At 45.2% G+C, this 71,538-nt stretch overlaps 2 protein-coding genes across 2 annotated transcripts in view; both read left to right on the top strand.

Moving 5' to 3' along the window:
• The window catches only part of INS (insulin), a 3,780-nt gene extending 3,470 nt beyond the window's left edge, over nt 1-310 (top strand). Inside the window, exon 3 of the mRNA XM_084631391.1 lies at nt 69-310. Within this exon, the coding sequence (XP_084487517.1) occupies nt 69-205 (137 nt within the window). The 3' untranslated portion in view covers nt 206-310. The remainder of the gene's footprint in view (nt 1-68) is intronic.
• Nucleotides 311-41,905: 41,595 nt separating this feature from the next.
• Nucleotides 41,906-70,551, top strand: IGF2 (insulin like growth factor 2). The gene is made up of 4 exons (XM_084631086.1): nt 41,906-42,220; nt 55,608-55,770; nt 67,928-68,094; nt 70,047-70,551. Exons 1-4 carry the CDS (start codon nt 42,122-42,124, stop codon nt 70,284-70,286), a joined length of 669 nt encoding a protein of 222 aa, XP_084487212.1. The 5' UTR covers nt 41,906-42,121; the 3' UTR covers nt 70,287-70,551.
• The last annotated feature ends 987 nt before the right edge of the window (nt 70,552-71,538 follow it).

Genomic DNA, 71,538 nt, shown 5'->3' with positions numbered 1-71,538 from the left:
GCAGAGATAAAACAGCCAAAGGTAATTCTGTATGTAATTCCACAAGGTTTTCTTCTTTTTCCTGGCAGCTAATGGCCATCTGCAGAATGCGGTGGAAGAACTGCCATTCCAACAACAGGAATACCAGCAAGAGAAGAGGGGAATTGTTGAGCAATGTTGCCATAGCACCTGCTCCCTGTACCAGCTGGAAAACTACTGCAATTAGAAGAGACAAAGATGGAGGGGAGTGTGTGTGTGTGTGTGTGAGTGAGAGAGAGGCACTTTTGGTATTGCACCTTTAAAGCAATTGAATAAAAACGCTGTGAATCTACTCCAGGAGCTGTGGAATTCATTATGTGTTTGCCTCTGGAGCTGTCAAGGTTCCTTCTCCACCCTGACCTCTAGGGTACAGATGTGGGGACCTGCATGAAAACCTCCTAAGCTTACTTTTACCAGCTTAGGTTAAAACTTTCCCAAGGTACAAACTATTTTACCCTTTGCTCTTGGACTTCCACTGCCATCACCAAACATTTATCTGGGTTTATTTTTATTAGGAAAGCGTCGTTTGGAAACGTCTTTCCCCCCAGAAATCCTCCCAACCCTTTCACCCTACTTCCTGGGGAAGGTTTGGTAAAAATCCTCACCAATTTGCATAGGTGACCACAGACCCAAACCCTTGGATCTTAGATGAAAAAAGCATTCTTGAAAAGAAACATTTTAATAGAAGAAACAGTAAAAAGAATCACCTCTGTAAAATCAGGATGGTAAATACCCTACAGGGTAATTAGATTCAAAACATAAAGAATCCCTCTAGGCAAAACCTTAAGTTACAAAAAAGACACACAGACAGGAATATTCATTCTATTCAGCATAGCTATTTTCTCAGCCATTTAAAGAAATCATAATTTAACACATTCCTAGCTAGATTACTTACTAAGTTCTAAGACTCCATTCCTGTTCTGTCCCTGGCAAAAGCATCACGCAGACAGACACAGACCCTTTGTTTTTCTCCCTCCTCCCAGCTTTTGAAAGTATCTTGTCTCCTCATTGGTCATTTTGGTCAGGTGCCAGCGAGGTTACCTTTAGCTTCTTAACCCTTTACAGGTGAAAGGATTTGTCCTCTGGCCAGGAGGGATTTTAAAGGTGGTTACCCTTCCCTTTATATTTATGACAGGAGCCTACTCTGCGTTTGTTTCAGGAATCCAGAGTCTGAAAAGTCCTTTGCAGTCTGATAGTCCTGTATCAAAGGGATCAGAAAGGAGTGGAGTCACCCATCATGTACTAATGCCTTTACCCAACTCGGAAGACTTCTTGGGAATCTAAAAAGCCCTACAAGCAGAGAATGCAATGCTGAACTGGGCACGTCAGGGTTAGTAGTAGAAACTACCACTGATGACTTTAATGATGGGTGGTAAAAGGGGGTTTAAGATGAAGCATGTCTTGCCAGCAACTTATTCTCATACCATCTCCATCAAAACTTGATACTGACCAACTTTCTGTAGGTCCGTGGTCCAAATATAGAAGGATTGCTGGGAAAATGGAACTCCTTCAGATAGCAGAAGACAGCAGGGCTCAGGCTGATATAAGCAAAGAGTGGAGTCATCTTTTAACTATAACTGGTTAAATTAATCATTATGAACAACCGATTAAGTGAATCCAGCCCTCTTTCTATTTGCCCACAAATAGTTCATGGTTATTAAAAATGTTTGTTTCTCAACAGTCTTTAACAAATAGTTGATAGAAAGCTAATTTCAGTGAAAGGAGTTTCTCCCAAGCCATTTGTCGTGACTACTCAGTGTTCAAAATTTGCAGTTTGAGCTGTGCTCCATATGGAACATGGCATTGTTTCTGTTCCTTGCTGGGATTTCCCTGACCCTTCTAACATACTGCCCCTTCCACTCAAAACAAGTTGTTGCTTCACAACATGAATTTCATTTTTTGATTAATCTGATCTCAGCTGCAGCCCTGAAAGGCACCTACACCAAACTGCCTCGGTTCAATAAAACAAACAAGCCTACAGAGATTCAAATGTTGTATGCTTGGGAGACCATTCTCATCTTATTTTTGCACCCAGGGTGTTTAACTTTATCTTCCCTTTTCATGGGGCAACACTGCATTCCCCCCTGTACTCCGTGCTAAACACCCTGCTCCATCACTGAAACTAGTTATGGGACTACCCTCTTATCAAGAGAAACAAGTGGGCGAGGTAATTTCTTTTATTAGACCAACTTCTGTTGGTGAGAGACACACGCTTTATAAAGGACTTTTAAGTCCACTGAATGAAAAACAAGCACCTCAAGGTGGCTGCATCCATTTTATTCCTTCCTGTATCTCCACTGAACTTTTGTTTGTTTGCAGGAAAAGAAACCCAATTCTTTCCTTTTGGAGGCAAATTTTGATAATTTCACTTGGAGCTCAGTAGATGAGGGAAGCTACTGAGACGTATTAGTATGAACATATACGTCCCCTCTTCCCTGAAACAAAACTGTCAATGGTCACTTTTAAATTGTTGATAAGCAGATGTTTTAGAGAGCATCCTCATTGGTCTGTAGGCTCACAGGCATAACTTGCACTACTTGGGTTTTACCTGAACATGCATCACAGAGATTCAGATGCCCTATCCCCACCCTGCCCCCAAGTCCTCTTCATAGAACCTGGCCCAAAAGATGCCAGAACTACTGTCTCCCACCAAGGGATCACAGTAGCCCAGGTGCCATCTTTTAATGTGTTCCTAGAGTACAGCTCCTTGTTCCACCAAGGACACAATCTGGCAAAACTGGTGACAAGTTCAAGGACTGGAATACTGTGGGCTTTTGTGGGTCACCTTGGCAGAAGTGCAGGCAGGAAGCACACCTGCACAAAATGAAAAATCAAACAGCATGAGACTTGCTGTCCAGTTGACCTCTTCCTAGCTAGGTACTTATATGGTCCTTATCGCTGTTATATCTGACAGCCTCAGACATTGATTCATTTATCCTCACCATGCCCTGGGAGGTAAAGCAATGTTGTTATCTCCATTCTACAGATGGGGAACTGAGCCACAAAGGATTCAAGCCCAGTTCTAATGAAAATCCCCACTGACTTCACAAGGACAGGATTTCACCCAAAGACATTCGATGATTTGCCGAAGGCCATGTAGGAAGGGGGGTTAGTCCAGTGCCTTAACCCCAGAACCATTCTCATCTCAGCATCTCACTCCTACAACTGCCACCATCCTGGACTAGAAGCACATCTCGTTGGCCTCTATTCTATAGAGCTCTGGTGCTTGTGGGTGTGCTTGGGAGACTCAGGCCACAAGCCCCAGGCTGGGAAGACAGGATGAGACGTTTGCATGGCTGTTGCTGCTGCTTTCAGTGTAACTAGCTCCAAGCCAGGGTGAGTATCACTTCATTCGTTTCTAGGGAAGACTCCGGAGAAGCACTTATCATCGCTACGCTAATGCCGAGTGAGATCACCAGGATTCAGATTATTGCAATAAAAATACCAAGAGCAATTACTAATGATAAGGCTGTTATTTAATTAAATTCAGGCATTAAGCTTAAGTTCCAGCAATCGCACACTCTCCATCATGCCAGAGGAGCAGAGTTACATGGAACCACAGAGGGATTCACAGAGACAGAAGAGGGATTCTGATGCTGACTCCACTCGCAAAGGAGGAAAGCCTCATGAATCCCTCTGTGGTTCCGCTCCTCAGTGACTGGATTTAGAGGTGCCAGAGTAGTTCTTTCCTTGGAGAGAAACACAAATTGGGGTCCCCTTAGAAATAGCAGAGGAAGAGGCCTGCTTAAGTGAGTCTTCTCCGAGGTCAGTCTGTTGTGACCTGGAGCACAACACAGTGTCACTTTTCACCGTGAACCTCTAGGATCTGCGGTGCTTTAGAGGGAAGCGCTCATGCAACGCCCACTTGCTCCAGAAAGTGGCATTGGTAATTCAGCAGGTGGCACTCTTCCCTTGGAATCAGAACTGAGCCAGTGCCCTCGTGTGTCACTCTGCTGCTGAATGTACCGTCTCTTGTACGAGGCCTAAAGCTGTGCAGTTGGTCATTCACTCTCCTTAGCACAGGCAGAGTCAGACAATGTTGCCAGACTTGCAGCAATGGATTCCCTGGGATCGTGAGGCCCACTAATACAGGTAGATTCTACCATTATTTACTGCTCTTGTTCCAGTGCTGCTTCGCGAGATAAAGCTCGGGGGGTGAAGGGGGATGTCTCCAGCACCCACAGGCAAGCAGGATGTCTCCCAATTTATCTTGGCCCGCAATGATGGAATATAATGCAGATTCTTTCTCCTCCTGCTCAGCAAGGTCCCGCTAACTCCTCCTGGCCAAGCACATACACCACTTCTCTGGCCAGAGCCCACCCCATTGTGGGGCTGAAATTCTACCTCCTTCCTCCTCCCTCACCCACAGCTAGCATAAGCTCAGTTCGGAGTGGGTGAGGAAAGTTACTCACTCTTTTGTGGGCTTTGCAGGTGAAGGGAGCCCCAGATTTACCTACATCAGCCTGTGGATGAGAATGCTCAACCTGGGTGCTCACCCAACAAAAGCACTTCCCCACCCCTCTTGGTCCTCTTCATAGAGCCTGAGCCAAGAGATACCAGAATTCCTCCTTCCTCCTCTGCTCCTTCTCCCAGAAGAGATTCCCAACCCTTACGTACTTGTGCTTGCACATGGGCACCAAGAAAAGGTTTCCTCACCTGCTTCCACTGCCCTCTTTCCTCCTCACTCCCCTTTCCCTTGGACAGTCTGCCTGCATATAGAGGAGGAGAGGGGATGAGAAAGGCAGGTCCTAGTCAAACTCAGCAGTGCTCAGGCACCTGGGATTACATTCCTATGTATTTAAAGCACTCAGATACCACAGCAATGAGTGTGAAATCAGTGCCTGGAGAGAAGGTGGTTTTACAATATTTTTACATGCTGTCAGAGATGAACAGTGACTGCCCAGAAAAAACAATGAAGGCAGCTGCACACATTTATATCCCTGAACATTCCTGGGGTGCTATATATCTCATGTAGGCCGCCTAGACAGGTGTTAGGGTCAGAGGGGAAGCTTCGTATGTTGCATCACTGCCATTGTACAGGTGCTTATCAAAACTAGAGGAGAAGTGTCTTCATTATCATTAACTATTTGTATGACAGTAGCACCTAGAAGCCCCAGCTGAGTTCAGGACCCCTCTGTGCTAGGCAGTGTCCAGATGTGCATCAAGAGTGTCTCTGCCCAAAAGAGCGCACAGTCTAATCAGACAGAGGTTGGGAGAGAGGAAGTCATCATCATCATCCTAGTTTTACAGAGGGGGAAATTGAAGCACCAGCAGATTAAGTGACTAGTTCAGGGGAGCAGAGGAAGTGTGGGTCAGAGCCAGGAACCGAACGTGTATTGCTCAAATTCTGGTTCAGCACCTTAACCACAAGAACACTCTTCCTCTCTGCTGTGTCTCTTCTGCTTGGTAGCAGTGGGCACTCCCCACTAAAGAAAGGGCTTAGCCTCAGTCCCCCTCCCCTCAGTGAGCAATATCCACTGAACGTTCTCATTGGGTGTAGCCAGATCTGTCTGCCTCAGACTATCAAAGGCCTGGCTCTCCCACCTCTCCTAGGGAGAGGGGGAAAAGTTGGTATTTTGAAGGGTCTCATACACTGAGAAACTGTATGTTTAAAGGTGACCCACAACTGGGGAAAATAAATCAGAGCCCTTTTGTTCTTCTCATGCTATATTAAAAAAGGCCTGAAAGGTTTTTGGTATTTTTTTTTCTTAATTGAGGAATTCTCACTTTCATTCACCACTGATGATAGGTACTCTGGTTTTACTGATGTAACTATGTCAAGGTGAGTGCAGTTACATCCCATTTTGACTGAAGCCCATCAACACTTGTCTTCCCTGTTCTTACTAGAGGACTAATCAACTCAGATTTTCTCCTGACGGTTTATTAGGAGTTTCACTTGATAAGCTCTTAGACAATTCAACTAAAAATATCAGTTCCTGTCTCATTTGCTTAAGTTTCAGTCTCCTCGCTTCTGGCAGAGTTTGAAATTAGCTTTCACCCCAGATGGCACCCCCTTCTGCCAATTGCTTGTGCTGCGGCTCCCCCCTTTCTCTCCCTGACTCAGGGTGCTTCCCCTTTGTAACTCAGCTCTCCGGCCAGGTCACTAGATCGTGACCCACTCTGGGGTAACAAAGTCCCACTGGACAAGCTGTTCATATGCCTTCTCAGGCAGTCCTCTGTTCCAGCTCCAGGTGCCACTTTACAAGGGGATAGTAGGGAAACCACTATTCCCTGTTCCAGCCCAGGAACCCTACAACTAGCCCTCTAGATTTGCTCAGCACCAGTCCCCATTGCTATTTCCCTAGGCTCCTCCCCCAGCTCTTTGCCTATCTGTGAATTTGCTACCAGAGCTTTCTTCACTCCCCATAGCTACTTCACCCCTCTAGGTCTCTTGTAAGACTCTCTAGTCCAGAGCAGGATCCCAATGCTCTCTCCTTGGGTCTCCTTGTCCCTAGCCAACTCCCCTTTCTTCTGTAGAATGACTACCAACCTCCCACCTACAGCCCCTTCCTGGCTTTATACTCCTATGCCAGTGCCTCCCCCAGGTGGGTTTCATCTGCCATTAGGCCCTATCAAGCCCTGGTTCCCCTCCAGGTGCCTCATATAATGTTAATGGGCCCCTTCTGGCCCAGGTTAATCCTCTCAGGGCTTCTATGGATTGAACACCCCGATTGCACAGCTCTTGTAATGTCTTAGTATCCGTAGATCTCCAGTCCTCCATGGAATTCTCCAGCACAAACAGGGTGGTTCAGACCTGATATTTCGAATAGAAAAAAAAAATCCCAAGCAGAAACAACAACATTTTCAGGCCTTCTTCACACCTTATAAAACAGTGAAGAGGGCGACACAAATGCAATTTTTGTTTCTTTGCAGGTCACCTCTAAAGCTCTCTATGGACATGTTATGGCAGACTCCAGTCTGCCTAGGGGAACTGAACTGAACAGTTGATCCCCAGGCTTCAAAGAGAGCAAAGATGGAGGTCTTGCTTGGCATCAGAGCTACAAACCAACCTTGTTATCTTAATCTCAGGCAACTGGAGAGTTCCTGAGGCATAACAGGTGCTTCCCCTATTAGGGAGAGAGTGTTTCCCCCTCCCCCTCAATATTAACATAAACAAGAGACTGTCAGTGGGATAAGACATGGGAGAGTCATCACTGAGAAAGTTTATCCTGCTGGATTCTCAGGGAGAATTAATAACGTAGCTTTGCAAACCTGCCTAGAGGCTGGGGTGGGGGTGGAGGAGGGAGAATGCAGAGCTAGCATTTCTGGTAACCAGAGGGATGAGAGCGGGCAAGGACCAAAGTCTATTTTCTCTGGTTCAGCTCATATAACATCAATAACCTTTCGTCACTTTTGACAGTGTCTGAACATTGTCCAGATTGAAATCGCCTAGTGCGGCCTATTCATTTCAGCTCTGCTGCATGGAGGGCACAGACGGAGGATGGGGGAAAAGGGCAAGTTAGCTGCCTATATTGCCTCAGCTTTTTCTGAAAGGGATGTAAGCAATTGCTCAGAAAAAGTCAAAAGTGCCCTCAGTTGTCTACAAAGCACTTGACTGTTTTTTCTAGGAATTGGATCTATGAGTCACACATACTCTAACAGAGTAGCAGCCGTGTTAGTCTGTATCCGCAAAAAGAAAAGGAGGACTTGTGGCACCTGAGAGACTATAAATAAATTGGTTAGTCTCTAAGGTGCCACAAGTCCTCCTTTTCTTTTTGCACATACTGTAACCTTTCCCAGTACCTATACTTTCCTCTGCTGCTTGGGGAGAGTGAGGGTCGGAAGATAGCGGAGGGTCTATCTTATGTTTGAAATGTATTCGAATGAAGGACACCACATCGGGGAAGTGGGGCAGGAAAGGGAGAAGGGGACAAAGGGGAAACGAAAGAAGAAAGTAAACGACACAGGAAAAATGAAAGGCAAGCCGTAGTTTTGAAGAATCACAGGCGTCTCATCAGACCTTGCCTACGAGCCAAAACTAAGTTATCAGCATAAAGAAAGACGTCACTAGGATGGACTACTAGCATAGACATCACTAGGGTGGGCCATGCCATGCCACTCCTGAATTTGTTAATTTCCCAGATAGACCTGAACAAAATCTTAGTTTCACAGAAGAGTCTGAATATTTCCCTATTCTGAACCAAACATGGACTCTACATCCACCGTGTTAATAAAATCAGAGCCAGGGCTCATATTTCTGAGAGCTTTTAATTAATACACCCGCTTTGTATTAATGTAAATAACGAGCAGCTTTTTCAGGCTGCACAGAACTAAACCTCCTATCCCATCCTGTGACAAGTCTTGTGTAAATCCTGAGATGGATTTATTAACGGACTTTAGTTATTCCAAAATCCTGCTCAGGGTTGTGAAGGGAAAATTCCCAGCACTTTACATTCATTCAGGTCTGAAATGGGTTGCTGACATGGAAATGGTAGGTAAAATCAGAGGAAGACCAAGATTATCTCATGTCACATACCCAAGCTTTTCCATGCTACCTTGGTCTCAGAAGGCAGGAAGGGGTGGGGGAAAACATGCGAAAGTAAGTTGTGTTCTTTAATATTTTATCATGTAGATAGGAGGAGAAGGAAACTTGAAATAATTGTTCAAGGGGAATGATTGTTTCCCTCCTGTGATAATAAAAAATGGACCCCTTTCCTTCTCTCTCCAGAAATAGTTTTTTCTAAGGTGACAAAGAAAATACAAAATGGTAAGCATCAAAAATCAGTATACAAGGAACCCAAAAGAAATGCAGCGATTACTCTTGGAGCAACCAGGGAGTGATGGTGAGTCTTGATTTTCAGAGCTGAGTGACTTATATTCAAATAAATTATCTGGGTTATTGTTCCTGGGAATACTCCCAATGGTCGGTCCAATATTTACTTTGCACAACTCAAGAATTAAGGTTAGTAGTTGCTGACATGAAAATCGAATTGAACTAGTTAAAACTGTTACAATTTGTAATTCAACTGTAGTAACAGTTGTGGGAATCCGTTTATTTTACAAGGCTTTCCAGTGTCAAGACTGAATGTCACTATGGCTCATGGCTAGTAGTCAACCAACAGTCCTTATTCCATTTTACCAGGAGCTAAATCAAACTGTTGTGTTCGGACATAGTGGATGGGTTTTCTGTTACATCCCAGGGAAATCACCTCCATGTGCTAGAACCCAGGAAGGACTAAAAGCCTCTGAATTTTAGAAACTCTGATTACTTCTGGATACTACAATTCAAAACTCCACAAACTTTCAAAGCAGCATGTGACAGAGTGCTACACCTGCAGGGATTCTCCATCTTCCCCTGGAGGAGGGAGGACAGGGCCTGACATGCATGAACACGCAGGTCCATGTCTTCCACCTCCAGGCCCTGCAGAGGCTCCTTTATAGTGCAGGTGGCTCGGCGTGGAGTATATTGGTGCATGCCTTCCTCCGCCGCCTGCGAGGGCTCCAATATGACCAGCAGCTCTTTTTTCTCCATCCGAGAGGTCTTCCGCGAGACCTCTCTGACCTGCCAGTCTTCTACCAGGACCTCCTCCAGACCCGGAGGCTAGTTTCAGCAACCAGGTCCGTGGCGGCCACCGAGGGGGAGATCTCCTCGTGGAGCCCCTGCTACACAATCCTCGGCTCCATGCACAGGTGGCGGAGTCCCCCTTGGGGTTCTGGAGGTTGGTCCTGGAGGGACTCACCAAGATCGGAGACCTCCTGGATAACGACCTGGGGGGTTGGGTGGATCCCCTGGCGCTCAGTCAGCGCCTGGGGCTCTCCACTCTTAAAACCCCCCGGTGCGTACTTCAGGAGGTGGAGGCAGCCCTTCCCCCGCGACTTGGGTTTTCCTCTAGTGGGTCCTGCAAGAGGGCGCGCCCCACCTGCCTCTCACTCCAGGCCCTCCGGATCTTTCCATCAGCCCTCTGCCCCGTGAGCCTTCCCGGTCTCCCCCTCCTCATACCCTGAGCAGGCTGTGTGTCTTGCAGCCGGTTCATTTTCAAACCTTGCCAAGAGACCATCTATATGCGCTCGTACTGCACACGCTCCATTTCCCCACCCTCATGTGCCACCCAGATACCAAATGGCTGGAACTTTTACCAGCAATGGAGGGTGGGGAACCCCGGTGGGCCAGTTTATAGTCCATCTTAGTCCCACGGCCTGCCAGGGATATCAGCTGGCGGCTTCTTCATGGACCCGTGAGCACGGGCATGTACTTGGCGTGGTTCGCCTCTGCCCCCAAAACTTGTCCCTTTTGTGGCGTGAGGGAGACCCTGGCGCCAGGCTGCAGCCCCTCTTCTGGCTCCTCCAGAACCTCTTATTGAAGTTCTGGCTGCACTCTTCCCCACACTTATTTATTTACACACACCCGATTTGAGGCCCCACAACGTTGCAGGACCGCCTCGTCAACCTCCTCCTAGGTATAGCCAAGGTGGCCATCTGTAATATCAGGGAGAGGTGGTTGGCAGAGGGGGGGCCATGTGACTGTGGGGCAGTCTTTTGTTCTTTTATCCACTCACATATCCTGGCAGAGTTCCTCTGGGCAGCGTCCACCGGCTCCCTTGATGCCTTCGAGGAGCAATGAGCACTGTCTGGGGTTCTCTGCTCGGTGTCCCCTTCTGGTTCCCTAGTTCTGGCCCTTTGACCCTCATGCCGGTTCCCCTTATAGCCTTTGTTGTCCCCCGAACTTGGTTGGGTTCTGGGTTCAGTAGCTCCTCCCTAGGCTGGGGGAGGAGCTTTTAGCAGTGGGCGAGCTACTGCTAGCCTGCATCCCAGTGCTCAAAAGGACAGAGTGCTAGGTGTGAAATGCTGAGTCGGCAACTCTGTTCACAGCAGCTCCAGTCAGGCGTAGCAGATGGGAGCTGATGAGGCAGACCTGTGCCTAATTTGTGGGTGGGGCAGGGCAGAAAGGCTAATGAAGCCATTAGCCAGAGCCCACAAATAGGCACAGGATGGAAGTGAAAAAGGGAAAAGTAGGCAATGAGAGGGAGATTGAGATCGCTCTCGCTCTCTCCTGCTTGTCAAGGTGCTAGGTAAGCTGGGAAGGTGGTGGGACTCAATTATAACCAAACTGAAGCAGGACGGAGGAGGTCCTGTTCCCCAGGGCTTTGGACAATGCTTCATTTCTGCTTCCTAAGTGAGGTGACAAAGTGGGACAAAGGTGGGGGTTTCTCTTTCAGTTGGTTTGATGGCTTGCTTGAAAAGGAAGCAACACACTAGAAATGAATCCTTGTAACTAACACATTTTAAGAAAGGGGTCTACTTTAGATGCCTGAGACCGCATTATGAAAATGATTTGTCTGACTATAGCACTTAGTAGCCCTCGTCATGGACCAGGACCCCGTTGTGCAGGGCGCTGGTTGCGCTGAATAGAAGTGTAAGCAAAGCAACTAGCCAGCGACACCGTGCTCATTAGAACTTCCATTCCTGTTTATACTCTGTGCAGCATCCAAATAAAATCGCTGCTGCATCAAACTCAAGGCCCCTTTCTAAAGAGCAGATGCTTTACTTCTGCTCTCCTTGCTGCCTGGATTATCTGCCATAGCTTGCTGTTTCAATGTCAGAGCATTACTGTCAAAGACAAAAACAACATGGAGATAGGCTAAGAATTGTGAGGAGGTGGGAGAAAAAGTTCCTTTTACTGAGCCAATCCTCAGATCTGAGGAATGTGGCTTCCCTTCAGCTAGGACGAATTCCATTATGGACAGGGTTAACTTGAGAGAGACTATGGTCAAATGAATCAAGCAGAGAACTGGGAGCTAGGAATGCCTGAGTCCTTATCCCAGTCTGCTGTTGATTCCCCATGTGGCCTTGAGCAAATCAGTTCATTTCTACATGCCTCTGTTTCCTTTGTCTGTAATAAGGGGATAACGTTCTTCCTTACTTCACAAGGATTTTAGGAGCCATAATTAGTTACCCTATGTACAGTGCTATGAGTGCACATCGACAAGAGAGAACTGTGTGTCCAGATTCTAGACAAATACCGTTTTTACTAGAATTATTATAATAATTAATTGGATTGTGGGAGTGCCTAAAGGTCCCAGTCCCATTGTGCTAGGTGCTGTACAATTAATTTGCAGAAGTTATTTCAATGCAGTTCCATTTTCAGTGTCAGGCTGTTCATGGGAAAGCAGATAAAAATGTTTTCACCTCTGAGGGGCTCCTTCAGCCATTGTAATGTTGATTCACCCCTGAAGATGTTTGGGGGGCACTTTTAGGACCAAATTTTCAAAACTTGGCACCTAAGTTGCACTTCCAAAATTTTTGCTGGCGCCCATTTTGTGTGTATACTCCATATTTGTCTGCTCTGACTGGCATTTCCAAGTTCAGGATGAGTAATTGCAGGTGCGTGTGTGTCTATTTGTGCATGCGGTTACCAGTTTTGCTGGTGCGAATGCTTGTTTGCCTACAGTTCTGTGTGCACTAGGGATTCTGTCCACATGCACGTTTTTGTGAATGCTGTTTAGACAGCCACTAATAAGTCCTCAGCTGTTGTATGTTGGGGCAGCAGCACTGAAGTCAATGCCACGTCAGTATATGCTAGCTGAAGAGATGGCTCCTAGTTTGGAATATTTGAGCCTTGATGCTCCAGCTACAGCGTAGCATGCAGGACAGCCCTAGATACACATCAGGAAGGTGGACAAGTAGCAGCTCACACATGAACTCACACATGCGTAGGACAGACAGTGCCCAGTTTGTAGCTCAGGCAAGATTTACTTATGGAATCCCCTTCAAAGTTTGGCAGGCTCACTGCACTCACATAGAAACAGGACAACTCCCCAGCTCTTATCATCCAATGAAGAGCTGCCAACACTTGTTGTGGATTCCTGAAGGGTAAGTGACTCAGGGTGACAAACCGTGATATCCAACTACCCCCATTATTGTGCTTTGCATTATGATAGTTGGGAGGGGAATATATCCAGAGCAATTTATTCTGACTCAGCAATCTCTTTGAAGTGAGGTGGTGGTGGTGGTGAGGCCTCATGACCAACTAAAATATCTTGGCTCTGCTATTCTTGCAACAAACATACAAAGGTCTCATGCCAGCAGAGGAGGGCAATTGGAAGAGAATGCAAATAAAGACTTAAGTTCATTCAGATTGTTTGAATAGAGAACTGAAAACTAAGCTGCAGAGCGGATTGCGAAACAATTCTTTTGGGCCATGGTGTTGTTAACACTGCCTAGAAAGAGAGGGATAAAAGTTATCCTCTGTCTCTGTTTGTGAACGTTTACCAAAAAGGATTGGTCTAGTTACCAGGAAACAGGGCTGAATCATTCTGAAATAAATGATGCACATATAATTGTGAATCAGAATTACCTCTTTGGAGCCCAAGTGAGTCGAACCAGCTGCCAGGTGGGTGGCTGAAGTTGTCAGTGCAGACAGGGAGTGACAAATGATGTCAACCATGTGACCAGACAGCTCAAGAATGGTATCTGGCTTTATCTAAAAAGGAAGCGAAGCTTCCCAATTTGCTGAAGCTAATCTCACTGTATTATTTCCCTTTCCTGGAAGGCACGGACAGAGGAATACTATCTATGGCCCGAAGGGCCACTGGATTCATTCTTTCATATGAAATAGCTAAATTGACCCAGGGTATTTTTAAAAAGATTAGGCCAGGTTTTAGAATGTAGACATGTGATGCATTTTAAATCCACCTACAGTCTTTCTTCTGACCTGGGAATATATTTTGCTAAGGAATCCCAATCTACCATGTAAAGCCTGTCTGCTCTTTAGACTGGCCTCGAGAATGATGCACCAATTTTCAGCAAAAATATTTGCCAGGGTGTCCAGTCCTACCTCCTCCTGCTCCACCCACTCCTTCCAGATTGGGTCCTTGCTGAAAATCGATCTGCATGAACATTTCTAAAGCATTATCTCCGGGTGATTTAATTTTGTTTTAAGCCCTGAACAAAAAAGTGCAATTGCTTGTTTGGTCAAAGCTGAATGCCACGTTCCAAAGGACCTTCAGCATTCACACTTTGATTCCTGCTGGTTAACACTGGCATTAAGAGGCCCAGGCCGCTAAAGGGAAGTCAACTGAATTGATAGAGCTTATAAGGAAATGGTTCTTAGTCTTAACACTTTCTCCCCCCGCCCCAGTTTTCTGTGAGGATGGCTGGCTCAGAGACCTGGAGCATTTCACCACTAGGTCATAGGTTTGCAGTTACCGTAGACTCGTAATGACCCAGCGTTACTTGTTTGGGGGAAAGGGACTCCATTGCTCCTGTAGTAGCCGGCAGCACCAAACTGCCAACTCAGCTGACAACGCCCTTGTTGGTGGAGCTGGTGGGAAAATATCTTTTTTGTTTGTTTGTTTTGTTTAAAGGAAACATTGAAAGATTTTTCAGGGGTTATTTTGTTTTCATTGGAATTTCACACGAGAAAGCAATTTTTCAAATGAAAAGCTAAAACTTCAAACAAAAGCAATTGCAGTGTTTGAAACCATTTTCTCTTAAAAATGTTAAGGGGGGGGGAGGATATCATTTTCAAACCTGAAATTTTCTATTGAAAACGTAACATTTAACAACAAACGTTGTTGTTTCCATTTTTTAAATGGAAAATTCAGTTGAAAATATTTTTTTTTCATGGAAATGGTTTTTTTTAATGAAAAGCCATTTTTCATCAGTTACATTTCAGTTCAGCCATTTTTACTTGCTTGCAGTCTCATTAGAAGTGCCAACGATTTCATGGGTACAGAACAATCTTCTTGCCGCCCCCCAGCCCCCATGTCAGGCACATTGCTGGGATAGGATATGAGAAACTTGTACTTCCAAGTACCTGCTTGGTAGACAGAGGACTTCAGCTTCTAGGCCTATCATTCAGGCATGTTTAATGAACACTAAAGGTGAGATTTTCATTGTTGGCCTAAAGTCTCTAAGGTGCCACAAGTATTCCTTTTCTTTTGGCCTAAACTTTGCTCCTAATGAAGTCTCTTTGACCTCAAAGGGAGCAGAGTTAGGCCAAGAGTGAGTGCTTTTGAAAATCTCACTCACATCCACTTCAGGTATTCTCTCTAAATTAGACTCCGAAATGGCTGAGCCATTGACTAATCACACCTCACACCAAGAGTTGGTTTATAGTGATTTATTTTAAATTCTTAAGGCTACAATTTTTTCACATTTCATGGCAGAAGTGCAGGAAAACCAGGATATGGAAAGGGGGAGAACGCGGGGCTCATGGGGGTGGGGTGGACAGCGAGCCCAGGCCAATGAGGAGGGGAGGTCCCAGGAGGTTGAGGTGAAAAGGGGCTGGAAACTGAGCCTATTCCGCTCTCATCCTGCAGTGGCTTCTCCTGTCCTAGGGCCCTGCTCCAGGTGTTGTGACCTGCCCCATATGGTTTCAGTGCCACTCAGCTTAGATGCAGCTGCCCTTCCATATATGGAGATGAAGGGGCATTGTGAGCTAGAGCAGTTGTTTTCAAACTTTTTTTCTGGTGACCCAGTTGAAGAAAATTGTTGATGCCCATGACCCAAGAGAGCTGGGGATGAGGGGTTTGGGAGGGGGCTCTGGGCTGGGGCAGGGAGTTGGAGTGTGAGAGGGGGGTCAAGGCTCTGGGCTAGGGGTGCAAGCTCTGGGGTGGGGCTGGGTATGAGAGGTTTGGGGTGCAGGAAGGGGCTCTGGGTTGAGGGGCTCAGGGCTGGGACAGGGGATTGGGGCACAGGTTGGGGCACAGGCTTACCTCAGGCGGCTCCTGGTCAGCAGCGCACCGGGGGTGCTAAGGCAGGCTTCCTGCCTGTCCTGGCACCACGGACCAAGCTGCACCCAGAAAGCAGCCAGCAGAAGGTCCAGCTCCTAGGCGGAGGTACGCAAGTGGCTCTGCAGGCACCGCACCCCCAACTCCCATTGGCCTGGGAGCTGGTCCTTGGGGCAGGGGCAGTGAAGGGAGCCCCATGCCCCCTCTCCCCAACCGCCTAGGAGCCGGACCTGCTACTGGCTGCTTCCAGGGCGCAGCGCAGTGTCAGAACAAGTAGGGACTAGCCTGCCTTAGCTGGGCATCACCACCGATGGGACTTTTAACGGCCTACTTGGTGGTGCTGACCAGAGCTGCCGTGAGCCAGAGCCTCACATTCCGTGACCCAGTACTGGGTCGTGACCCGCAGTTTGAAAACCACTGACCTAGAACACAGGGTTGCAAAGCCACTCAGGTTTGGCATGTCTGCTCCTCCACCTCCATCTATGGAGGGGCGGACACACCAAACCCGAGTGACATTGTGACCATTTGGGCCAGGTCGCAAGGTCAGGAGGGGAAAAGAGCCACCACTGTGGTGGTCATGGACTTTATTCAAATTCTCAGTTACCACAAACACCAGGACCTCTGTGCCAAAACAGTCGCCTTCATAATTATCAGCTACAGCTGGTCAAATGTTTTCAAATTTTGAAATTTCAGCACGTTTTGTCATCAACATTCTGAATTTCAACCAAAAACAAACAAAAAAAGAATGAAGAAAACAATGCGGATGAAAATTGTCATGACTTCTTTGACCACTTCTATGAAACGCAGTTATCCATACTCAGCATACATTAAAAACACAGAAATAAACGTATCAGCTTCCCCAGTACACGAGAGATGGGACACGGGTTGGGACAGGAACCATTATCTCCTCCTTCCTTAAAGCCTGGGATGAAAGAAGTGGCTTGGAATAGGGATTGAAGGTCAGCAGACTTGGGCTACTTTAGACCAGTGTGTGGGATTGAATTCCAAAGTCTAAAGCCCCTCACAGAAAATGCCCTCCCAGTACCTACCTCTTTTTTAAATGATCATTGACCTCACATCAGAGACATTGAACATTCAGGTTAATGTCATTCTAATTTTCCCTTTACGGGTTACTTTCTAAATGGCTTTCCAAGGGAGGTCCTGCCACTTGTCATGAGAGACTATCCCCATCTAATGGATGTCTCTGTTGTGATTTTTTTCATTGATATTCATCCTAACCTTCCCATCTCACAGGTTTATCCAATTTCTCCTATTTATACTCAGTTACTAAACAATTTTGCTTCCTCTTTTTCATTTGCACCCTTCATCTGCTTAAAGACTATTAGCATCCTACTCCCCCCCCCCCACCCCCATAGTTCTCATTTAACCTGCCTGCCTCTTCAGTTCCTGGAATCTTTCCACATAAATTAATCATTTTTTGTTGTACTTAAAATAGTTGGAATCTGTAAAATGTCATTAGATTTAAAATATCTATTTAAGAACAACAAATAAGCCACTGATCTGTTGCCAAAAAAGAATAGAACATCCCCAAACACCTACAAGCTGTTAACAGGTTTTTTCTTCTGCAGTCCCAGACACAACCAGCAGATGGAGCTCAGGTTAACTCAAGAAATCCAGTTCCCGGAGCTGCCCTGACACCATGGTTGAGATAAGGAATGAAGCTTATGACAAAGAAGCAGAACATGCCCTGGAATTCTGATCCATCACAACTGGCTCATTTGTGTGTCTGAAAGTGTTTTCCAAAGGGAAATAAAATCCAGGTAGGGATTTTCATGCTTCAGAAAGTTAGGTGTTGCATTGGTTAGAGCGAGAGACTGAAATCTGGGGGTTAGGGCTAACTTCTGGTCTAATTTCTTCTTGTGTAAATCCAGAGTAGCTCTGCTGAAACCTATGAAGTTCCACCAGGATAACAGACATCAAAGTCTGACTTGTGCTTTCTGTTCCTGAGTCTGTCCCCATTTTACTATGAGATCTTGGTTACATCAGCTACTGTGTCTCTTTCCACATCTGTATAGATAGGAGTAATACTACTCGCCTTTGTAAGTACGGACACTAGGTGTTTATCCAGACTGAACCAGGGCACGTTATGTTAATGTCTGCCCATCGCTGCCTGTTACTATTATCAAACATTTATTAAGCACCAGTGGCGTGCTCACCACAGGGCAAAGAACAAGAGGCATGGTTACTTCCTCTGCCCCCAGGGATGAGGAGCATTAATCAAGGCTGCCACTCAGGCAAGGTGATCAAGCATTTCAAGGCTGTCAGTCACATTTCCATTCTATTCTTTGAAATGTGCATTAGTGTAGAAATGCAAACTGAGAGCACACCCTACAGCTGAAAACCTGGCCCCACTCAAGTCAATGCGTATTGTGCCAGTGTGTTTTCCCCTGGATCTACCATCTGAATTGGCCTTCAGGATTCCCAGTAAGCACTGGCAACAGGGCCAGTGTGGGGAGGGTAAGACTGATCCTGAGTCGGATGCAGGACTTCTCTACGTGCCCAATAGTACTCAAGTGATCTTAATTCAATACAGGGAAATCATGCCAAAACATTAGGCTGCAGACAGTCTCCAGTTCCTTCCCCCCTCCCCCCGTGCCTCCTTAAGGGCTTTGTGTTCATCCAATGAGCATGGCAGGGAGAATGCATATCAAAAAGGGAAGAGAGCACAGCATGTTTAACAGCAGGCTGAGCTAGTGGGTAGTTCCCTGGACTGTGAAACAGGACACTTGGCTTCTATTCCCAGCTCTGCCACAGACCTGCTGAGTAATCTTGGGCAAGTCATTTCAACTCTCTGGGCGTCTGCCTTGTCTGTTTAGACTCTTTGGGGCAGGGACCATCTCTCACTAGGACGCGCTGTTCTGATTAGGCTTCCCATATCCCATAATTGTCACGGGTCCTAATATTTTTTGTCCATGTGTTCCCCTTGTCCTGTAGTAGGAGCTTGTCTACATGGGTGGAGAAACAGCCTTGATAAACCAAGCTCTCGGATTTCTATCATACAGACTCATGAATATTTACAGTCACTTATTCATGTCTCTCACTACAGCAATGTGGCCCTAAGCTCTAGTTCCCACTGTAATACAAACAGTTAATAACAACACCGGCCTCGCACTGCTTTGCTCATGAACCTCAGTCCTGCCCCACCACACACCCTGTTATCTCAGGCTTTGTGCGTCTCTTGAGCTGAGACCATTCAGTGCTCTAAAACTTTTCCCCTAATTCATAGACAGTGGAGAGCTGAGGCTGTTCTGGGTGAAATTCTATGGCTTGTGCTATGCAGAAGGTCAGACTAGATGACACGGGTGCCAACTTTCCAAAGTGCTGGGTGGTGCTCGACCCCCGGCTCTGCCCCAGGCCCTGCCCCCACTCCACCCCTTCCCCCAAGGCCACCCCCCACCCCCCAGTCTGCCCCTGCCCCGCCCAGTTCCGCCTCCTCCCCCGAGCGCGCTGCGTCCTCGCTCCCCAGAGCCTCCCGCATACCGCAAAACAGCTGTTTGCGTCGGGCGGGAGGCGGGGCGGGGAATTGCTGGCGGAGGGGTGCCGGTGAGTGCTCAGCACTCGCTATTTTTCCCCTGGGGGTGGTCCAGCCCCAGAGCACCCACGGAGTCGGCACCTATGCTAGATGATCATGACAATCCATTCTGGCCTTAAAATCCATAAATCTATTGTATATAAAATTGTTGGACATGATAGGCCGAATAAAACTCAGTCCACTCTTTTTGAACTGACCAGCACAAATGGTTACGCACATCCAGCCCTCTACAGTAACTGCTAGACCACAAGGCCTCACTTTTATCTATTATGAACAGTAAAACAAAAATGCTCTTTGTTTTCCAGAGAGAAAATAACCTTGTTACTGTACATTGCATATAAGTACCAGAAAAAAAAGTACAGTCAAGGTGTCTGTAAACCAACAATATCTTAGCACATGACACCGGATCAAGTCCTAGCATCAAGGACACAGGACCAAAGAAAGCAGAACAGTAACTAGAAACAGCCTGAACAATGGAGGGAATGGTGCGTAAATGCATGGAGTGTTTCTGATAAAGATTCCAGCAGATTTGTGGTTTTGGTAAACAGAATGAGGGACAAGGCGTGGTATCAGTTTGCAGAAGCACATTCTGTGACCTTGAAGCACCAGAGAGCTGGGGTTTTGAAGGCAGTATTTCTGTCAATAATAAAGATAATACTTTGCACCTAACAATCCACTCCCTGCCAGCCAGGCTTTATACTAATTTTCAGGCAGGTGTAAATTGAGGTATAGGTATGCTACAGGTCTTATTTTGAGAGTTCCTGAGCACCCACTGCTCTAATTAAAGTCAATGGGAACTACGGATGTTCAGTACCTTTGAAAATCTGGCCTTAAGCTGCTTGCCAAAAGTCACACAGTAAGTCAGTGGCAGAGACATTGTGGCAGAGCAGCAGGAGATAATCACATCTCCTGATTATTGCTCAGCTTCCCCAATCACTAGATAACACTCCCACAGCAAGTCTTTGGCTTGGGTCAAGTGGGGATACAGAGAGTGTGTGTCCTCACACTCTGTACTGTTGTCATAAATTCTTGTCGTAAATAGAATTGGGCTGCAAATTTTCCTGGCTTGCAAAAAAATTTGTGATTTTGGATATTTGCCAATTGGATGAATGCGAGACCCCTTTTTAAAAAAAATTGAGAGAGAGTGAGACCCATCCAAGCATAGCCAAGTAGTTGGGGCAGTCACGTGTTTGATTTTATATGTTGTTCCCAGTTTGTAGCTGCTTTTACTAGCAATTGGGGTTCCCGTTTTCAGAACTGGGCCACAGATTTGGGGTGCCCGAGTTGAGTCTGATTGTCAAAAACTTGACTTCAATTACTCAGCACTTCTGAAAATCAGGCTCCTTTAAGGAATCTCATGTTGGCCACCCAAAACCAGTGGCCATTTCTGAAAATGTTGGTTTGAATCTTTCTGCAGCAGTCGCCTCTTCTTCCACCTTCTCCACCTTAAAGGGAGTTGGGAATTCTGAGTTCATGACCTAGATGTAAAGTGGATTAGATGTAACCCCCTTCCAAAGTAAACTGTTTGTGTGTCCAGCCACCATCTTACCTGAGATCTAAAGTTTGCTGATGACCATGTGACACTGGCTAATTCTAGCTGTGGCCACCTAGGAAAACATAAGGCTTCCAAACTGGCTTTTAAGGAACTGCTGCTACTGCAAGAGTAAAGGACTTGCCCCAGCTCCTGCTACTACGCCAATGTGCTGTTCCCAAAGATCCTTGACCTGGGAACAAAACCTCTTGCTTGCCCGTGCAATAATGAGGAGCTGCCAGAGCCCCCCTCCTTGTGTAGTATATAAACGTTGACACTCAAAACCAAATTGGAACTTATCATCACCTACCATTTATTCTATGGCAATGCCCAAAGACCCCAGCCAGGATGGCAGCCCCTCTGGGGAAGTGCCTGAATTCTAGTGTCTTGTTCATGGTCCCGAATGCATGCCAGCACCTCCATTCTCTCCTAATCACTGGGGTCCGGAAGCAACACTTAACCATGCGTGTCAATTTAAACACATATGCAGTCTCATCATAGAAGTGGCTAACTGCTTTGGTGGATCGGGACTTTAGAATTTCATTTGTTTTCGTTGCTGCCGGCATTGCTATGTCTGTAAACTGATTAGCACCTACACAGCCTATTCTTTCATACCAGTGACCTTCATTTTGAAGTCCTAGGGGTCAGGTGGAATTGTGCTGCTTCTGTACAAGAGAGCTAGGGAACGTGGGGGGTGGGAAGCATGAGATGGAAATTTTTTTTTTCAATCTCATGATTTTGAGTGAATCTCATGATTTGTGTGAGTGTCTGACTCCTGAGGTCTGAATGTTTGGGATAGGCAACACTATGGGGGCTCTCCTTTTTCCTAACGCAACTGTTCTTATGCTCTTTAAATGAATGGCTGGACTCTCCCCCACCACCCTGCTCAGGCTGGCTTAACAAAATGGCCTTTGATAAAAGATGTTTTTGATTTGCTCTTGGGTAAGTGTTAAGAATTAGCCTATGTGGTTGGGTGAGGGAGGGGGGAAAGGGGCCTGTGGAGAAGGAAGGAGTTGGGGGATGGTGTGACAGAGATTAATAAGGGCTCATTCCACATAGGAAGGGGCAATGAACTGTCTCGTGCGTGTGTGGATATGGGTGTGGGGGAGTATGACCCTTGTCCTTCGCCACTGTGTCTTATATTTTGCTTGTTCAGCATAAAGAGTTTTCTAAATCCTTTGGTTAAATGCAGCAGATTCAGGGATGAGAAAGGATTTGGTGTTTACAAACACAGGTATAACATTTTAAATAAAAGTGAGCCTGAGATTAATTTTTTTTTAAGTTAACAAATCAGCTTCTCATAAGATTTGAACTCAGTACCTTTGAAACATAAGACTGATGCTATCTGGAGAAAACTCAAGTGTATAGATAAGAAGCTAGGAATGTGTTATGTTGGCCAGCAGAGGGCGCTCACATTGTTCCATCAACAGAACGGAACGTACTGGGGACTCAGGAGGAAAATTAATTTTTAAAAAATGATCTTAAGAGTTAGAGACTTGGTACAAAGGCCTCGAGCCTGCAACGACCTCTTTGCGGGTGGAGATTGCACCCGCGTGGCATACCACTGAAATCCACGGGGGTCCATCCATGCAGAAGTCATTGCACAATCAGGGCCAAAGTGTATTCCTGGTTCAAACCAGGCTTGATGTGCATGGAATTCACAATTTAAGAATTCAGATTTAAAGTACTGTTAGGTTTTGTTCGGCTAGAAAGCAAAGGCCTTTTTAAAACTCCATGTGGTTATACGTTCCTCCTGTAAATGAAGCTCCTCTTACAACATCCCTCCATATATGAGGTTCAAGTGAATTAGGAGTCCAAGCCCCCTCCCAATAAAACCAAGGATTTCATGGAGGAGCACTGGGCCCCTAGACAAAAGAATAAAGGTCCAAAACTTTGTATTGTGGCTGCAATCTAGCATAATTTCTTTGAAATTTGGCCTTGTTATAGGGCCTGATCGAAAATCCATTGAAGTCAATGGAAAGATTCCCATTAACTATAACTTCAGGATTAGGTCCTTATATTTGTTTTCTCAAGTGCCTTCAGGTCACTGTTGCAACTCAGCCATTCAGAGAAAATAACTCCCACATTACTGTTATTATTTCTATTAAAGCACTCCCTCCTAGTTATGTCCCCCGTAGCACACAACACGACCCAGTGAAATGGCCTTTCAAGCAGTATTTTAGTTCTTTTGCTTCTACTCTCAGCAGCAACCAGGAAGAACGCTAAGATATTTTGGAACCTGCACCAAGTTTAGTTTCAGTTTAAGTCAGTTCTTGTCACAAGCCTTACATTTTAACTAGAGCTGTGTTCACGTCTAGACCAAACAGAGAAAAATGAGCAACACAAACTTCTGATAGTTTTTCTTTGCCTGTTAAGGACACAACATCCAACATTAGTAATTTGCTCTTAACTTGACTCAGTATAAGGGTCTCATTTATTCTCCACAAAGTCTCGCTAGGTGGGTTGGCCCCTGTTCTCAGACACAATGATATAAGTGTAGAGAATCTTAATGGCTTAAATTCTCAATTACTTAATTATCTTAATCATTTGTGGAGACTCTTAATGACTTCCGGTCCCCAGGTTTTTAAATGAATGCTTTCCATGAACAAATGGGCAACTTTCAAATGTATTTCTATGCAGATCAGAAACTGTGAGGGTAACTAACCATTAGACTACCCACCCATCCCTAAATACAATGGTCTATCTCTTGCCGTCTTCAAATCAAGATTGGCTCTTTCGGAACATTATGCAGTAGCTCAGCCAGAAATGATGATTTTGAGTCAAGAACCCCTGAGTGAAATTCTCTGACCCCTAAGTTATGCAGGAGGGTCAGACTAGATGTTCATAATGGTCCCTTCTGGCCATAAGATCGATTGAGGTACCAAAATAAGGGGCCAGATTTGCAGAAGAGCTTAACATAGAATCATAGAATATCAGGGTTGGAAGGGACCTCAGGAGGTCATCTAGTCCAACCCCCTGCTCAAAGCAGGACCGATCCCCAATTAAATCATCCCAGCCAGGGCTTTGTCAAGCCTGACCTTAAAAACTTCAAGGGAAGGAGATTCCACCACCTCCCTAGGTAACGCATTCCAGTGTTTCACCACCCTCCTAGTGAAAAAGTTTTCCTAATATCCAACCTAAATCTCCCCCTGCAACTTGAGACCATTACTCCTTGTTCTGTCATTTGCTACCACTGAGAACAGTCTAGAGCCATCCTCTCTGGAACCCCCTTTCAGGTAGTTGAAAGCAGCTATCAAATCCCCCCTCATTTTTCTCTTCTGAAGACTAAACATCCCCAGTTCCCATGCTGGGTCCTGAGATTTTCTGAAAATCTGGCTCCAATTCTGGGTGCTGAGCCCATGAAAATCTGGCCCTGAGCTCTTTGGAAATCTTCTTTTTCCACCCAGTTAGTAAATGTTTAACTCCTAAGATAGACTGTCCATTCAAATCATGCAGCCTGTTCTCATGCCAAAGCTGGGCTACTGGCCTTTTAAAAATGGGCAACAGTTAATTATAATCATTAGAATGGAAGCGGATGGAACAAAAACCAAGGAACTATAAAGTTAAAATATGACAATGAGTCTAATGTTGGGGCTTTTAAAAGTGAGATGCAGATAGCTGTAGTTACAGGTAGCACAATGAAGCTGCCACTGTCTCCTTTCTAGGCCTGGAAGGACCTCCAGGCTCCTGCACAGCTCTGTAAAATTCACTTCACTCTTCACCTGCTGAATCTGAACTCCTTCTGGATGATCAGGCTTAGGAAGAGTTCGGTCTGCCTGGTCACGAGATAGTCAGAGAGGGCAAAGGTAAGACTTCATATTCCAATAGAGTTGTATGGTTCTATAACGACATACAAGCAGATAATTGTTGTCACCTTTACAGCATCTGCCAGCCAAATATCTCAAAGCGCTTCACACGCATGAGTGAGTTTATCCTCTGTACAACTTGTGAAGTAGGTATCATTTATTATGCATATGGAGAAACCGAGGCACAGAGCAGTTAGGTGACTTGGCCAAGATCACAGCGGGACTATGCCGCGGCGACAGTATTAGCCAGGCTCCGGCTCTTGTGATGTAACTTTAAGACCATTTTTTTTCTCTCCGTATACAATGCTAACTTGCCTATTTTTGATTTTGCTGCTCGACAAAGTTCGGCAGACTACGGGGATGGGGGCTAGCAGAGCCGAGAAGCCGTCCTTGTGAGGAGGCGCTGTGTGGCGAGTTGGCTTGACTTTAAGGCAAGAAGCAGCACATACTTTTGGATGAGAAAGCTCATTCTGCAGAGCTTCCTCTAGTAATAAACCCAGACAACAGGCAGGTTAGGAAGCTGTTACCAAACCCAGGCACTCTGGGTAAATGTGTGACTATTGCTTGCATTTCGAAGAGAAATCTTGCATTCTAAACTCGGAGTCTAAAACCAGGGCCTATTGGGCTGAGACCTGGTGAAACAGAAAGAAGTGTTTGGACCTTGTGACCCATTGTGTGACATCTGACTATGCTTATAGTAGCAATGTGAGATCTTGAAAAGTAGGGCAGTCCTGAGGGAGGCATCTAAACTCTCCCGGGGCCTCAGTTACCCATCTATAAAATGGGAATAATAATCGTCCTTTTCTCCCACCTGTTCTCCATCTTGTCTATTTATCCTGTAAACTCACACACAGGAAGGGACTGTCTCTTACCATGTGTATGCACAGCACCTAATACAATGACTCAGATGGAGACCTCCAGGCATTACTGTAATACAAAGGATCAGTGTCATCCATGGTAGCAGGGACTACAAGAATAAATGACCCAGGGCCCTTGGCTTTGTGTTTTCCCTGTACCTGTGAGTGAACAATACCTTCTTGTGTAATTTAAGCTACACGTGTCATTATCCACACTGATTCTCAGATACGAAGACCGTCTTCTGAAAGCACAACTTACCAGTGTGATGCCATGGCAACAAAAATGGGTGGGTACCACTGAAGTTCATAACAGGTATTGTAAGAGGCATCCCTGTTTGGCTGACAGTCAGAGCGGGGTGGGTGTTAATGATGACAAGAAGGATGGTCCAATAGCTAAGGTGCAAGCCTGGGTCTTGGGAGACCTGCATGCAATTCCACACTCTGCCACTGACTTCCTGTGTGACCTGGAGCAAGTCATGTGGGGTGGGAATCATAAAGGTTTTTAGGAACCTAACTCCCATTGAAGTCAGTGTGCTCATCTCACCCTTAGCCTCTCTGTGTGTCAGTACCTTGTCCGTACAAGAGGGATAATACCCCTGTCCCACCTCCCAGAGGTGTTGTGAGGATAACCACATTAAAGTTTGTGAGGTGCTCAGATGCTACAGTGCCGGTGGCCATGTAATTACCTTAGATGAACTCAGGATCATAGAAGATCTAGTCTAACCCCCTGCTCAAAGCAGGACCAACACCAATTAAATCATCCCAGCCAGGGGTTTGTCAAACCGGGCCTTAAAAACCTCTAAGGATGGAGATTCCATCACCTCCCTCAGTAACCCATTCCAGTGCTTCACCACCCTCCTAGTGAAATAGTGTTTCCGATTATCCAACGTAGACCTCCCCCACTGCAACTGTAGACCATTGCTCCTTGTTCCGTCATCTGCCACCACTGAGAACAGCCGAGCTCCATCCTTTTTGGAGCCCCACTTCAGGTAGTTGAAGGCTGCTATCAAATCCCCCCTCACTCTTCTCTTCTGCAGACTAAACAAGCCCAGTTCCCTCAGGCTCTCCTCGTAAGTCATGTGCCCCAGCCCCCCTGATCATTTTCGTTGCCCTCTGCTGGACTCTCTCCAGTTTGTCCACATCCCTTCTGTACTGGGATGATCCACTCTCTCCCCGTGCCTACTGCATTCACTGTGGGTCATTTCTCGCTTTCTCAGTCAGATCACCATGGACTAGCTGCTGCCACTCTTACTCATACTAACTAGCCCACCATACTCCGTTCCGTGTCATGCTGTGTCTGCACTGCAGGGATTAGACTGGCATAGCTACATCGATACAGCTATGTCAGCATAACCCCATAGTGCAGAGGCCACCTACAGCAAAGGCAGGGGCGTTTCTGGTGGCATAGCACCAACCCCTATTCTTCCATTGGGGTTGGGGGGGTTAGGCTGGCATAGCTGTACCACGCTGCGGTGTGGCTTTCTCACACAGCTGCGTCCGCCTTACGTTTTAAGTGTAGCTCAGGCCAAAGGCTGGCAGAATCAGGCCCAGCAATATGCATTAGATTTACCGTCTTCCCAACATCCCAGTCCATTTGTTTTCACTAAACCAAGGTTTTTAAAATCATTCTTCTTCTTATAATAAATTCCACCATCTTCCCCTTGTGTCCCCCCGCCCCAAACCCTCGAGGTCGCCTTGTAAACAGACAAAATCCAGGAAACTCAGAGTTAACCCTGGTGTTCCTCCCCGTCCTGGTGCTGTGACCAGAATAGCGTCCTGGAAGTGCTGCAATGAGTCAGCCTTTACCCTGCATTCCCTGACTGGGCTAGTACAGCTTCACTGCCAGTCCCCGTGGTACCAGAAGGGTGGAGGCGGGTGGGAGAAAGTAGGCTGTAAAACATGTATCATTCACCGAAGGGGCTGTGGGCCTCCTGATTATGTTTCTGTTGACAAGGGGAACCTTCCTGGCAAGCCCCTAGTGAGTAATACCCTGATCCTGCAAGCTGCTCCAAAGTCAGTGGGGCCCCATTTGGGGTCTACCAACTTGCTGAAGTGGAGCCTCAGTAGGAATTTAGGGTCCAATGAAAGAAGGTTGGTTGGGGGCTTTTAAAGCACTGGAGTGATTTAGGAGCATATCCAATGGGATTTGTGCTCCTAGATCACTTAGGCCAAAATCCTCAAAGGATCTGGGCCTTCGTGTCCCAGTGCATAGAGCACTGGACGGGGCTCAGGAGACCCAGATTGTATTCCCACTCTGCCACTCTCCTGCTGAGTGACCTTGAGCAAGTCATTTCCTCTGTCTGTCCCTCAGTTTCCCCATCTGTAAAATGGGAGTAATAAGACCGATCTCCTTTGAGCTCCACAGTGGGAAAGCCTTTGAAAATCCCACCATTTACGGCTAGAGCTGGTCAAAGTATGCGGGGAAATTGTGAACATTTTCACAAAAACTCTGGCCCTGTCTTTTGCTGGGAAATGTCAGACTTTAAAATTTTTCAACTCACTTTAGTGATGAGAGTTCTTTGAGAAGTGAGTGCTGAGGATGTCTACCAGGGGATTTGTAAAAATCCAGTCTCTCTGCCCATGTTTTACCATTTTTTCCCCTCTACATATAAACTAATCTGTCAGTGTAATAAGGGTTAATTTTTTAGAAATCATACCCCTCTTTTGAGTCAGACTTGCGGGAAAAAAATCTGAACTGGTTTGTCTTCAGTTTATTGCACTTGTATTGTTTCGAATGGGTCAGACCAGAAGGAATATATTTTATTTTATTTTATTTTTTTTTAATCATATCAAAACCAACCCTAAATGATTTACTCTCAGCCTAAGATCTTGTGAACCAAAGTTTCACCTGGTGGGTTTTTATGGCTGAGTAATAAACCAATTCGGAGGAAAAAAAGGAGTGGGGGGGGCAGATTTGACAGACTGATACAATTTCCATTGCTATAATTACATGCCTGTTAATCATTAATCACATTCATGTATTTGCATAGCTACAGAGGCTCAGTGTGTTAACCTTTCATAGATGGAACTGTTCTACCCTGAAGACTTCACATCATTTAGGGCCTCATTTGGAGTCTACAGAAGTCAAGAGGATTCTTGCCATCTACTTCAATGGGCCTTGGATCAGGCTCTTAAAAGGGAGGAATTAGGCTCTTAAAGGGGAGGAAAATGGGACAATTAACATCAGCGTAGATCCATGCAGCTTTGCAAAGCTTACAGGAGAATTTACCAGTCTAAGCACAAAAATTTGCCCTCCCCATGATGACTGATAAGTAAATAATGATGTTTTATACTCCAAAAAGAAAAATTCCCATCCAAGAAGGCAAGCCGTCATTTGCAAGGTGGGTTAATTTTGCAGCTGAGCGAATAATTTGCAGTGAATACTTTACCAGGTGAATTTAGCTTCTGTTTGAGGAATGTCTCTGAGCAGATTTCAGATTCCCTCTCTCAATCACAGGTGTAGGTTTTTGTGGTTTTTAGAGCGATGTAGGGTTTACAAAGGCTGGGCTTCTCTGCTGCCCCTCCTGGACCGTCTAAGGCCAGGAGAAGGAGAGTGCAAAGACATCGGTAAGCCACTGTTGCATGCTCAAGATTCTGGGCTACTCTGCCTATGGGTTGCTCTACAATTGGAAACAGCTCAGGATCCCTTTACTATTTTGCATTATGGCCCTGCACATTCCTGCCACTGGCTCCACCCCAGCGCTGCAAACCATGTAGCCCTGACTATGACATCCCAGGTCCTGCCTGCAGGCTGTTTACAACCCCTGCATACCAAAGTGGGGAGCACAAGCCCTCCCCTTGAGTGTTTGATATTCAAATTTCAATCGGCATTGGTTAGCTGTGATTGGTCACTTAAGCCACAAGGTATTGTTTCCTTTCCCTGATTGGATGAGTGCGGCTCTTGTAACAAGGAGCAGGGCATGGCAAAGACAGGGGCTTTGATTCTGTAAGGGAGTGAGAGCCGATAAGGGTATGTCTACATTGCAAGTAGATACTGTGGCCTGTCTGACTTGGGCTCGGGTTGTTGAGCTGTTCAGCTGCGGTGTAGGCATTCCGGCTTGGGCTGAAGCCTGAGTTCTGGGACCCTCCCACCTCACAGAGTCCTAGATTCCGGGCTCCGTCCTGAGCCGGAATGTCTACACCACAATTAAACAGCTGCTTAGCCCGCGTCTGAGTCAGCTGGCATGGGCCAGCTGCGGGTTTTTAATTGCAGTGTAGACATACCCTCAGTGGGGTTAGGGAATTAAAATCAATCAATCAATCAAATCCATCTTTTCCTATGTGGGCCAGGCAGGCCTCACCTACGGCATCGTTCCTAGGGGGAACAAATAGGCTGCTATCAGATTGAAGGTTTCAAAGCACAGTCCAAGTTATGAAGGGGGTAGTCAGAGCCTTGCCTGGCTAATGAAGTGGCCTTTCCACCGGGGTTCTGGCAAACCTTGTCCCTTTGTGGTGTCATGCAGCATCTCATCCCTGACCTGCAGTCTGCCAGTTTTGTTCACTGGACCTTCATTTCCAGCACATACCCTCTGACCTCGTCTTGGCCTTATGCTATGATTTTGTTTCTGCACAAATTACATTTTAGAAGGAAATCAGTTCTTCTGATGGGATTGTATTAATTTACACAGGTAAATGAACAAATTTACAACTACTATGACGTTGTTACATTAAGTTCACAGGACAACTCAGACCATAGTCTTGTGAGAGGAAGAATGGTCCCGTTCAAATCACTGTTCTGGCACAGGCTTCCTGTGTGAACCTGAACAAGTCAGTTAGTTTCCTTGTCTCAGATCCCCATCTGTAAAATGGGGCTAGCACTTCCTTACCTCACCAGGGTATTGTGAGAACAAATACAATAAGGATTGTGAGGTGATCAGGTAGTAGGTCAATGAGTACCACAGATAGATTCCAAATCTAGAGGAAACTCACTTTCTGATGATATGTGGCATGACCTTCGGCTCTGAATTGTTTAAGTTGGAGATGTTAGACTGTGCATTTTTTTAAATTGCTTGAATTGTAATACTCCATCCATGATTAGCAATGGCCCAACTCATTCAACCAAGGATGGTTACCTCGGTTATTATTTTCCTACATAGAGCACAACAATGCTGTCCAGATTGTTCCCCAAACTATCACCCTCTTGCAATACACCATACTTCCACCAGAGGTGGCATGTTAAAAAGAGGACATAGTATCTTGGGAAATGTTGATTAGTTGACAGTGTGAGGTCAGCTTCAGAGTAATGTCTGAGAAGTACATTAAAGTTATGCAGAGGGGATGGCTTAATTACCTAAGCCTAAGGTATGAAATACTCAGACACTCTGGAGCCAGTTCCAGAGTCAACTCATTTCTTCATCCTTCTCAGTTAGATAAATTGAGTTCCTTGCACTTTACGGTGTGTATTTTTCTGATGAGACAATAAAACCTAGGTCCTGGCTTCTCTACATGGACAGCTAAGATTCCATGGAACATTTTGTAAAAAAAAGAGTAGGGCAAGGGGCACTGGCCCAGTTTTCTTGGACAAACTTTCCCTTCATCCACATGTGTGCTCTGGGGTTGCTGCTCTCCACTTCAGAGGTGACTGCATTTCAGTGGTGTACATGATGCATTCAGTTCTCTGGGATCCTTCTGGATGGAAGGTACTGTCATCATTACGGCAACTGAAATGGTATTTTGAGGATGCCTGGTAGCACCCACCTTCATATCCAAAGCGTCCTCATCTTGTGCATTGGATATCTAAAATTGCACTGTGGATGCATTTGTTTCTTTTAAAGCAGTGGTTTTCAACCTATGGTCCGTGGCCCCTGGGGGTCCACAGACGATGTCTAAGATTTCCAAAGGGGTTGGCACCTCCATTTGAAATTTTTTTAGGGGTCCTCAAGTGAAAAAAGGTTGAAAACCACTGTTTTAAAAAGCCCCCTTGCATAACGCCAGCCACTCAGTGCAGGGTCTGCCTGTTTTCTTCCATTGTTGTTCTTGTATGGCTCTCAATACACTGAGCCACCTTCTCTGTTGAGAGGCTATGCACTTGAATGCCCTAGTAATGGCAACACCTTGCACACCTTTTCCACAAACTCCTCAAGCCATCTGGAAATCTTTCATAGGTTGGAGTGTGTGAGTGTGCGGGGGAAGGGAAGGGGGTGACTCTTCTATGAACTGGATGAATGCCCCGGCCCCAGGAAGATAAATTCCTCAGTAATTCACAGCGTTTTGAGACAAGTGTGGCCCAGACTGGGCGGAACAATATCTCTCCTGCTGGTCTGTTTCAACGAGTCTTTATTTCTATTATTATTTGTATTGTGGCAGTGCTTTGGACCCATTCACAGGTCAGGATCTCACTGTACCAGGCAGGCCCTGCCCCAAAGAGATTACAATAAGTAGTTGTTGTTAGCGCCTCTCCATTGTTCCTTCTTTTGTTTTGATTTAACGTTGGGGCTAACCCTCAGCCTTGAGATCCTTGCAGTTTATTTTTCTAGAACCCCTCTTCCCCCTCCATGATGCATTGATGCTGTGTCCAATGGAACTCCCCATTCTCTCCTGACTCCTAGGATTCTCCAGTATCACAACAATGCAACTTTTGTTTGCTTGTACCACGCTGTTACTACTGGGAGTGTTAGTGGATTGCTTCCTAGGACCTGGTCTAAAGCCCATTGGAGTCTACAGGCTTTGGATCACAACCCCAGTGATCGATTGTTCACATCAACAACCACCACTTCCCCTCTGCATGCAACACTACATTGGGCATGTTTGCAGCCTCACTGTAAGATCGAAGGAGTGAGTGGTCAACCCAGACCCACAGAGGCAGCCACCCAGTCCATGTCAGGGTTGAGGCACAGGGATGGGTAAAGCTGATCAAGGAAAGTAACGAGATGTTGTAAAACATTTCCACCGACTGAAGTGGTTTCCATTTCATGGGTTTCTAAACACTTCCCAAGGTTCTTTTTAAAAATAATTTTCCCCATTATTTTTTTTTATCAAAAACATGATTGAAATCTTTTGTTTGCCAAAACCTAGCTTTGCTCTAAACACAACTTTTTGATATCCGTTGCAATGTTGATAGAAAATGTTGTGGGAAACAAAACATTTCTTTAAGAGTTGACAGCTGTTACCAGTATTTTGAGGGGGTTCTTTTAGAGGGCAGCTTTTCAATCCAAAAACGGTTTTCATGCCCCTCGCAAAAATTTTCTGGACTGGATCTTCGACGGTGTAAAGGGGAAAGGTGAAGCAGCTGCCACCTGTGCTGTACCTGTCCTGTGGCTAGTGAGGACTCCCCATTCCCCACAGGTGTTGATGCAGCAAATTTTACCAACAGAAAAGACACGAAAAATTAGAAAATGAGCATTATGGGAGGCAGATCGTAGTGCATGCAGGTTACATATGGAGAGGTTTGTGGGGTTTCTTAATTCAGTCTTCTTCGTACTTTGATTTAGTGGTATATTTTATATTGCATTTCACTTTTATTTAAACTGTTGGGATATTGGATTAGGTGAGGAATCCCAAAATTCTTAGCTTTTCAAATAACATGTTGACGATGTTACCTCGTCGGCCCCACCACTGCCCCACCTGCCTTGGGAATCCATTTAACCCTCTTACTATCAATGCAACCAATCACAGAGCTTGGAGAGAACTTTATAAAAGCACACGTGGGCGTCGCCTGGAATGTTTTAGCCACATATGTGCTTTGTTTGCCATGGCACTTAAAAATGTCTCACCAGTGGCATGTGGGATGGAAGCAACACTTTAAATCCAGGCACAGAAATCTCCCTGTCACTAACATTTAGAGTTGGTGCCTATAAATCAAGGGGCAGGAACTGGGTCTGTGGAAACAGGCCATCTGTTTGTAATCCTGGGTCAATGCAGTTATGTTATAAAGGATAAAAACATATAAGGGATAGAAATTCTCAGCCTTTGGGGCATAAGCTTCTCACTAACTGTTGATTTAGGAAGGAACTTCTATGGACAGGTTATTCCATAACAAAATTTTGCTGCTGATGTAGGAGCACGTGATGGGCATTTGGCCAGACCTCCATGTTGCTTGGAAATAGTGCCTTCTCCAGGAGCTTTATGGGATACATCGCCAGGGAATCAGGAGATTTTCCCACGGAGTTATGGGTGCTTGATCCCGCCTCTCAAACATTCCTGTGGGAACACACAAAATATTCCACAAAGCCTTGCAGTATCTCCCAGAATACACAGCTGCTTGGAGCTGATGGGAACTCTGGGATATTTACCCAGAAGGCACTGCAGCTGAACTGAGTGGAGCCCTAGTGTGGATGGTGGGCAGAACTTCAAGCAGATTAAGCACCATTAGTCACATCTGGAATCTTCACACTGATCTACTTGTGCAATAAGCAGGGCAAAACGATGTATAGAATTACAAAGAAGGTGGCACTCTAGCCTAGGCCAGGCCTTTAGGGTCAGCTGGTATGACACAGCATGGCAATTCCTAAATGCGAAAGATCAGGTCTTCACCTGATGTATAAGAATGACTTTAATGAAGCCACGATGATATACATCAGTGGCTTCTAATCTGTTAAACTGCTGAGGCAGAAATTAATGAAAAGAAAGTCAAGGCGGTGGAGATATGTGGGGCGGGGAGGGGACAGAAGAGAAGAGATGGGAGGTTGAGCTGCTAAATGAAGTTGAGGGATTAACCACATTAGCAGCCTCTTAAAGGGTGGGCCCCAGTCCTCCCTGCTCCCTCCCCTCTTCCTCCCTTACTGTGCTCCCTCGTCACCATAGGGGAGGGAGTTGGTCCTCTAACAGGCTTGTTAATGATATTGTTGTACATTTTCAAAAGGCTGTTAAATGGTGTCATTAAAAAGTGGTTCCTCCCTCCACAGCTCTCCAGTATTTTCCTCTGACTGGCAGTCGGAGGCTGGGTGCGGGAAGCTATTCTTCATAAGTCTATCAATAGGATGTTTGCTGTCCACTGAAATATAGGTAACAGCTTTCTTCACAAGTCTTTCAACCAAGTGGCACCAGCTCCACCCACCCAACCACCAGCCATTGGCCGGTCCTAGCATGACCTGACATTGGTTATTTTTTGACGATGCTCCTTAGGGTCAAAGTGTAATGGTTAAACTTTTACCCCCAATCGGGGAGATTGCAGATTATGTATTCCTTACGCCACCCGTTCCTAAACCGAATTTCGCACCCCTTGATAATCTGTACCTTATTCCCTGATAACCAGAACCTTCTGTGCTTAAACTCTGTACCATTTTCTTTTTACTTCAACATTATCTTAATAAAATTATTAAATCTGTTCTGTAGTTCCTAGATTGGGCAGATTCTGCCCTGGCTGGCAGGGGAAAGGACTAGATGACATAACCCGTCTCCTGTGTGTAGCACGGAGATTGCTCATCTGCCATACCCCAAGCATCATGATAGCATTAGTACTCACCACCTCTATATTATCTTTCCTCTTCAGATCACCAGTGCATTAGCATTATAACATACAACAACCACTCAGTGTAGGTCTGACTGATATGGAAACTGAGGCGGCAGAGAGATTACTTGAGAGGCCTAAAGTTTCAGAGCTAATCGATGGAAGAATCGGACATAGCATCTAGATCACCTGTCCCCTTGCTCTGACCACTAAACAATGCTCGCCCCCACCCAAGCACAAAAACACACGCTCGCGTGACAATATTCCAAATGTGCGCTCATGGTTTTAAAGGGCTACTTGCATTTTTTGAGGATCCAGAAAAGTGATTTTGGTTTGTTTTCTAGCATGTTAGCAGTTCAGAGGGTCCCAGCCCTCCTGGCATCTCTGCCAGGTGGCCTTCGATTGCAGAGATGCCAGGGAACGTAAGAGATCCATTGCCTGAGCTTCCCCATTTCATTCCTCAGTGTAGGGGCAGTACGAGGACCTTAACATAAAAGTTGTCAGTATCACAATTAAAGAAACCTGATTATTTGCATTATGAGAGTGCTTTGAGATCCCTGCTGAGATTTGGGGCCGCATTGTGCCAGGGGCTGAACATACTCCTAGTAAAAGACAGTCCCTGCCCTTAAGAGTTTATAGTCTATGCAGACAAGACAGACAAAGAGAGTGTTATTATTTCCATTGTACAGATGGGAAACTGAGGCACAGAGCTACTAAAGGCCAGGCTTTCAGGTATGCACAGTCCCCAGCGCCTCCCCATGAAAGCTGCTAGATAGTAGTTCTCAAACTTTTTGTATTGGCAACTCCTTTCACACAGCAAGCCTCTGAGTGCAACCATCCAGCCCCCACTCCCAGGTGGCTGGGGCTGGGGCTGTCAGCCATATGCGGGATTGACAGCCCCAGCCCTGCTGCCCGGGGGCTGACAGCTTGTGACTCTCACAAAACCACCTTGCAACCCTCCGAGGGGGCGCAACCTCCAGTTTGAGAACCCCTGTGCTAGATGCTAAGCTCTTCTGGAAACCTGGCCAAGGTCGCACAGGAAGTCTGTGGCAGAGCTGGGAACTGAGCCCAGATCTCCTGAATCCCAGGCTAGCGCATTAATCACACAGTCGTCCTTCCTCTTTCTTATGTACACAGCAGTTCTGCAAGTAATAACCCCTGGCGGTGGTGTGCTGTCAGGGGCTCCCCTCGGCAGAGTCGTCTCACACCCAACTAAAGAGAGGCATGTTCACCCCCTCCTCCTTGATGCTGCCAAGCCATCCCTGCTGCTGCTGCCTCACATAAAGGCTGCTGCAGAGCACATTTTGGGCCTTGGGAATGGACCAGGGTGCAGCAAGTGGCAGGTATTTTAGAAATCGTGCTCCTGTGGGGGAGGAGAATGTCCTCAGGGCCCCCTGCAAGGTCCTCACCTCACCCCATTACAAATTACACAAGCGGAGCACCATGCTGTCCTGTCAATGTGCTCAGCGGATTTCTCAGCAGCAGAGTATAAACATTTCCAGAGAAGTGCACTTAGTGTACATTCGTTTGCCAAGTGCTGGTGCCTCCCTTCCTTGGTTATGCTTATGAGAATGTGTTTTGTTTAAATGATAAAACAAATCATTCATCTCTCCCCCTCCGTTCTGTGAGCGCACACCTTCCTGGTACAGCGGGCCTATCCTAGGCAGAAGGGGAACGTTTTTGTAAGGACCTCCTCATTTATAACATTGGCAGTTCACCACCAATTTCGTAGCAGAGCTTCCTGATCGAACCCATCCCAGTGTGCACTGACTCCAAGAGCAACATCATCGTTGATAGTACAGTAGCACCTAGAGACCTCAGTGCAGTTTGGTGCTTATGTACAGACCACAAGGGGCAGTCTCTGACCTGAAGAGCTTACCATTTAAACGGACAAGATGGAGAGAGAGAGAAAAGGTAGGAGAGGTAATATCCTTGATTGGTGGAAGGTACAAGCTTTCCATGAACAGTAGTTGGTCCAGTAAAAGGTATTACTTTACCTACCTTGTCTCTCTCCTATCCTGGGACCAGCCCAATTACAATAATCCAGAAGCCAAAGATGGAGAAAGGAAGCATTATTACCTCCATTTTACGGATGGGGTACTGAGGCACAGAGAGATTAGATAATTTGACCCAGGTTGCACAGGAAAACCAGAAGCTGACCCCAGCTCTTTTGAGTTCTAGCCCAGTACCTTCACCCAGCACCATTGTCTTTCTCTTGAAAGAGCCTAACCAAAGAACTACTCTGTTGTGGAAAGCCAAAGGACTAGCAGTCCAAAAAGTGAGTCAGAAGAGGAGGTAGAAACAGACAATAAAATGCCCTGTTTCTTCTCTCCTCAGGTTTTTGCTGCGCTGAGGCTGCAAAATTCAGGTCAGAATTCCCAACGCCGTTTGTTGGATCTAAGAGTCCAGCTCATTTTAAATGCTCCTGGAGCTTCAGAGAGGGCGTGGCGGGGCTGAGTAATGAAAGACAGCAAAGGTGAGGGTCTCTGATAAGGTGGGAAGTGGCTTCTGGAGAACACTTAAGAATCACATCCAAAGATCATCCTGAAGACAATGAGGACTAGACACAAGGACCCACTGACTGAAGTGCAGCAGCAAGAGAAAAAACAGTCAAAAGACATGCCTGAAAGATACATAGCTGGGATTCCAGAATTCCTCAGAGGTATTTTGTCTTAGCCAACATACGGTGCTGTTTTAAAGCAATTAATTACTCAACAGACGTATCTCCGCCATTCCACCCTGCTTAGAATCTCTATGGCAAATCAAGATCTAGTATATAGTTCATAAAATGTGTCATGTGTACATTAATTGTAACAAGATGTATCAGACCCATTTAAACTATTACCCATTTGTGATATTTCCTGCCTAAGGCAGGACCAAGTATGCCTATTATATTTGAAGATCTTGTGGATTTTCTATGAAGAGAGAGAGACCCATAGACAGAAGTAGAGTCAACCTGAAGGCAGCTGTAGAATACATCAGGAGCAGGGGGGATCTTGGACCATGTCCACACATATAAGTTGCACCAAACCAAAATTTAACCAAAATTTATTTGAACCCCTATATGGACCCACTTATATGTCTTTAAAACGGAATATTTTTGTTTAGCATGTGCCTGTAAATTTATTGCAGCAAATGAAACCAATATAAAACAGATTAAAATAGATTTAAGCATGTCCACACGGGTTTGCATCAGTTTATCTACAACAGCTTAAAACCATACCTGTAGTCAAACTGTGCAATGTTGTGTTTCAGCCAGGCTTTAGATTGTAGGGATTTGCTACTGACAGAAGGCAGGTGTTGTAGCATGAAACACTGCCTTTGTGTTGCTGCTGTTCCACAAAGCCATCCAGCGGGGGACAGAAGAATACTGCTGTTTGTTACTGTGTAAAGCCTACGGGCCCCAGCTGATATCAGAGCCCTAGCCTGTTAGGTGCTGCACAGACGTACAGTGAGACACAGTCCCTTCCAATCCCAACAGGATTCCAATCTATAAAGTTTCTCATCTGCCCTCCTGCACCGTATTTCTCAGGCATCACTGGCAAGCTCTTTTAACGTAAAGATTATCCCATAGCCCTACACAGAAAGTCATAATTCTATGTATTTGCACAATGCTATAAAGGCCAACTTTGTCCCTTGTTATTTGGAAGGGCTGATTGTGCCTGTCAGAGTTTCACATTTGTGCTTAAAGGAGTTTGGACTTTCCTCCCCATGACATTCCAGTAAGTATTTCCATAGAAATGCTAGAAAGAAAGAAAGAAAGAAAGAAAGAAAGAAAGAAAGAAAGAAAGAAAGAAAGAAAATGGTGATATGGTTAGCTGTCAATACAGCCTCAGAGCTATTTATCTTCCTTCTGCTGCTACATCATACCTTCTTTGGATCAATTCACCTCTCAGGGAATAAACTCAAACGAGGTTAATCCTGGGTTTTGCCCTCTCCCCCATTTCTTCCTACTGACGTAAGGATGATATTTGCCTGAGGCTTAATGTGTTTTTCTTTATTTTGCTTTGATTTCCAAACCCCCCCCCCAGTTTCCCCCTCAAATACAGACACACTCCTTTAAAGAAGGGAAAATAACCTGCCTTTTTTCTCTTTCGGTCAACAGCTCTTTCTTTTGTGTCTTTCTTTCTTTCTTATCCTCCCCTCTCTCTCTTTCTTGACACAATGCACTATTTATTTGCACTGAAGGATAACTAAGAAGCAATTAAAAGATCAAAGGCACAAACACAAGTGGATCCAATGGCAACTTGTGGGGTTTATTTTGTTGTCTGTGGTGATGTTGTTGATGATGAAGGCTCACCCAACATGCTGGCTGTTTTCACTGAGCTGGTGAGATACCTCGCATGATGGGGTCATCTTGTCCTTACAATATAGTTTTTGATTATCATTATTGTTCACCCTCTTTGTTTGCTGTTGCAGTTGTTTACTGGAAAATCACTTGTTTTTTTCTCAGAGAGATTAGCCCTCTCGCCCTCTCTAGGTTTCTTTTGTCTACTCAAAGGAGGTGCTGGTGGCAAGTTGGGGGAAGGGAAGTCAATTCTTCTCTCTGGGCTGCTAACAGCCCCATTTGACCACCTTGGATATGGTTTTGTTTTTAAACAAATGGGGAAGGATCGTTGTGAAAAAGAATACAACTTTCTTTCTCATCTATTGAAAGTTTTACATTGGATGAGGTGTAAAGGTATATGGACAAGATTTCCAAACCAGGGTGTCTAAAGTTAGCCTCATAAATCCATAATTAGGCACCTAAAGAAGTGGCCAGGTTTTCAAAAGTGCTGAGCACTTAGCAGCTAATTTCCATTGAGGTATGGAAAACCAAACCACGTATTTAAGTGCCTATATATGGATTTAGGTGACTAACTTTAGGTTTCAGAGTAACAGCCGTGTTAGTCTGTATTTGCAAAAAGAAAAGGAGGACTTGTGGCACCTTAGAGACTAACCAATTTATTTGAGCATAAGCTTTCGTGAGCTACAGCTCACTTCTCCGATGAAGTGAGCTGTAGCTCACGAAAGCTTATGCTCAAATAAATTGGTTAGTCTCTAAGGTGCCACAAGTCCTCCTTTTCTTTTAACTTTAGGTTGAAAATCTTTCCTGTATGTATGTATGTTTTATCAGCACCATGCCCTCCTCCCTGTTCTGATGACATCTTTAGTTTAAGGACATTGCACTGGCATTGGGTTGTTTGGTGGGTCTGAAATGCAATGATACAATCCAGACATGGAAAGAAAATTAGGGTCGAATGATGTGATCCAAAGAACAACCTGATGAATGAACAGATTCTTGAGAGGGTGATGTGTCCTTTAGGAGGTCAAAAGCCTATAGAGAAAGTACCAGCCCTTCTCCCTCTTTGGTTTGTCTTTGGGAGAAATCTTCTAAATTCCACTTGTTTGGAGAAATCCTTCAGTCGATTCCCAACCTCAGCGAGAAAAAAATCAATTATAAAAATAAAGCATTATTTTCTATTGTTTAAGTGTGCGTTGGCATGTTGTAATAATGTAATCACTGAATTTCATTAACTATTTGAGCACTGACTGGGACTTGGCAGTTCAGGAGACCTGGGTTCTATTCCCATCTCTGACACTGACCTGCTGCATGACCTTGGACAAGTCAGTTCACCTCTTTTTTTCCCTCCTACTCTTTGTCTTGTCCATTTAGATTGTAAGCTCTTTGGAACAGGGCACTGTTATCTTACTTATACATATCTGCAGCGCCTAGCACAGTGGGGTCCCTATCGTAGTGCAGGTCTCTTGGCACTACAGTAGTCAATAGCAATAATAATTCATTTTACATTTTACTCTGCACAGCTTTATATGCACAATTAACTGTAAGTATGGGAGAATTCCCATTATCTTAAATGGGATTATTCATATGCATAAATCTTTGCAGAATGGGGCTTTAATTAGGTTGGTGGACAACTAAAAGTGAGCATGAGAGCCAGAATACAGCAATAGGTGCAGAACACACTGTATCTGTCTGCCCTAGATAGGCAAAGTCTCCATGTTTACTTTGGGATAGCAAGGATGTTAATGAAGTTATGAATGATTAACTGCTTACCAATCACAGTGAACAACCCCCTCCCATGCCTACCTCTTTGCTTCTGAAATCCTGCATGTGTCAAAGTCACTTCAGTCGGTAGGTGACTGTAAATTAAGGCCTGCCTCCCATACCAACTTCTTCACTGACTGAAAATCACCTTCGCTAATCACTGAAACATGTCGTTACCCCAGGAGTTATTTTGAAGGTAATGTGCAGGACCAATGGTGAAAAAGCAACTATTGAAAATAAAGATCAAATATTAGAGTAACCATCTAAATTTTATTTCTTGGAAAGTGAGGAATTTTGACTCAGTTAAGGAGCTCAGCGGATGTTGTGTGAAAGGAGGAAAGATCAGATTCAAGATGAAACAGGCATCTTTTAAGAAAAGTACACTGACTTGGATGAAGAGGTTTCAGTGTGGAAAATGGGTAGTTCTCCCCATGGAAAAGAACTATGTAGACTCACTGCTTGGTACCCATTGGCTTATGAATTACGACTCAGCTGATATTGGATTGTTTTCCCCATAGGGATCCTGGTGAAATTAAATGAAACACCGATGAACTCAAAGGCAAACATTCCTAAACATTTGGTCGCGTTAGTCTGGAACATGGTAGCCCTAGTAGGGCATTTGGCCACCCCAGAATGAGCTGCTCTTTTTTGAAAAATAAAAACTGCATTCATCTGTTCACATGCTTATTGCTCACTTTACCTGCATGTGAAAAGCAGCATGCAATGAAAGCAGACACCCTCCTTCTGCCCTCACCCAAAGGACAGGGATTTTTTTCTGCATGGAGCAGTAGCTGCATTCAACCCCCTGAGAGGAACATTCTATGAAACCATGTTACTGAAACTTTTTCCTAGTGTGAGACTCCGAGGGTTACACGAGAGAGAGAGAGAGAGAGAGAGAGGGAGGGAGGGAGGGAGGGGGAAAGAGGGGTTAGATAACTTCTGCAAGGTTATTGGCTGAGTTGCCTTGATCGTTGTTACAGTAGAAGTTGGAGCATGCCCATTGGATGGTGTATAAAAGAAGGGGCAGTGAGTGCTCTCAGCCTGTCTCCTCAGTTGTGGAGCAGCTAATTGAGACTATAGCTGCAGCTGGGAGAACCAAGCCCCACCAGCTCAGACTCTTGGAAAAGCAAGAACAAGCCAAGAGACAGCAAAGCAAAACCAGCAACATCCTCGTAAAACAGGGACTTGACACACCAAAAACCTCCCCCCCCCCCAAATTAAACTAAACAACAAACCAAGCAGGACAGAAGCATGTCAGGAGCAGAGAGATACATGGATGAATGCTCCAGCCACCCAGCCTTACTCCAGGTCTGCACACAAGAAGTTGAAAGTAGCAGTGGAAGTTTAAAGGTAAGGGCAACATTAAACAACCCATGCTGGACTTGTCTCTAGTGCCGCAGCAGGCAGAGGGGGCAGCCAGGGGGCTCGCTGAGCTAAGATCAGCCCCATCAGGCTTTTTGATGGTCAGCCCAGCAGATCCAGAGCCTCCTCTCTGACTCTTCCTTCTGCTCAGCGCGCGCGCGTGTCCCCAGTTCACAGAAGGACGCGGGGTTGGAAATGAGCTGAAAAAGCTGCCCAGCTCGCTGCGAGAGATCTCTCGCCTGCAGGAGCGGGGGGCCGGGCTTGGCGCTTTCTTTTTTTTAAGCAAGGCAGGAGGGTTTGGGTTGTGTCGCTTTGGACTCATGCAAACAACGTGATTACAACCAGGAGCCGCGTTTGGCTGGCAATTTGTATTTCTTGTTGCTGCATCCCGGCATTTCCTGTGTAAGTGAGTGATGGTGAAGTCCTTGCAAGAGGGTGCAATGGGATATTTGCAAAAGTGACCGGTGTAGGAGGGCGAGAGTATTTATGAGCTGCTTCCCCCTCACCCCCCCCCCCCTTTCTCCCTTGGTTGCGTGTGGAGCTTGGGCTTTGGAAACAGAAAAGCAAGAGTTCCCGCCTGGCTGCAGTTCCCCTTTAGGGTCGCTAGAGGGACCTCAAATGACGGCTGAGCCGCTTCACTTTAAATTAGAGGACTTCTCCCAGTGGGAGCCTAACAGGTTAAAAAAGGGAAGGGTGACACAAGTTGCTGGCTAGGCTGTAACAGCATTGCGCTGTAGGGACTCATCTGGGGGCTGGGTGTATATGCACAGCTACAGAGGACTGAGAGGAGAGCTGTGCCCCTGCAAGGGGGTGGCTCACCCTTAGAAAACTGGTGTATGTCTGCACACTGCACCTGGTGGGACACTGCTCTTGACTAAGGGGAGGGGAGTTGAGATCTGTCACTGGGGGACTGCAGGGAACTCGTATGCTCGCTCTGGACTCCTGAGTCCTTGTATGAATGGAGATACTGGCATCATGCCGGGATTCCCAGACTGGAGTTGGAGTGGAGCAGTTTTTTTTTTAATGGATTTTCTGCTCCTTGTGCATGTGTGCATAGGTTCATTTAAAGCTCAAAAGTAAATTAGAAGCATTGCCCTTGTATACCAGCACCACAGCCAGTATCGGAAACTGAATAGCAGGTGATCATGGGAGAATGATATATGGAACTCACTAGGAATGTTTATTTCATAGGCAAATACTAAGATCACCTTAAGTGTGTGTGTGTGTGTGTGTGTTTATATTAGAGGGCTCAAGTCACAACATTCTGATCTGCACTCAAATTATGGTGTTTAGATCTCATTTCTAGTATACGAGGTCATGCAAGGTCACCTATGGGCTATTGGACAGAACTTGAAATAGACCTCTTCTAACAAAATATTGCATGCTTTTCTTAAGTCGTTTGGCAGGGGGGAATATTAAGATTGTGCATTGTGTGGAAGGGACAGACAGTTCTTTAGCTTCAGAGCCTTAAGAGAGTATTAAACGCTATTCTGAGAAACACTGCAGCATGTTCGGTCTCAGAGGAATGAAAATTCGGAGAGGAAAAACAAGAAAATGAAGCCAAAATGGAGTGAGAGTTAATGGTTGGCATGGAGCCTTCTACTTTGTGTGGAGTCTTTTTTTTTTTTTTTTCCCTTCCTTCCTTCCCAATTGCTTTTCCCTACAGTAATTGTTTTAAGAGAGCAACTTGGAAAGGTTTTAGCACTCTGTTCAGCGGTAGGGAATTGGGGCACATGAGGAAACTTTGATTTAACATAACTGTACCAGCAGATGTGGCTGCCTTGCTTTCAACCAGTGGTACGTTAACAGGGTTTCTGATACACTAGGTCTTGCTCAGGCAACACTGAGCAATCAAGTGTAAAAATAAGACTTGTGTGGGTGGTTTTAAATAGACACTTTGGGAGAGCCTCTGTTTTAAACCCTTAGATTGGAACTTCCCTATACAGAGTATATAGTTTTCTTCCTAACACCAGGACAGGCTGTAGAGCCCAAGGTTTGCAGAAGTAGGTTTTGTTTTTTTGACATAACAGGTTGTTAGGCTTTTATTTTTTCCCCTGGGTTTGTTTGACTCTGGTTGCATATTAAGGAAACAATGAAACCCCATAATCTGGGGCAGTAAAACCAGATGACATTTCTGGTTTGGGCTTCTCTGGACCAAAACTGACAAGTTTGGTGGTGGGGAGAATGGGTCACAGATGCAAAACCCGCTCTGATTTGTTGACAGGCACATGTTCACTTAACCTGTCAAAGGGGCTTTCTGTGAAAATTCATAAAGGGATAAACAAATCCACTTTTCCTGCCCCCCCCAAAAAAAAACAACTTGTTGGGCTTTTTCCCCTTCCCAGCAAAATCTCAAAGCCAAAATCTGTGTGTGTGTGTGCGCTTTCTACTGACTATCCTTTACTATAACCTGTGTGGGAGGATCACTGGCTGGACCAAATTACTACACAGAGTCTTCCTCCAAAGCCCAGTGAAGTCACTGCGAGTCTTTCCATCAATGACCATGGGTTTTGGATCAGGCCCCAGCTGCATAACAGAGCATTGTAAGAAGGAATTGCTCTAGTTTCTAAAATAAAGCAAACACAGGTTTTCTTTTTAGAGAGACAGAGAATCTGGTGCTTTTCCAGGATATCACATAGGTGCCATGCAGGTGGTGCACCCTCTCCTGTCCACTCCCAGTCCATATCCTGGGACTGAGCTCGCAAATCCTACTTTGGTTTGTCTTTGCTTTAAAAGCTTCTATATCTAGAGACAGGCTGGGGCGGGGTGGGTGTGGGTGTGGTTTACTAGCTTCAGTGGGAGTGGGATAAAATACACACATTGATCACTTCTATGAAATAGAACGGAAAGGGTTAACCGTGCTCTGCCAAGACCTAAAGCCAGTTCAATGTGTTGTGGGAATATCACTTGCCAGAAAACTCCAACCACCACAATTTCTGATTAAACGGCTTAACTCTTCTCTCTTTATCGTTCCACTTGCTTTGCTGTATTTGCTTCCAAAACCTGGAGTAAATCAGAAAAAAGTTAAATGAGGCTACTAACACTGACTTTGAAATCCCTTCTCCAGATTCTGCCAGCTGTCTTTAGAAGAGTTAAGCAAGATTGCATTTCCCTTTTTAATGCAATAAATCAAATATTTCTGGGCTGCATACCAAAGTTTGTGCAATACACTCCCGAGTAAATAATACTGAGTACCCGTTTCACCTTTTTCTAGTTTGATTCCCCCCCGGCCCCCCACATAGTTTCCCTAGCAAAGACTATTGTAGCTAACACCTACTGTACAGAGAGAGATCCCCTCAATCTCCCAGTGTGGGACAGAGGGAGCTGAGGGTATGGAGGGAACCCCCCTCCCAGAGTGGGGCACGGAGGGAGCACATTTCCCATTTAAGACACAAGAAAGTAAGAGCTAACATAGTGTTGCCAGCCTCAGGCATATAACAATCAAGAGTCAGGTGCCAACAAATCATGAGATTTGCTTAAATCATGTGATTTTTAAAACTAGCAAACTTGGGGTTCATGTTATCTGCCTTCCAGTGTTTGAGAGCTGACCTTTCATCTCAACCATGAGGGCTAGAAACTTCATTTTTTTTACAATAAAAGCTAAGAGTTTCATACAATCAGATGATTCCAGTACCTAGAGCTTTAAGGAAACACCGAATATCATGAGAACTGGCAGCTCTGGGGCTCACTAAGCATGTTCCTAGGAGACACACTGGCACGTTGTACAAAGATTAGTCCTCAGAAAACTACTGATGTTACCCTGAAGCCACTCCCTAGCAACTCACTTCCAGAGTAATGCATAGCATAGGCCTCCTTCATAATACCACTGTGCCATCCGACATGGCACTGGGCTCTGAGTTCCTCCCCCTTCCTATACAGGGAAGGCTTTTTGTGTGTTAGAATGGCAAAGAAGTCACAGTAACATCAGATGCAGGTCTTGCGCAACAGACCCACACTTGTGACATTCTAAATATTAAGATGAAACACCTTCCCCTGCACTCTTATAACTTCCAGACACTCCCAGGTCTCTGGAGTGGTAACAGCACCTCTGTCCTGGGTGTGCATTAAGTCAAGGCCTGACTTTCAACGGTGCTGAGTGTCTGCATTCTCCCATTGACTTCAGCTGGAGTTCTGGATACTCAGCATTTCTGAAAATCAGGGTCCACATTCTTGTTTATGCTGCCAGAGTGGTATCAAGGGGCCCTTAGAGAGGACGCGTTTCCCAATGGTTTGGGCATCAGCCTGGGATCTGGGAGACTGGCTTTGCCACAGACATCCGGTGCGACTTTGGGCAGATCACTCACTCTCACTGAGCTTTGGTTCCCCATGTTTAACTGCCCTATCTCTGAGGGGTGCATTGGGGATAAAGTCATTAAAGACTGTGAGGCACCCCAGCAGGATGGTAATAGGGAAGGCACATAAGTACCTGAGATAGTGTAATTGAGATTCAGGAAGTCCCTGTGTAACTGCCAGGCAATCTCCTGCCTAATATCGTTGAATACATCACTCATTATGTCTGTTAACTTAGGCTTAATTTTCCCTTGCCCTGTTACATGCGTAATTACTTACACCAGTGCAAAGTGGGTGTGAAATGCTATCAAATGGGAATTGCAGCTTTACAAACCCATTCTGTAGTGTAAGCGACTTCCTCAGGGGAAGAATTGGACCCACTATCTCTGACTCCAATCTTGTAGATCGGGCCATCTCTCTAATTTGATCCTTCTGGTAGAATGAAACTCTAAAGTGGGCCAAACCAAAGGAGGAACTGGATCAGTCAGGAAGTTTGGTGATTTGCCTGGCCGGGAGCTCACATAGGAGAGAGGCATCACAGGGGTCTAGTAGCCTAAGCACCGACCCGCACACAAGGCACTTCTGCATTCTCAGCTCAGCTCTGGTACAGCGCCTTCGGTTGGCCTCTTATTCTCCAGCACTTGAGTGGAGCTGACGTACCCAGCGGACTGTGCTGTACGTAGCTAAAAAAAAATCTAGAACAGCAATAAGGGAGGCTCTTCCACAAGCTTCAGCTCACGACACAGCAGAGTGCAGGTATTCTGCATAACCTCCCGTGGACACTCACCTATTGCTGGCATACCACAGCACAGGTGTGACTGCTATTTCAGCATATCGGAGTACAGCTCAGGGCTTGTCTAATTATTATTAGGGTTGTCAAATGATTAAAACAATTGCAATTAGTCATAGGTTTAATTGCACTGTTAAACAATAATAGAATACCATTTATTTAAATAGTTTTGGATGTTTTCTATATTTTCAAATACATTGGTTTCAATTACTACACAACACAAAGGACACAGTGCTTACTTTGTTATTATTTCTGATTACAGATATTTGCACTGTAAAAAAGATAAACCAAAGAAATAGTATTTTTCAGTTCGCCTCATGCAAGTACTGTAGTGCGATCTCTTTATCATGAAAGTGCATTACAGGGTGGGGAATTACAGGTAGGACCCTGTAGATATAAACAAACTTGTCTTAGCAATTGACTGAACAAGAAGTAGGACTGAGTGGACTTGTAGGCGCTAAAGTTTTACCTTGTTTTATTTTTGAATGCAGTTATGTAACAAATATACATTTGTTTATTGCACTTTCACGATAAGGAGATCGCACTACAGTACTTGTACGAGGTGAATTGAAAAATACTATTTCTTTATCTTTATTACAGTGAAAATATTCGCAATCAAAATAATAACAGTAAGCACTATGCACTTCACATTGTGTAGTAATTGAAATCAATATATTTAAAAATGTAGAAAAACATTCAAAAATATTTATAATAAATTGAAATTGTTTAACAGTGAAATTAAAACTGTGATTAATCACAAATAACTTTTTTAATCAAGGTAATTTGTTTTGAGTTAATCACTTGAGTTAACTGCGATTAATTGACAGCCCTAATTATTATTATTTTTTGTACTGGTATAGCTGTACCAATGTAGCTATAATAGAGATGAAAACCCTGTATGGACAAGCTTCACCGGGACAACTTTAGTGGCACTTAGAGGCCCCAAATTAGGGATCAGGGCCCCACTGTGCAAGCCATTGTGAAAACAGCCTCTTTCTCTGAAGAGATTACTATATAAACTTGCCCCAGTTTCAGCCCCACTTTGCCCCAGTGCAAATGCATCTGTGCTGGGGCTTTGCATGAGTGTAGCTTATATCAGTGCAAAAATCCCTGAAACAGACAAGCCTTTTTAGATAGCCACTCTGAAATGTGGTGGAGGGTAAATAGACACACCTGAGTAGGGTAACCAGATGTCCTGATTTTATAGGGACAGTCCCTATATTTGGGGCTTTTTCTTATATAGGTGTCTATTACCCCCCACCACTGTGCTGATTTTTCACACTTGCTATTTGGTCACCCTGTACCTGAGTCAGTGTGGGGCAGATGGTATGCTGCAGGTGAATAGGATTCATGCTCTTGTCTTGTTTCAGCTCCTCACTTGTTCACTAGCAGTGCTGGGGAAGCAGATGGTAGAAGCCTTTTGTCATCTAAGGGAATCCTAAGTTTGATTTACTTGACCGGTGAGGGACCAATCAGCCTGGGTAACTGAGAGAAATAACTTGCATCCTCCCACTTGCAGTGGGCCTGGAAGAGGCAGCTTTTGTGTTTGTTTGTTTTTTTTTTTTTTAGTACAGGGGCTTCTCCCCACTCTGCTTCTCCGGTAGACCCTGACTTAGAGGGACGACTTTCTCTGGAGGGGAGAGGGATATTCAGTCTCTCTCTCTCTCTCTCTCTCTCTCTCTCTCCCCCTCACCGGCAATTTCATTTGGGGCACTGATTCACACTAGAGGAACAGCTCCTCTGCTGAACAGTGTGGAAACATTGTGCAGGAGCCGGTGTCGCTGAATGAGCAGAGAAATTACAATGAGCTGAGGAGAGAACGAGGAGCCAAAGACAAATGTTACAGTAAAACTAGCCACTCTAGGGACACTACGCAACAAAAAAATAACCATATTTAAACTCATATAAAACATGCTTGTGGCCCAACAAGCTTTCTAAACCTGGTGGAGTTTTACTTGTCTGTGTGTAGAAAAAATCATATTATAATGACGTTATTGGATAATTTAACCCTGCTAAGGACTGTTTGACTTCATGTCCGTGCAGGCAAGAAGAAACAGCATTATACACACAGCTGAGCCAACCTGATTTCACAAGAGTGCAACGGGTTGATTTTTTTTTTCCTAGTGAAGACCCCCCCACCCGCCATGGTGCTGTGCACCTTACATCTTAGCCAGAAAAACTTCCTGAGTAAGTTGAATATTGCCAGCCATTTTCAGCCCTAATCTATTTGTATTATATTAGTGCCTAAGACCTCATTGTGCTAGATCCTATACACACAGTAAGAGACTGTCCCAGCCCTGAAAAGCGTACTGTCAAAATAGATAAGATAGCCAAAGGGTGGAAGAAAGGCAGTATCATCCCTATTTCCCCAGTGGGGAACTAAGGCAAGGGCAGATTAAGAGACTCGCCCAAGGTCATGCAGCAAGGTTGTGGCAGAGCTAGGAACTGAACCTAGATCTCTCTGACAACAACAGGCAGCGTATCCCAACTGGAATTTAGGAGGCTTCCTCCTGCAAAGTGATTTTGTAACCAGAAAAAAATAGGCTTTGTACACTTGTGGAAGTGACCTCGAAACACCTCTCCCCTTCCAGATTGGGGTGAGATGTAACTGGAGAGGAAAGAGAGCAGATTGAATGTCCTCCAGGCACTCTCTGCAAGTGACAATGTCACAGAGGTCAGAAGGCCCATACAGAACTTGTCATGCAGTCAAGCCTGCTGGGTATTCCAGAGAATAAACATGGCAAATGGATAAATAAAGGTCTATGGGACTGTGTGGGATTGCAGCTACTTTAACCAGGAGAAAGTGCAGCACTAGGTAGTAAATATGCTTTTTGCTTGCTTGCTTCCCTGTCTGGTTTCTCATTACATTGTTCTGTGGAAGGGAGGGGAAAAAAATACACGCAAGGTAAAAATCACCCTGAGACCTGTCTGTCTGGAAAGAACCAGCATTCAGAGTAAGAGGAGGGGTTATAGACTAGGCAGTTCATTGGATCACACATGACCATATCGGTATTGGGTTAGATTACAGCATCAGTACCATCTCTGTCCTCAGAGCCTTTAATACAGGGCATTTAAAAGGGGCTCTGTACCTAAGTCAGTGGGTCATTTTTAGGGTGGAGAGTAAACTGATGGCACGCGTTTACTCTGTATGGGGAGAAGGGCTGGGGGCCCAGCTTAAATGGTAATTTAAGCCTGGAGGTGCTGGCATTTTCCAAAGGAACTGAAGTTTTTTCCACAGAACTGGAGTGTATCAGGTTACACTGCTGACAAAAACTCTCCCTCCCGGTATGTGTTTATTCTCTCCTGGTACATGGTAGGGATGGGGAGACTAAGGGAAAAACCATTTGTGGGTAGCTCTGCTTGGGACTAGGCCACAGCTGCTTCTTTGGTTAAGGTGAAGGCTCTGGGAAGGAGGGGAAGAGCCGAATACAGGTCACTTGGGGCCTAATGCATCACTGGCGTAACTCCATGGAAGCATTTGGCCTAAGGTGTTTAGTCCACTGGGGTCTGTGGCTACTTGCTGCTCTATTTTCTCTGCTAGTGCACACAGGTGGGTAGAAAAGGAGCTGTCTTCCCTGTTCTCTGTCAAGACACCTCTCTGGGGTGGAGGGTGTCACTGCCAGGGCAGGGGACTTCTAATGAGTTTAGACTAGAGGTACCAGAGAGGAACCGATGGGTCTAGCACTACTCCCTTCAGAATATCCCATCAGTTCCCTTGTGTGGTTAGGATGGGGATGGAAATATATAGCTGGATACTAGCTTGCTTGGAGAGGGATGGATCAGAGGAAGTGACCTTTGTTCCAGAGCAGCTACCCCTTGTGTTTTGGACATGACTTATTTCTGGGTTGTGAAACAGGCAGCTCTCTGTGCATGGCAGCTTTCAGAGCAGACCCACAGTGCTGACTCGCAGCAGGGGGGTCACTTGCTTGCCTGATAGATGTTCTTAAAGTGTGACCCTAGCTAATGTTGCAGATAAAAGTATACAGGCTTGTGGTCTGGGAGAGGATTTTATCAGGGTTCTTTCAAGATTCAGAGACAGACAAAGCCCGATATCTTAGTCCTTCTGCAGAGGGTTGTTTTTTTGCCCAGATTGGTCAAACATAAAATTAAGCAATCCCCTTCTGAGGAACTGACTGTGGTGGGATAGGGATGGGGGTGGGAAGGGGGAACTGATGACAAGTTTCTTGGTTAACCATGGTGCTCATGTGAGCAGGAGGTTAATTGGAAGTGGGGGACGATTTGGTTGTCCTTAAGCCCTATATCAGCTGCTTGTGCAATGACACTGCCTATATACCACCTGCTACCCTAGTGATGAGCTACAAGCTTAGCTTAAGCCCCAGGGGACATTAAGCAATCAGAAGCCTCATAAAAATGGGATAATTGTGCTAATTAGAGATCACAACCATGAAGTTGCTACATCTGGAATATGACTGAAGTGCACAGGAAGTACCGAGGTAATGCCAGGGAGCATTGGTCACGACTCCCAGCCCAGGCCATTAAATCAGGTTAAAGCCTTTTCATAGGAAACACTCTAGCTTGGAAGGGTGTATGAAAATGAAATCATGGCTCAGTGATATTCCTCGTGTTTCTCAATGGAGGTGCAGTGCAAGCCAAAACCTCAGTAAGTGACTAAGAGCTTGATCCCATTGAAGTCCCCACTGAGCTCAGTAATGCAGGGTCAGACTCTAAATGTCATCAGAACATAAGAACAGCCATACTAGATTAGACCAATGGTCCATCTAGCTCAGTATCCTGTCTCTGACAATGACCAGCCCCAGATGCTTCAGAGGAAATGAACAGAACAGGGCAATTATTGAGTGATCTATCCTTTGATGTCCAATCCTAGCTTCTGGCAGGCAGAGGTTTAGGGACACCCAGAGCAGGGGGTTGCATCCCTGACCCTCACTATTAGCCATTGATGGACCTATCCTCCCTGAACTTATCTAATTCTTTACTGAACCCAGTCATACTTTTGGCCTTCACAAAACCCCCTGGCAAGGAGTTCCACAGGTTGACTGTGTGTTGTATGAAGAAGGACTTCCTTATATTTGTTTTAAACCTGCTGCCTATTAATTACATTGGGTGGCCCCTGGTACTTGTGTTATGTGAAGACTTGCTAGAGCTTATGCACTTTTCTGTTTTTCTCAGTAAGATTTGACTTCTAATTTTTAAAAGCCTCTTTTACTCTGTTTAGCCATGGTGGAAATTTTTTGGTCCGCTTACTTTTTAAAATATATTTGTGGCATACATATAGTTGGAGCCTCTATTATGGAGGTGTGGGTGGGTGGGGGTTTAAATCCATGCAGCTTGCAACTATTTCATTCTTGTGATTGTTCCTTTTAATTTCTGTTTAACTGGCCTTCTCATTTCTGTGTAGTTCCCCTATTTTGAAGTTAAATGCTACTGTGGCGGGTTTCTTTGGTATTTCCCCTTTACAAGGAAGTTAACTTTAATTAAATTATGTGCTATTACCAAGCAATTCAATTGTATTCACCTCTTAGACCAGATCCTATGTACTATTTAGGGTTAAACCAAGAATTGCCTTGCCTTGTAAGGTCCAGGACTAGCTGCTCCAAGAAGCAGTCATTAATAGTGTCTAGAAATTTTATCTCTGGATCGCGCCTGAGGTGACATGTTCCCAGTCAATATGGGGATAGTAGAAATCCCCCCGTTATTATTGGGTTTTCTGTTTTTGTAGCCTCTCTAATCTCCCTGACCATTCACAATTACTGTCACCATCATGGTCAGGTGGTTGGCAGTATATTCTTATTGCTATACACTTATTACTCAAGCATGGAATTTCTATCCAGAGAGATTCTGTGGTACAGTTTGATTCATTTAAGATTTTTACTATATTCAACTCCATGCTTACTTACATATAGTGCCACTCCCCCAACAGTGCAATGTACTGGGTCAGTCCTATATATTTTGTACCCTGGTATTACTCTGTTGTATTGATTATTGTTCCACCACGTTTCTGTGATGCCTGTTATCAATATCCTCATTTAATACCAGGCACTCAAGCTCACCCTGTCTTAGTATTTAGACTTCTTGCATTTGTATACAAGTACTTATAAAATTTGTCAATATTTAGTTGTCTGCCTTCCTATGATTGACTGTTTCTCTTCAGTTCCTACCTGTACTTTATCAACTTCTATCCTCTCCTCCTTACTAGGATATAGAGTATCCCCTTTAATAAATCCTCCCTTAAGAGATGTCTGTCTGAATGTTGTGCTGCTCCACACCTGTCAGTTGTCCCCCAGCCCTTAGTTTAAAAACTCCTCTACAACCTTTTTAATTTTACATGCCAGCCTGTATATCTGGCCTGAACTGCAGCATCTTCCAATAGGAGGATTTTAGGAGTGTTGCCAGGTTAGGAAGACTAACAAGTACCCAGTGTACTGGCTTGTGGGAACACAAACCAGGACTACAAGGGACAGTGGCAGATCGTGTCAGTTTATGCCCCCTGTTTGGACCTGCAAGTGAGGATATGATGTGCATCTTTCTCTTTGCTACTTCTTCATAACATGTCTTCATACAAGCTAGTGAAATCATGTGTTGGGCATGGATATGAGGCCTGAATTACAGAACTAGGTCAGGGGTGTTCTGAGCAGAGGCTCTGGTTCAGGTCCATCTCTAAAAAGAAATCAAACATTAAAATTGTAACAGAAAAAAGATGACACTTACTGGAGGAGTCCTTGGCTCCCCTTCATATTTCCCCGCCATGCTAGGCCCATGTGGCCTTTTATTTTTCATGATCTAAAGGGACTAGTAACCATGGTAAAGTCAGATTATTTCTATCACTGGTGGGTTGAGCTGTACTCTACTATGAAAGTTGGTAGGAAGGATGGCTTTGTGGATAGGCTATTGGGTTGGAAAGGAGACTTGAATTCAATTCTTGGCTCAGTCACAGACTTCCTCTGTGACCCTGGGCAAGTCTCCTCCTTTATCTACCCTATGCCTCTCTTCCCCATCTGTAAAACAGGGATCAAACCATGAAGTTGGATAAAATCCATTAATAATTAAGAGTTGTTCAGATGCTGTGGTGATGAGAGCCACATAAGTACATAGATAATACAGCATTTTTTCTCTCACTAACTGTGGACCTCAAAATTGCCTTATTCTACTTGCCATCTTGCCATTCTCTCCCCCTGCAGTTCTGACTGGATTTCAGCAGCCACATTCACTATGCTGCTTTATTTCAGGGTTTTCTCTGGAGGGGCTCATCACTGAGGTATCCCTGTCTCCAGTCATGCATGATTTTAGCCTCTTCGCTCCTGAGAGGTGGTATTAGCTCCATTTTAAAGAGGCTGAAAGTGGGACACTGAGGTAAAGGGGCTCGCCTGAGGCCATCCAAGGGTGTGTGATAACACTTCACAGAGTTACATACACACCCAAGAGGAATCAAAATCAGGCCCTAGCATGCTAGGGAGGGGAATCGGAGGTACAGATTTTGTGATGGAGGGCATTAGGCATTGGCCTTTAAACCTTCTGGAGATCTGGGTTCAAATCTTGATTTAGGCCACAAATAAAGTAAGATAAGTTGGTGGTTTAATCCTAGACTATTGGCCTGCATGACCACCACCACCACAACCAACTTCCCCACTCCCTCTTCCCAGACACACATTTGGCGGTCAGTGCTCAGAGGCCTGGGACTGGAATAGAAGGGGATGAAGCACGTCCGTACTGAGGTTCATGGCTGGAGTTGAATAGAGAAATGATAGTACATAACAGTCCCACAGAATCACAGTTTAAATTATTGCTATAGAAAACAGCCCTACCTATGATGCCTTAGCCCTAACTTTTGGTGTCTGAAAGAATAATGTTGTGTTTCCATAAGGAAGAGAATGACAGTTCTAAGGGATCTCTTTGTAACCCCACCTTTAGTCTCCCAAAGATTGTATTCAAAGCTTGGCCCCTGAGATTGACTGAGCAAAAAGGAGAAGATACATCTGATGGCAGCAACTAAGGCAACCGTGCGTCCTTGGCCGTGACAAAACTGGGAACTTCTCTCAGAGGCAGAATCTTCTCTGGGTGACTGAGAGGAGGTGTTACTTTGTGGGAGCCAGCTGTATGCAAGTGGCAAGATGAATGTTGTCTGGCAATTGCATGTTTTTAACCACTGTCAGAAGAGTCCGAATGCTTCACAAATAAGCTAAAGAGCACGTGCTTCTCCTTACACAAACAGTCACAAGCCCTCCTATGCATACACACATGCATGTTGTGCTTGGTGCCTAGAGAACACTCAAGTGGGGTTCAGCACCATAGTTAACATTTTGAATTTGTGTCTCTCAGGTGCAGAGGATGTGTGCTTCTAGGCGGATACTGCTGCTTGCGCTCACCTTCCTGGCATACACGGTGGACTCCACGTCGGCATATGGCACTGCTGAAACGCTCTGTGGTGGGGAACTAGTAGACACACTGCAGTTTGTCTGTGGGGACAGGGGCTTCTACTTCAGTAAGTAGCTCTGGCATTTTTTTTTTGTGTTGAATTGACTGGCTACTTGGGCATCAGGGAAGCCGGAGGGGCATGGAGCAGGAAATGTTCTCCTCCAAAGACACATTAGCGCAGACGCAATCACACATGCTTCTTCATCCCTATGGATGAACAGGTGACTTCTAAGAGCACTGGTCCCACGTCCCTGATGGGCAGCTCACACTACTAGGATTCAGTTCATTTCCAGGGAGACAGAGCTCGTTCTAAAGATCTCTCTGACCGAAGGTGCCATAGTCTGGTATCAACACCCCCATGTGCCCAGCATTAGATCTAACATAACTTACCCTGGCTCAATGCACTACCCACAAAGTGAAGGCTATCGGAAATACACTAGCAGTTGTGATAAGACACGTGCAAGGGAGTAGAGAATCTATGCCCTCTTTTATGTCACCTTACTCCCATTTTGCACTGATATAAGCGACTACCCAAGGAGCGAGACAGGGGAATCGGGCCCCAAGTGTGATGAAGATTCTACCATACCGGCGGAAGCCCTTATTTTTCATGCATGTGGCTGTGCCAGAAGTGTCAAAAGGAAGCTGCCCATTATGCTAGGAGTATTCGCTGGGCGGAAAACTCCCATATCTGAGGTGGAGCAGGGAGATTGCTGGGAAGTTGATCACACCGGTGCAAGAATGCAATTGCCATAACGATTTTCCCAAGCCATTTTCTTATTACTGCATGCTCAGTCTGTGCCCTGCACGTGTGAAAGCTTGTACATACACCCAGACACACACATCCAATTAGGCATTCTGCTTACAGTTTTACCTGCGGCTTACGGACAAAAGCTGCCAATAATAACATAAATTGATTTCAGAGGAAATGCTCATTTTTCCTTTTTTATCTGTGCAGCTCTGGTTGTCTGCATTTGTCTGTTTCAAGCCACTCCCAGTGAATTTCAAAGGCCCCAAGCATGGATAATGACCCACTGCTGAAAATAGTAGTTAACAGTCCTTTCCCAACCTGTTGCTCTATCACTGGTGTCAAAAAAAAATTGGTTAGCTGCCGGCATACAGGGCAAAAATGTCTTCGGCGGCGTTCCTGGAAATATGGTAGAGACCCAATCACATCACGCTTTCCGTCACAATATCACATTGTTTTGTCCCGTTTATACTAGCAGCTAAAAGATTCAACAATTGTGAGGTATAGGAGGGAAAGGAGAGGAAGGATGAACATACTGTGGTTAGCACCAGGCCATTTTCCTCATGTAGACAGGGTCACACTTCATCCCTTACGTTGGGCAAATTCATTTCTGCAGTGAGGATGCAGCTCCACTGGTTTCAGTAGAGCTGCACCCTGAATTTGTCGCAAGAGTCTTGTTGAGGCATTTCAATCCAAGGACACTATTTCTCCCTCCCCCAGTTAAAGAATAATTCCATCTTGCTATTCGCTTGCTGACTGAACTGCTTTAATCTAATTACAGGAGTAACACTGAAAGACAAGTATAATTTGTAGGAAGATGGCCAGGAGAGGTAAAGGTAGATAGCAAATGCAGTCCCTGTTATAAATTCTCCCCTCCCTTACCACCCATCTGACTTAGGCTAATTAGTGGCAATTCTCAATCTCAATTGGTAACCAACTGTATAGGATTTATTGATATCTAGATCTCAGTTTTCAGGGGGAAGGGGAATGGCTACATTTAGAAAAGAACCCAAATCTCAGCTTTGAATTTCCACCCCCAAAGTGTTTTGGTCTGAACTTTGAGGTTTGATTCAGCACAACTGATGTCGCATCAGTTCTGTTGTTTTGCCTCATCTCACAGGAGCAGAAGGAGGTTCCAAAACTTGCATAGTGCAAACCACATTGAGATTGTCTCCTGGACCCATCACCTACAATTCATGGTGGTATAGAATCATAGTGTCATAGAACTGGAAGGGACCTCGAGAGGTCGTCTACTCCAGTCCCCTGCACTCAAGGCAGGGCTAAGTATTCTCTAGAGACCATCCCTGAAAGGTGTTTGTTCTAACCTGCTCTTAAAAATCTCCACTGATTGAGATTCCACAACCTCCCTAGGCAATTTATTCCAGTGTTTAACCACCCTGACAGGTAGTTTTTCCTAATGTCCAACCTAAACCTCTCTTTTTGCAATTTAAGCCCATTGCTTCTTGTCCTATCCTCAAGACGTTAAGAAGAACAATTCTTCTCCCTCCTCCTTGTAACCACCTTTTATGTACTTGAAAATTATCATGTCCCCTCTTAGTCTTTTCTTTTCCAGACTAAACAAACCCAATTTTTTCAAACTTCCCTCATAGGTCATGTTTTCTAGACCTTTAATCATTTTTTGTTGCTGTTCTCTGGACTTTCTCCAATTTGTCCACATCTTTCCTGAAATGTGGTGCCCAGAACTGGACACAATACCCAGAACTGGACACAGTGTGGTGCACTGTCCCTCGATTGGCCATCCCAGTGGCACAGCAGTGTAATATTAAGAATGCTACTAAGAATTTTTAGCTGTACTGGTGTGATTGAGCAGCTGATCATAAACTGTCACCAGCTACTTTTCTGCTGACCACTAGCAAGTGCTCCAGGGGCTACAGTTCTGGAAGCTGGTTTGGAGCACTTCCTTTCTGTTGGTTAGCTTAGCTGCAAGAGTTTGCAGTTCTAGCTACTCTTTCTGTTCTCATCTTCTGCCTTCCACGTTTCCTTCTGTCAACAGACCACATGCCAAAATTCTGCTGAGACTATAGGACCAGAGACTTGCTGTACTAGCCAATTGTGAAGAGGATAGCTCTGTCTGGGTCTAACACCTCTTCCTCTCTGTCTATATATAGTTGAGTGTCTGTCTCTCTCCTTTTGGGCGTCTTTCTCCCCTCCCCCTCTCTGGGGAGGAAAGGGAATGGGGCTTTTGTTTTGCTGACATCCGGACCTCCTTTCACCTCAAGTAACCCTTTCTTCCAGTCCAAAATAAAAACACTTTTGAAGGCAGATAAGCAGCTTCATGCCAAGTGGCAAATACTCTTTTCTTCTCTCGATTTTTCTGAAGGGTCCCTGTGCCCAGGGAGAGGAAATAAAACCAGCCCAAGCCCATGTTAATCCTTTACCACCTAACAAGGGGTGCTTCATAGGACCTGCAATGTAAATCAAATTACACCTTGCAAGTCATGGGAACATGTCACTATACTGAGACACTGGGCACAGAGGAGCATAGCATAGAAACATGCTTATTAGCTCTGAAAAAGCCCTCCGTGGTATCTGAATTAGAATGTACCCTAATGATCTAAGGAACTTTCTCTTTAGTTTATCTCCTGCTCATTGTGCTGAACTGAGTATTCGGAAAATTCTGGCTTTACTTTTCAAAACTGGGGCCAGATTTTTCATAACTGCTTAGCACCGGGCAGCTCTCATTGAGAACGCTGGCTGCTCAGCATGCCATTTAAACAGTGCTTAATTTGTAGTGAAAGAGGTGCCGGGGCTCAAGCAATTAGGTGCCGGGGTTCAAGCAATTTTTTTTTTTTACTTCCATAACTGATGCGGCAAGCCCAGTAGCGCCGGGGCTACAAACTGCCAAGCCTAGAGGTGCTGGGGCTGAGCTCTGGCAAGCCCTGGCACAAATTAAGCACAGCATTTGCATGCATACAGGGGAGCTGAACCTGTTGGATAATCTGGCCCCACACACATTGCTGAACTCCTCCTGCATCCATCAGAGAAAGGTCTAAACATTAAAATGTTTTGACTTATTTCATGCATCGCTTCTCTTCCAGCACTGGGATTTTCATAGGAACCCACTGCTATACATCAGTATGAAAGGAAATAATTTTAAAAAGTCAATTAAAACTAAAGCACTAGGCAGGCATCGCTGGGAGGCATAGCACTGTTGCATTTAGGTGCCTCCATTAGCCCTGGTTGCTGTAGTGTCTGAGCACCTCTCGAACATCCTGGGCTTGATTCTCCATTGCTCTGCACTGTGGTGTTGCCATTTGCACCAGTGCCTGGTGGATGCAAGATCCCATCAGATCAGAATGGCAACACTTTATACCCACTTTAGACCGGTGTCATTGACAATACAAGGTGCAAAGCAATGGAGAGCTGGGCCAATGTATTTATCTGGTGAAGCAGGGAAGTACACCGGAAGTACACAGTGTAGGGGACTAAAAATTAAATTCACTTGGGAGAATCACAATTGCCAGCCTCAGGTGTTCATAAATAATGAGATTATCTTAAAAATATGCATTGGGTTCTTTTTTATATGCCCTCTGGATTCGGAGTCTTTAGGACTCACATTTTCAAGCTCTTCTGCACAAGATCAAGAAATATATGAATGACATGAAAGGGGAGATTACTTAGATTGCAAGGTCTTTGGGGCAGGGTCCATCTCTTTGTTGTGTATTTGCACAGCGCCTAGCAAAATGGGTCTTGGTCCATGCCTGGGGGCTCCTAGCTACCATCGCATTACAAATAATAAATATTAATCATGACTCCCAAGAACCGCAGCTCTAAAAGAAATACAAACAATCATGGAGATTGTCGGTGTTGAAACTAACTTTAATGGCGGTGCCTAGTTAATTACCAGAGGACCATTTCTGCTGGGTTGTTAGTACACAAGGATGACACTCTGAGTCAGTGCTGGTACTGGCAACTGAGGGGACGGGATAGATGAAAGAAATCATCTCTTTTTATAGAAACCATAAAAAAGTTTTGAACTTTTGAAAATACTTTTTTGCTTTGTCTGGTATGGTTTCTCTTGTAAGCTCTGTGGGACAGGGATTGGCATTGTCTGTGTAGCAACCCAGTACAACAGGGCCCAGATGCTACCGTCGCCCAACAGCGATAAACGGAAATGGAGAGTATGTACTTGCTGCTCCCCAGGGTCCCAATCCTGTAGCCCTTACTCCTGAAGAAAACTCTGTGAGAAAGCCCACTGATGTTTAAATGGAATTCACACATGAATGAGACCTTCAGGAATAGTCCAAAGGCAACAGTTCTTCTGGGCGCACGCCTAATTCCAGGCCTTATATCTAAAGGGTGTGGGGGTTTTTCTTTGGTTTAAGCCAGTGGTTTTCAACCTGTGGTCTGAGGACTCTGCCAACTATGTCTAAAATTTCCAAGGGGCCTGCACCTCCATTTAAAATTTTCTAGGGGTCCGCAAATGAAAAAAGGTTGAAAACCACTGGTTTAAGGGGGTGGGCCAGTGGAGATGTTGTTTCTCTCTATTCTGCATGGAAATGAGCTAAAACCGTAATATTTAAATCTAGATCTTGTGCACCCCCCAGGCGATAAGGGTTGAAGGAATATTTTGATCTGGGATTCTGCTTCAGCTCCTCTCCATTTCTGTATTTAGTGAAAGAGGATGCAAAGGTGTTTTGCGGTAGCGGAGAAAAGTGGGGAAACAACAGTTCTGAGACATGCGAAGAATGCACATCCTCCTTCAGCTGGTACCAAATATGTGATTTTTTTTCCCTCCATCAAATCATTTCAGGAGGAAATTTGGGGAGAGACACGCTGAAAACATTTTGCAATGAAAACTCCTATGACCCTCTCACAACGTAGTATAAACCTCTCCCTTTGTAGCCAGGTCCTCCGCTGGTGTAGATCAGTGGAACTTTTGCCAATTTATACCAGCTGAGGATCTGGTCCTAGAGGTTAAGTGATCTTGCAGGACTTTTGGACTGTTTGTATTTGAGCAAGGCACTTGTGAAGATTTTCCTCTGAGGCTGATGAGAGGAGAGAGTGGCAGAAAACCAGCTCTCTAAAATGAGTTGGATGTCAAAACACCAAACTCTGTGTGAATGTTTCTGAGAAAGGCTCCGACTTGCTGCTACCCAGACCCTTCTACAGTCCAACGCAGTGATGCAAAGGCAGCATTGAAGGCTATCGTTCTGACCAGGAAGCTTTTTGCACCAGTGTGGGTGACTGCACTATGAGCAGGATGATGGTGATTTAGGCTCAGAGGCATTAGAATGAGGGGTGCAGGGCCAAGAGTCTGACACCAGGGTTAGGGCCTCAGCATGAGCAAGGGACTCCTGCTATGAGCAAAAAAATAAAACAGAACCAGGGAGAGGGATGGATAGAAAGGAAGACCTGGATCTGGAGTTGTTGGAATAGGGGCAGTGGAGGAGGGGGGAAAGGGGGGGTGTCTGACTTCTCTGTAAACAACAGCTCCTGTTTCCTCCTTTCCAACAGCTGATAAGAATTTAGCTCTTTCCAACAGCCACTTATGCTGACAGGGCACATTCTTTCTCTCTGCCATTCCTCACAATAACACTCGGAAAAAGAAGGGGCGGGGGGAGGGAGTTGCTGCTGGGTGGGGGGGAGGGGCAGGCGGGGGGGGAGAGGGGGCGGACTGAGACAATGGCTGTGGCTGCCCAGCCATCTGACAAAGGCTTTCTTGTTAGTCTCTACATTCCTCTGACAGGGGAGAGGGGATTGTTTACACCCAAAGCCTCATTCCATTTGGCTTGGTGCTTGACTGATTGGAGAAACCGGGGAGACCGGAGAATCCTAAAATTTCTCCTGTGTGTGGCACACAAACACGCAGCGCGTACACGCTGCTTCCTCCCTACGCAGCCATGAACAAGTACATGCGTTTTCCCCACCCCGTTCACAGACATGCATGTGGTGCGTCCCACCCCACCCCACACACATACCGCTATGCACATAGAATCGTAGAACTGGAAGGGACCTCGAGAGTCATCTGGTCCAGTCCCCTGCACTCACGGCAGGACTAAGTATTCTCTAGAGCATCCCTGACAGGTGTCTGTCTCCCACGCAGTCTCCCTCATGCATACATCCCCGTACGTGCGCTCAAATGTCACTGCTAGTAGCAGTTTAGATTGAGAAGCTGATGGCGGGGGGAGCCAGAGAAATTCAGGGATGACCAGTCTAGCAAACCTGTCCACACTTTGTGGCTGGCGTCCTGGGGCTGTTTGAATTAAAGGAACAGATCAGCCAGCACCTCTCCTCCTCTGTGAGCTCTAAAAACAAGCTCCGAACATTAGGTAATATTCTGGTCAGTCTGCTTTCTCCAGATACCGGCTCTCCAGCAATAGGCTCCCAGACCGGCAGCATGACCCAGTGTCACTTGTTGCTATGTGGCAATCCTATGAAAAGCAGAAAGGTGGCCACCTGACGTCTGCCCAGCCACGCCTGCCACACTCACTTTGATTTGGAAGATCTGAATGTAGGTGACGTGAGCAGGACTGGATCTTCTTCCTCCAGCTCCTTGCTAGGTCACCTAGGATATGCATGTGCATACACCCATGGGCCTCCCGCAGTAGCACTTGTTTCACATCATACTAAGGGAGAGGGAAGAAGTGCTATCAAAAATCCTGTTTGCTACTTACATGCATGACAAAGCTGAGGCCTGCAGTTACGCTGCAGATATTTGCTCTGCGGTGTAAGTATTAAAGTGATAGTAGAACCTACATAACTATAATAATATTACCTAGCTCGCTTTTCATCAGTAGCTCTCAAGGTGCTTTACAAAGGAGGGCAATTTTAGCTTCATTTTACAGGTGGGGAAACTGAGGCACGGCAAGGGGACGTGATTTGCCTGCGGTCACCCGGAAGCCCAGTCGCTAGGTGACTGAGCGCAATCGCTTCTTCTTGCTGCAGTCACAAGGGCCAAAAGTATTCAAAAACATGGGTGCAGAAAATTAGGTATCTAAGTAGCACTGGCCTGATTTTCCCACAGATGCTCCATAGCCCACACTGAAGTCACAGGGAGATGCAGGTGCTCATCACCTCTGAAAACACTGGCCAGAGACGATGCATAATACTTTGCTATGAAATGCACTTGCACTGCCCCAGCAGCGTTCACATGCGCTAATGTTACTGCTAACTCTGCTCTTTCTGTATCCTACTTCAAACCAACCCCCTTCCCCGAGGGGCTTCCCAACTCGGGTGTGGGCTGATCGAGGAAGGGTCCTGTTTTTAAGTGATAATAAAAGTGCTAGGGATTCTGGGTAACCTGGTACATATCAGCAGTACGGGGGGTTGATTTCAGAGGAGCATGCTCAGTAAGCATAGGGCTTTAACGGAATGATTGATTTATGGAGCAGGAAAGGAAGCAGGTCTCCTTGTGAAAATACAGTCATTAGTTAAATAGAGAACACAAGGGGAAAGGTAAACATTTAACTCTTGCACTAATCTGGGAGTGAATGGCTGCTGATCCCTCTTCCATCACCTCTGCCAAAGAATAGATTCCCTATAGTAGTGCGGTAATACAGCAACCTAACCTCCTTCCATGTTTCAGTGACATTAAGGCAAGAGGCCACAAATGGGCCAAAAGCCAGGAAATTCACCCTTCAGTCCATGAATAAATCACATTAGGGAACTAACACTCACCCCAACCTAGTCCAGCAGTGTTATCACCCTTTACTAGACATTTCCTGGCTTCTGTTGCCTTTGGGTCATTATCTAGAAGTAGTTTCTGGTACTGAATATCCTTGTTTGTTTGTTTTTAAAAGCACTAAATCTTTCATGAAAGGTTGTATTGGCTTCTGGTGAGATTCAAATCCCCGGCCATCATACAATTATGTAATTGGAAATGTGTCCTATCATAGGAAAATAGTTGGCAGCAAAGTGAGCAAGGAAAACAGCAGGCAGACGGTTACACAGCAACTTCTCAGGGTTTTCAAGTGTTTTTGTTTGTTTCCTTTTTGGTGGGAAAGGAATGTTGAGTTTGGGGAAAAGGATTGAAGAATGGAAGGTGGAACTAGCAAAAGCAAAAACACAAGGCCATATTGGACTACTCACCTGCCAAACTAAAGGTGGGAATTTCAAGAGTGTTTGGTACTGCATTGACTTCAATGGGAGCAGAGTTAGGCCAATGAGGTGTATTTCTGAGAATCCCACACATAACTGTGTGCAGTAGATATTGGTTAAAATTGTCAAAAGTGCCTAAGTCCCATTTTCAAAAGTGACTTAGGCTGGAATCTGCCAAGAGATTTAGGTACCAAGTCCTCATTGAAATCAGTAGGAGTTAGGTGCCCAAATACCTTTTTGAATCCCACCCTTAGGCTTCTAAGTTACAGTGAAAGTTAATGGAATTTAGGCTCCTAGTCACTTAGGTAAAGCACCTAACTGATAGCTAACTTCTCTCTTTGAAAGAAATGTTAAGTCTTTAAAACATAATCCCTTCCCCAGACCTATGCACTTCAGCACCTTAGGACAGAAATGCTGACACAACCTTCCACTAGTGTGAATGTGAATGGAGTACTATCAAAAAGGGTCACTGCTTTTTCTTGATTTTCACTTTACACTCCCTCTCCTTTTCCTGGAATCATAAATATGCTAAATATTCGAGCTGTTACTAGTTTTTCAGCCAGCAGGGACAGTGCAATACTTAGATTCTACTAGATTTCAGTTGCTTATAGGAACAGGTCCCGTGTCTGTAATAGAAAAGGGGACATTTGTCTTGTTAGCTCTCCTGCATCTGAGTATGATCAGTGTCAAGGTTCCTTCCCCACTCTGAACTCTAGGGACCTGTATGAAAACCCCCTAAGCTTATTTTTACCAGCTTAGGTTAAAACTTCCCCAAGGTACAAACTATTTTACCTTTTGCCCTTGGACTTTATTGCTGCCACCACCAAGCGTCTAACAAATATATAACCGGGAAAGAGACTGCTTGGAAACGTCTTTCCCCCCCAAAATCCTCCCCAACCCTACACCCCCTTTCCTGGGGAAGGCTTGATAAAAATCCTCACCAATTTGCGTAGGTGAACACAGACCCAAACCCTTGGATATTAAGAACAATGAAAAAGCAATCAGGTTCTTAAAAGAAGATTTTTAATTGAAGAAAAAAAGTAAAAGAATCACCTCTGTAAAATCAGGATGGTAAATGCCTTACAGGGTAATCAGATTCAAAACATAGAGAATCCCTCTAGGCAAAACCTTAAGTTACAAAAAGACACAAAACCAGGAATATACATTCCATTTAGCACAGCTTATTTTATCAGCCATTTAAACAAAACAGAATCTAACGCATATCTAGCTAGATTACTTACTAAGTTCTAAGACTCCATTCCTTTTGTGTTCCCGGCAAAAGCATCACACAGACAGAGAGAACCCTTTGTTTCTCTCCCCAGCCCCGCTCCAACTTTCAAAGTACCTTATCTCCTCATTGGTCATTTTGGTCAGGTGCCAGCGAGGTTATCCTAGCTTCTTAACCCTTTAAGGTGAAAGGGTTTTTCCTCTGGCCAGGAGGGATCTTAAAGATGTTTACCCTTCCCTTTATATTTATGACAATCAGTTATGCAGATAAATGATTGGACAGCTGTGGGTCCCTTCTTAGTATGAACTCAGACAGGTATTCCCTCCCTCTCTGCATAGGCCTGCATTTCCCATCGACCAGGGGTGGCCAAACTTACTGATCTTCTGAGCCACATACGATAATCGAGGGCCGGGCGTGCTTGCTGGGGCTTTGGGGCTTCAGCCCTGCGATGGGGTGGTGGGGCTAGGGTCTTCTGTGCTGTGGGGAAGGGGGTCTCAGCAATGGCGTAGCCAGGTGGGGAAAACAGGGGGAGCGGAGATAAAAAAGGCGCCACCCGGCTGACCTGCTGCTGAAGACCCAGAGCACCACTGGGCGAGTAAAACTTAAAAAGGCACCAAAAAATGTAAAAGGTGCCACTTGTGCTCGGTGGGGGAGTGGCCGTTGCCCCGCTCCCCCCCCAGCTACGCTACTGGGTCTCGGGGCTTCAGCCTCACAGGAAGCACCTGTCGGGGCTTGGGGCTCCAGCTCCACTCCTGCTGAAGCCCTCAGCCTCCGCAGGTATGCCCTGTGGGGCGGAAGCCCTGCCTGAGAGACCCCCTCCCCGCTAGCCCCACCACAGAATAGAAGCCCTGAGCTTCTCCTGTGCCCGCCCCCGAGTCTGGTAGATGAAGAATGGGAGGGGGGATGAGTTCCTCCATGAGCCGCATTTTAACTGTAAACGAGCTGCATGTGGCTCACGAGCCGTGGTTTGGCCACTCCCGCCATAGACATTGATGGGAGTTAAACACACACAGAGAAGAGTACATCCACTGTATCTGTAAGTGAGGCATCTGCCTCTCTCCCTCCCAGCTGTCTTTACTGTTTACCTGCTGATTAGTGGGTATTACAAACTGGAATACATGCACAGACTCACCAATGGGCCAGGCAGCTCATATGGACACACCCACAGCAGTCATGGGGTCTTTCCCTAGAGATAACAAGGCACTAAAATGCACCCTTTTATTTCCAGCAACTTGCAGCCAGTCACAGGGAACTGGCCACTGCTGCTGACCCCAATCAGGGTAGGGCTGGGGTTGGAAATTAGAATTAAATGGGGAGCCACAGTCCGAAGCATGGGGCCGGGGGAGAAGGCTGTGCCTTTAAATACAATCCAAATGCGGGGAGTTCACATGCCACCAACATTTTAATGAGAGAAATAAACTCCCAACAATGCTTGTCTTTTTCCCTTCACTGAACTTTTCTAGGAAGAAAACCATCCTTCTAACCTTCACGGCTCGCTGATTAAAGGTCGTGCCTGAAATGTTTTCAGAAAAGAAAAAAAAGAAAATAGATCTAGCCCAGCTTCTGGAATCATTTAAAAAGATGTTATGAGTCAGCAAAGTCCCCTATAGCAGCTCAGATTCACTATGGTGCCTTACTTGTTCTGGTGACCTTAAAATGTGGCTGTGTGGAGAAGGCAGAAAATGGGGATGTCCGATGAAATAGGACAGCGGTTGTGTTTTTTGGTTTTGTTTTAAAAGCAATTAAACTACTGGTAGGTCTCCGGGGACTTCCTTTCATAGTACATATTTACTGTACTTCAGCAACATGAGAGAGTGTACGTCTCTGCAGAGTTGGTAGGTTAGTCTGAAGAATGTTCTGTGTAACCCTGATGAAAAATGTACTAATGTTATATGGGTCTAAAGGGGCTTTATCCCTAAATTGCTGTTCCAATACGGAAGGGGAATGAGATCTACTGTTATAAGGCACTTTCATACCAGTCTAACTGTGTCCATGCTAGGAGTTGTACGTATAACTACATCAGTAAAAAATGACACCCCTAACTGAAATATCTACACTGGTACAAAAATTGTGCGCTGTTTACATTGCAGTAGTACCTAAAATGTGCTAGGTTCCGTGCAGACCTAGGAAGAAGAGAGGACAATCTAATTCAAAACCACTGGTACCTAACTGGTAGGTCTGCCATTTCAGGTAGACCAGTGGGACGAAATAACAGAAGATTCAACCGTGGTATAGTGGAGGAGTGCTGTTTTCGGAGCTGCGACCTTGCTCTTTTGGAAACATACTGCGCAAAGTCTGTTAAGTCTGAGCGGGACCTCTCGTCCTCTTCTCTTGTGGTCCTGCCAGCACTAAGCAAGGTAAGTGAAGATTGTATCTAGAAATCAGCCACTCTTTAAAAAAAAAAAAAAAAATCCCACTGGGAGAGGAAAGTTCTTATCTCTAAGATCTGCTGCTTCTGCAGTAACAACAGTACCTAGAGACCTTCATGGAACATAGAGTGAATATCTTCAGTGGGGAAATAATGTAAAATAACCTGTCCAAAACAAACATATAATAAAGTGAGAGATCAGATGACTAGATGAAGTAAATAAAGAGAGTAGGGTAAATAAAGATTAAAACTGAAAGGCAAGGGAGGACTCAAATGAGTTTAATAAGAACAGAAAGGACCACCAGATCATCCAGACAACTTGTGCTGGCCGCTACAAAGTGGAAGTAGCTCAGTCACGAAAAGTAGTACTGGCTACTGGAGCAACAGGAAAGCATTGTAATCTGGTGGAGAAAGCGGGGGACTGGGCATATGACTCCAGAGTTCTCTTGCTGGCTCGTGTGTTCTAAGGCCTCGGCTACACTGGGGGTGTGGTTCGAACTAAGATATGCAACTTCAGCTACGCTATTTGCGTAGCTGAAGTCGAAGTATCTTAGTTCGACTTACCTGGCTGTCCTCACGGCAGGAAGTCAACCGCAGCGGCTCCCCCGTCGACTCCGTTTACTCCTCCTGCCGAGGTGGAGTACAGCCGTCGATTTGGGGGTCAATTTATCGCATCTAGACAAGACGCGATAAATCGATCCCCGATAGATCGATCACTACCCACCGGTCCGGCGGCTAGTGAAGACATAGCCTTATTGAACTAACTCACCTCTAGCACTGATCTGCTGATGCAAGGCACCAAGGGCCTGATTTTGCCCGAGGGACTGAGCACCCTCAGCTCCAAATAACTCCATTTGAAATTGTGGATGTTCATTAAAATTCCAAATTGGACCCTGTAAATGCAAATTGCAAGATTAGGGAGATGATTGATTCTCCTTTATGGTTCAGTAAAACCATCACACCAAGAAACAAATTGAGGCCACTTGCTTCCTCCTGTCTCATTTAGTCTTTCCTATCCTCATTTAGCTAAAGAAAAAATCTTGCTGTTAATAATAGTAATACTTAAAGTTTATATAGATCTCAAAGCACTTTATAAAAGAGGATAAGTGTCATCCTCATTGGGGAAACTGAGGCCCAGAGCACTGAAGTGACTAGTCTGAGGTTACAGAAAAGTCAGCAATAGAACCAAACCAGTATCCCATCCACTGTGCTATGCTTTCTCTCAACAGCAGCAATAACTGGCAATGTCTGAGGGAGATGGAACCAAGGGCTAAATTCTTCATTTTAGAGACACCTGCCTATTTTTTGTGGGGAAAAAATTAACATTTAAAAAACGCTCATCCTGCTTGATATTTGCAGAAGGACCATCTGGGCTGTGGGAACAAAGTTGCTAGCATTTCCTAGTGGACAAATACATCGGCCCCACATACAGTCAGGAAGATGAATACATTTGGGCTAAATTGGATTGCAGAGATATCTAAATATCTAACTAAAAACTAGGTTTTGCATCTGAGCAGAGCCCTCGAGTGAAAGCAAATCTAGAAGAAAATGAATTGCCATCCATAATTGCCTTTAGTGGCTTCATAAATACTTCTGCTAGTACAGCAAATCCTTTAAATGAATCCCCCTTTCTCCAAAAGCAGTAACACACTGTCAGGGAAGAGAAGAAAAGCAATGAGAGAGTGCCCATCACAGGTAACTTCATACCCACCAATGCACAAGAGCTGTTAAATATCTCAAAGCCAGGAGTGAGATGTCACCCTTTCCCTCCTAATGCAGACTTTTTGCTTTCAGAGCCTCAGATTGGGCAGGTCTGCCTAGCTGGGTTTCACTGGGGCAACAACAGCCCACGGTGTCATGGGGTTTTCAGCCAATGGTCTATTCAGAGTGACCCTCATTTTGTTTTTCCTTTACCACCCCACCCCCTTTCACTTCTTTCAGGATAGCTTTCAAAAACCCTCGCATGCCAAGTACTCCAAATACGATGTGTGGCAGAAAAAGAGCTCACAGCGCCTACAACAGGGAGTTCCCAGCATCCTCCGCGCTCGCAGGTACCGGTGGCAAGCCGAAGGGTTGCAAGCATCTGATGAAACCAAGGTGCATCGTCCCCTCATCTCCCTGCCCAGCCAGAAGCCCCTGGTAGTGCAAGTTTCCTCAGAAACATCAGGGAACCGGAAATGAACTGTGAAATGGATTCTATATTTTTTTTTTTTTAAATCTCCTGGGGGGGACTTTTGAGGCCTAACTTCCCTAGCCCTTAGCCCTCTTGGCTGCGAAGCAAGAGGGATATTGCCTTTCCACCCAGAAGCAATAAAAAGGGGGCACTGTAACACCATTTTAAAGAGAACCAAACAACTGACATAGTGAGAATGGGATTACAGCATTGTCAGCAACAACATAATTTCTGTGGCATTGTCCTTTAAGCATTAAAGTGTTTTTTTTTAAACTTCTGTTTTGTTTTGTTCCCCTATCTACCCAGTATTTTCAAGCCCATACTTAAAAGGGACCGTTTGGCACTTGAACTGTTTTAATATTGGGCAGGGCATGATATCCCACGTGCCAGCAGCAGAATGCAAAAGAAAGAGCAAGAAAAAAGAATACGAAATTGAAAAACAGAAGAGTCCATTCCATGTCTTTCTTGACAAGAAAGTGAAAAAAAATGGGGCAACATTTATTTGGAGGGGTTAAATTTTTTCTCATTCCCACCCCACTTTTTTGTTTGGTGTTTTTCTTGTTTTTGTAAAGAGCAATTTTTTGTTGTTGTTTGCACCTTTACTTAAAAACAAACAAAAAAAGTAACTGAGAAGAAATTCCAAGAAGACCCATCTGAATTTATTTGTGTGTGTATGTGCTTAATTACAAGATTCCAAATCGACTTGCACCTTTTTAAAATCACGGATGAAGTGTGAGAAAAAGGTAAAGGAAAGGGGGGAAAATAAAAAAGAGGAAGTGAACTGATGTTCACTTTAAATAGAGGAGGCGTCTGCATTGCACATTTGCCACGGATTTAGTTGATTTATATATATAATATATATAACTTTTTTTGGCAAAAAGCACTATTTTTATGGGACAATTTTTGTGTAGTATCTGAAGAGGGATTGTAATGTTTAAAATGTGTTATGGTGCTAAAGTAAGTTGGAAGGGGGGAAAACCCAGAAATAGCAGGGGGTGGGGTGGGGTGGGGAGGGAAGGACAAGATATTCAATACTGAACTTGAAATTGTAGCTTTTCGTTTTAGGAAAAGTGTGATAAATGTGTTTCTTTTCTCTTCTGAAATATAGCTTGGTCATGACCATATGAGCTAGTTGGCTGTCACTCACATACACAGATGCACGCACATGCAGAAATACGTCTATACGCATTTGTTTAGATCAAAAGGGAATTTTTTGAAAAAGATAAACTATTCTGATGTTGTTAAGGTATCCGAGTTACA

Source organism: Lepidochelys olivacea (genome assembly GCF_965140295.1).
Source record: "Lepidochelys olivacea isolate rLepOli2 genome assembly, chromosome: 6".
NCBI classification, from domain to species: domain Eukaryota; kingdom Metazoa; phylum Chordata; order Testudines; family Cheloniidae; genus Lepidochelys; species Lepidochelys olivacea.
This window is presented reverse-complemented; position numbering and strand designations above follow the sequence as displayed.

What these genes read in the sequence shown, in the direction of transcription:
- IGF2 (XM_084631086.1), top strand. Translation starts at nt 42,122, where the DNA reads ATGTCAGGAGCAGAGAGATACATGGATGAATGCTCCAGCCACCCAGCC. An exon ending in GTAGCAGTGGAAGTTTAAAG is followed by an intron (nt 42,221 to 55,607) that starts GTAAGGGCAACA and finishes TGTGTCTCTCAG; the next exon opens with GTGCAGAGGATGTGTGCTTC. An exon ending in TCCTGCCAGCACTAAGCAAG is followed by an intron (nt 68,095 to 70,046) that starts GTAAGTGAAGAT and finishes CACTTCTTTCAG; the next exon opens with GATAGCTTTCAAAAACCCTC.